This window comes from Nuphar pumila, chromosome 12 (assembly GCF_984573655.1).
Source record: "Nuphar pumila chromosome 12, dmNupPumi1.hap1.1, whole genome shotgun sequence".
In the NCBI taxonomy this organism is placed as follows: Eukaryota; Viridiplantae; Streptophyta; class Magnoliopsida; order Nymphaeales; family Nymphaeaceae; genus Nuphar; species Nuphar pumila.
Window position 1 is genome coordinate 3,264,199 of NC_143260.1, and position 72,089 is coordinate 3,336,287.

Consider the following 72,089-nt stretch of genomic DNA (forward strand, 5'->3'; position numbering starts at 1 on the left):
GTATGAATTGGACCCATTCATTACCAGTTTTGGTGATGTCTCACAGTCCGGTGAGTGGAAAGAATATACACATATTTACACCCTATTGTCATGAGAAGTTTATCAATGAAAAATTCAGAGTTAGTATGTTTAATCTGGCAGCATCTACCGATTCTTCATGTGATCGTGAAACCCATTTCTGTAAGATGTATGTAGATGGACTGGTGTGAATTCTGTTTAAGTAAATATACGTGACTGATACTATTACATGTATAAAATCAGGTAACCCTTTCAAAAAAAAAAAATATGCTTTCTGCTGAATTACAACTATGAACTGCATGTGCATCTGATGATTCTGATCAGTTGGTTGGTCTGGTGTTATAGCTGCAGATTTGCATCTTGAGGTCTTTTTATTTCTTTTAGCTGTCTGTAGAATTATTAGTTCAAAAGATTTTCTAAGCTACAACATCATATAATGCTGGGTTCAGCCAACATCATAGTAATATTGTTGAGCGTTTATTATCTATTGGCAGTTAAGCTGCAGATTGTTATAAATCATGTCATGCAGTTAGTCTGATTGGTACTCGTGCAAACTTCGATACTATTCATTATTTAGTTGGATTGACTTTTTCACGGACCATTATGCTGGGTTGACCACATGTCTCTGGATAATGAAATTGGGTTTAACCCTAGTCAATTAAGTCGGCAAAGCTTGAATAGCCAATTTCAAGAAAAACCTTATATAAACTAGATGTTATTTTAAATCCACAATTTGACTCATAAAGTGTGCATTTAGCTAAGTAGGTAACATGTTTGTCATGTACATGTGTGGTTATGAGTTCAAATCCTGCCTTATATAGAATTAAGTTTTTATGTATGTTCCATATGCCTATTGGTTATGTTATGCTTATTCAGGGTGATGTTTCCTTAGGTGCTTAAACTTGATAAATAATCCTTGTTCGAAATTATTGTTGTAAGTGAGTGTACTTGTGCATATACACATATGGAATTTAGATCAAAACTGCATGGTTGTTCGTATGTTTTAATTGGATTGATTCATGAATGAACTATTGCATTTGACATGAGTACGTGCATGTCATGAAAACATGCATTTAATGTGGGGGTGTGAATTTATGCTTATGCTTATGAAATTATTGATTCATGCACAACTTGCATACATGAATGCGCATTGGAAAGCATGTGAAAAGAATGCATAGTGGCATGTGATTGAGGATTTATGCTTATGAATATTGTGATGATCAAATTGGATCATCAGGGGCTGGGTGAGCCTCGAGAACTAGTTGTTCTCCGTTTTAATTATTTTGATGCATTTCAACAAATCAAATGTGAGATTTGTTGTTTTACCACACTGTTCTATGTTGTCATGGGCGGTGGTCCCATGAAAAGCTTAGCATGCTGATGTGCAAGCTTATGTTATTAATTCGGCATGTAAATTTGCAAACGTAAAAGAAATGAATTAATAACCAGATAAAAGAAAATAAAGAACAGTGTAATTCACTTTCTCCTTGATGTCCCTGCGTTAGCATGGGAATCTTGGATATTGCGGTTTAGGGGAAACCGTGAGGATACAAAAACTCCGTGTGCGTTTTGTTGCCCCTGAACCCGATATTGAGGTTCTTCTCCTGGCCACGGTTTTAGGGAGAGCCGCCACTTTACCCGAGAGTGGTGTGTTAGTCACAGCTGTGAGTTGGTTTTGGTATACCAAGAAAGTGGCGCCAGTGGATGCTGTTTTCCCTGGTGTCCCCGACTTTGATGCTGTTTTCCAAGGTTCCGATGGATGGTGCTGTTTCCTGATATCGGTCGTGGGCTAAGTTTGGAACCCGGTAACAAAATACAAATTGTGTGTGAAGCTACCCCGGGAACCCTACTTAACCTCGGGGATTGTACCCGTTTGGTGTATCCGCGGGCCACTGTAATTAAAAAGAGGAACTTAAGGATGTGTGCATTTAATAGGACATGCATATGGAAAGAGGAAAACTTAAATGGAAGATAATAAATGGTTCATGCATTGCACACAAATCATGCATATTCTTGCTATGCATTAGTTCATGCATATTTACCTGTTCACTTAGTTGTTTATGTTGATCATTGTATGATGTTGATCTATTTTACATTTAATTGCCTTATTGATTAAGTTATGATCAATGTTGCATATTTCGTGTTCCCTCCTGTTAACTGTTTAATTATGCATGAATGGTTGATTGACTTAAGAATTGAGTATAATTGTATTCCTCAAAATATTACATGGATCTTATTTATGCTCTTTTTCTTATTTGATTCATTAGGGAAACCTGTACGCAGAATTCTTCGGATTTCTGACCCTCTTATTTTATTGGTTTTTCCCAGGCACAGGTGATCAGTGAAGTCGACTAGCTTCTGAGAGATACGAGGGTCACATTTGTTTCAGACGACTTCACTTACGGACAGAGTGGCTCTACTGTTATTTTCTTTTAGTTCTTCTGATTTCCTGCAGTTTGATATTTCATTTTTGACATGGAACATATTACTCTTATTGATTCATTAATAAAAGAATTCAGTGGATGGGTTATGATTGATAAATGTAAGTTGCTTTGTGGTGTGTGGTTATCCAACTGAAATTGGAACTGTAGGGACCCCAGGTCTCTGGGAAGTTTTCCGCGACTCTTTTAAAATATATATATATATATATATATATATATATATATATATATATATATATATATTCCGCATTTTTCAAAGGTAGGAGTTGGGGTCGTTACAGGTTTGGTATCAGAGCAACCACAAAGACTTACACTTTTATCATCTTTCTTGTGTTAAATTTTTAAATTTTGGTATATGAGCACTGTCCTGAAGCGTCGACAAGTGTGACTCGTCCTCCAGAGCAGTCTTCTTCACTGGTAAGGTTATTTAATACTTTTACTTTAAGTGTGTGAATTCTGTGTGATGGATTGCAATTATAATTTAATATTCTTTGTTGTGAAATAAATAAGTCTTGGTGTGATTTCATGAACAATTATTGTTCGTGATCAACCTTAAGGGGGTAGGATCAATAGGAGTCTAATTTGAAGAAAGGATGTACGTTGTAGATGTCGCATTATACCCGCAGAGGTGCTTCGTCCTCTACTGCTGCTCCCTCAGACTGGCAGGAGCAAAGGGATTTCATGATGGAAGCCATCCATACCCTGACAGAGACTATGACGGCTCAAGCTGCACAAACGGCCCAAGCGGCACAGGCTGCACAGGCAGCTGCACAGGCGGCCGTGCAGGCAGCGACTCGTGACCCTCCGGTCAATATTGTTCCCAACGCAGGTGGCGTTTCGTTCGAGCGGTTTCTGAAGTTGGACCCGCCTTCCTTTTTAGGAAAGGCAGACCCAGAGGCTGCTGCGAGCTGGGTCGAGGAGATTGAGCGGGTGTTTGACGTCTTACTTGTCCCTGAGGAGAGAAAGACGCCCTTTGGCACTTACCGCTTAAAGGGCGATGCCATGAACTGGTGGGACACCCTGCGGAGGGTGAAATTTGCTGATTGGGATGAGATTCCTTGGGAGACGTTCAGGGAGGAGTTTCTGAACGCCTACTTTCCCCCTTACGCCGAGGAGCAGATGCAACAAAAGTTCCTCGATCTGACTCAGGGGACCATGAGTCTAGTGGAATACACTACTAAGTTCCGGAGTCTTGAGAAGTATAGCCCAAACCTCTTCAAGAATGAGAAGGCAAGGGCGGCTAGATTCGTGCGTGGACTGAAAGATGGGTTACAGACTCGTGTGCTCGGAGGTCGTCCTTCTACTCTGGCCGAGGCGATCGAGTCAGCCACCGTACTGACCGAGGACTGGGAAAGATCTAGGAATGTATCGCAAAAGGGAGGCACGAATGGAGGGAATGCTTCGAGCGGAAAGAGGAAAGACCCGCCGATAGGCGAAAAGACTCAGGTTGGCAAGAAGCAGCGAACCCAGAAAGGACGTCAGCAGGGTGCGCATCAGGGACAACCTCAGCAAAGGCAACAGCAGGGGAAAGCCCAATCAATGTGTCGTAGATGTAATGAAAGTCATCCTCAGGGTTTTTGTCCGTTGTTCAAGGGAGTTTGCTACTGGTGCCAGCAGCCAGGGCACATTGCTCCCTACTGTCCCAACCCGCCAGCAGCTTAGGGAGGACAGCAGCAGCTACAACAACAACAACAGAGACCTCAGCAACAAGGCCAAAGAAAGACCAACGGGAGAGTTTATGCTGTTACAACCTCTACGCAGGAGGATGAGACTGTTTTGATCGAAGGTATCCTCTTGGTTATCGACCTTTAGGCCTATGATATATTTAATTTTGGTAATACTCACCGTTAGTATGTTCTAATTTCGCGGACGAAATTCTTTTAAGGGGGTAGGGATGTAATAACCTTAATTTTTAGGTTTTTATTTAAATATATTATGATATATATTTCTTAACAATGTGATTTGGGCCCGAGATCCAAGTCGCAGATCCGGGGTCCATAAAGGGGTCTTTATATATGTATTTATCTCATAAAACATATATGTAATTACATAAGTGCAAAAATTTTCAATTTGGCGAATTATTTAAGAGATAACTACGTATATAATGTATGTATGGGCGTGGGATCCACATTTCGGATCCAATACCCAGATAGGATCCATTTGGATATAGGTAAAATACCCTATATATTCGTATACCTGATTAAAAATATATAAAAATATATATTATATGAGAATTTTTAGGGGATCCACGATTGGATCCAATCCATGGATGACCTAGTGGAAGGCAAGGGTCCGGTCAGGTTTGGATCCCGAGCCGCAGGTCGCAGACCCGGACCTGGCCCTCTCGTTAAAGAAAAAAAAAGAATTTAAGTTTAAAAGGTAAGAAGCTCTTGGACCTGGGTCGAACCCGACCCGGATCCATAACCCGATAGGGTTTTTTAAAACCCTACATCGGGCTGCTCTTGTTTTAAAAGGAGGAAGGAGCAAGAATCGTGCCTAGGGCACGATTCCTGCCATTTCCAGAAAGGAAGGGGGGGCTCGGCTGGCGTAACCGAACCCCGCGCCTCTCGGAAGAGGGGGGTTTCGGCAATATAAAGGGAGGTGGAAGAGGGGGTCTCACCCTCTTCCCTCATCTTTCTCGTTTCTCCCTTCCCTCGTCTCTCTCTCTCTCTCGTGGGGGCGTGCATCAGAGTGGTGGAGGTCGTCGGCGAGCTTTGGCCACCCACAACCACCGAGGGCCGCGGCAATAAATAGCCACACTCCCTGTCACGGTAGCAGGGAAGGGGCGACTCCAGCTAGCTCGTTGTTTCCGCCACGGCAGCCTTCGATTTGCCGGAAAGACCGTCGGAGAAATCTTCAACAAGGTACGGGTTTTTCTTTTGGCTCGAATGGGAAAAAAAAACCTAAATACGATTTAGGTATTGTTTTTAAGGAATCCATAAAAATCTGAATTTCTTTTATGCTTGACCTATGAGGAATCAATAGATTTATGGTGGTTTATGGGTATAGTACATTGAATCTGTTGATTTAGGGAAAAACGTGTGTAAGATGGGAATTGTGCCTTCATTAGTCTTAAGTTTAAAAGATAAACATGTTGACCTTTTATGCATGTAGATAGAGAACAAAATTTCTGTGCACATTTTTGTTATTTTGAAACACACATTCTGTTCTGGCCTATGTTCACAGCACACGTAGATGCATAAGAGCCTTATGTATGCATAGATATGATTTACCATAAGTGAATATACCGGTATAAATCTGGTCTTGTACAACACACCTGGAACAGACCATGTACGAGATACATGGGTCCGTTTGGAATATATACATATATATATATGTGTGTGTGTGTGTGTGTGTGTACTCATACATATATCATAATCCATTAGTATGAATTGGACCCATTCATTACCAGTTTTGGTGATGTCTCACAGTCCGGTGAGTGGAAAGAATATACACATATTTACACCCTATTGTCATGAGAAGTTTATCAATGAAAAATTCAGAGTTAGTATGTTTAATCTGGCAGCATCTACCGATTCTTCATGTGATCGTGAAACCCATTTCTGTAAGATGTATGTAGATGGACTGGTGTGAATTCTGTTTAAGTAAATATACGTGACTGATACTATTACATGTATAAAATCAGGTAACCCTTTCAAAAAAAAAAAATATGCTTTCTGCTGAATTACAACTATGAACTGCATGTGCATCTGATGATTCTGATCAGTTGGTTGGTCTGGTGTTATAGCTGCAGATTTGCATCTTGAGGTCTTTTTATTTCTTTTAGCTGTCTGTAGAATTATTAGTTCAAAAGATTTTCTAAGCTACAACATCATATAATGCTGGGTTCAGCCAACATCATAGTAATATTGTTGAGCGTTTATTATCTATTGGCAGTTAAGCTGCAGATTGTTATAAATCATGTCATGCAGTTAGTCTGATTGGTACTCGTGCAAACTTCGATACTATTCATTATTTAGTTGGATTGACTTTTTCACGGACCATTATGCTGGGTTGACCACATGTCTCTGGATAATGAAATTGGGTTTAACCCTAGTCAATTAAGTCGGCAAAGCTTGAATAGCCAATTTCAAGAAAAACCTTATATAAACTAGATGTTATTTTAAATCCACAATTTGACTCATAAAGTGTGCATTTAGCTAAGTAGGTAACATGTTTGTCATGTACATGTGTGGTTATGAGTTCAAATCCTGCCTTATATAGAATTAAGTTTTTATGTATGTTCCATATGCCTATTGGTTATGTTATGCTTATTCAGGGTGATGTTTCCTTAGGTGCTTAAACTTGATAAATAATCCTTGTTCGAAATTATTGTTGTAAGTGAGTGTACTTGTGCATATACACATATGGAATTTAGATCAAAACTGCATGGTTGTTCGTATGTTTTAATTGGATTGATTCATGAATGAACTATTGCATTTGACATGAGTACGTGCATGTCATGAAAACATGCATTTAATGTGGGGGTGTGAATTTATGCTTATGCTTATGAAATTATTGATTCATGCACAACTTGCATACATGAATGCGCATTGGAAAGCATGTGAAAAGAATGCATAGTGGCATGTGATTGAGGATTTATGCTTATGAATATTGTGATGATCAAATTGGATCATCAGGGGCTGGGTGAGCCTCGAGAACTAGTTGTTCTCCGTTTTAATTATTTTGATGCATTTCAACAAATCAAATGTGAGATTTGTTGTTTTACCACACTGTTCTATGTTGTCATGGGCGGTGGTCCCATGAAAAGCTTAGCATGCTGATGTGCAAGCTTATGTTATTAATTCGGCATGTAAATTTGCAAACGTAAAAGAAATGAATTAATAACCAGATAAAAGAAAATAAAGAACAGTGTAATTCACTTTCTCCTTGATGTCCCTGCGTTAGCATGGGAATCTTGGATATTGCGGTTTAGGGGAAACCGTGAGGATACAAAAACTCCGTGTGCGTTTTGTTGCCCCTGAACCCGATATTGAGGTTCTTCTCCTGGCCACGGTTTTAGGGAGAGCCGCCACTTTACCCGGGAGTGGTGTGTTAGTCACAGCTGTGAGTTGGTTTTGGTATACCAAGAAAATGGCGCCAGTGGATGCTGTTTTCCCTGGTGTCCCCGACTTTGGATGCTGTTTTCCAAGGTTCCGATGGATGGTGCTGTTTCCTGATATCGGTCGTGGGCTAAGTTTGGAACCCGGTAACAAAATACAAATTGTGTGTGAAGCTACCCCGGGAACCCTACTTAACCTCGGGGATTGTACCCGTTTGGTGTATCCGCGGGCCACTGTAATTAAAAAGAGGAACTTAAGGATGTGTGCATTTAATAGGACATGCATATGGAAAGAGGAAAACTTAAATGGAAGATAATAAATGGTTCATGCATTGCACACAAATCATGCATATTCCTGCTATGCATTAGTTCATGCATATTTACCTGTTCACTTAGTTGTTTATGTTGATCATTGTATGATGTTGATCTATTTTACATTTAATTGCCTTATTGATTAAGTTATGATCAATGTTGCATATTTCGTGTTCCCTCCTGTTAACTGTTTAATTATGCATGAATGGTTGATTGACTTAAGAATTGAGTATAATTGTATTCCTCAAAATATTACATGGATCTTATTTATGCTCTTTTTCTTATTTGATTCATTAGGGAAACCTGTACGCAGAATTCTTCGGATTTCTGACCCTCTTATTTTATTGGTTTTTCCCAGGCACAGGTGATCAGTGAAGTCGACTAGCTTCTGAGAGATACGAGGGTCACATTTGTTTCAGACGACTTCACTTACGGACAGAGTGGCTCTACTGTTATTTTCTTTTAGTTCTTCTGATTTCCTGCAGTTTGATATTTCATTTTTGACATGGAACATATTACTCTTATTGATTCATTAATAAAAGAATTCAGTGGATGGGTTATGATTGATAAATGTAAGTTGCTTTGTGGTGTGTGGTTATCCAACTGAAATTGGAACTGTAGGGACCCCAGGTCTCTGGGAAGTTTTCCGCGACTCTTTTAAAATATATATATATATATATATATATATATATATATATATATATATATATATATATATATATTCCGCATTTTTCAAAGGTAGGAGTTGGGGTCGTTACAGGTTTGGTATCAGAGCAACCACAAAGACTTACACTTTTATCATCTTTCTTGTGTTAAATTTTTAAATTTTGGTATATGAGCACTGTCCTGAAGCGTCGACAAGTGTGACTCGTCCTCCAGAGCAGTCTTCTTCACTGGTAAGGTTATTTAATACTTTTACTTTAAGTGTGTGAATTCTGTGTGATGGATTGCAATTATAATTTAATATTCTTTGTTGTGAAATAAATAAGTCTTGGTGTGATTTCATGAACAATTATTGTTCGTGATCAACCTTAAGGGGGTAGGATCAATAGGAGTCTAATTTGAAGAAAGGATGTACGTTGTAGATGTCGCATTATACCCGCAGAGGTGCTTCGTCCTCTACTGCTGCTCCCTCAGACTGGCAGGAGCAAAGGGATTTCATGATGGAAGCCATCCATACCCTGACAGAGACTATGACGGCTCAAGCTGCACAAACGGCCCAAGCGGCACAGGCTGCACAGGCAGCTGCACAGGCGGCCGTGCAGGCAGCGACTCGTGACCCTCCGGTCAATATTGTTCCCAACGCAGGTGGCGTTTCGTTCGAGCGGTTTCTGAAGTTGGACCCGCCTTCCTTTTTAGGAAAGGCAGACCCAGAGGCTGCTGCGAGCTGGGTCGAGGAAATTGAGCGGGTGTTTGACGTCTTACTTGTCCCTGAGGAGAGAAAGACGCCCTTTGGCACTTACCGCTTAAAGGGCGATGCCATGAACTGGTGGGACACCCTGCGGAGGGTGAAATTTGCTGATTGGGATGAGATTCCTTGGGAGACGTTCAGGGAGGAGTTTCTGAACGCCTACTTTCCCCCTTACGCCGAGGAGCAGATGCAACAAAAGTTCCTTGATCTGACTCAGGGGACCATGAGTCTAGTGGAATACACTACTAAGTTCCGGAGTCTTGAGAAGTATAGCCCAAACCTCTTCAAGAATGAGAAGGCAAGGGCGGCTAGATTCGTGCGTGGACTGAAAGATGGGTTACGGACTCGTGTGCTCGGAGGTCGTCCTTCTACTCTGGCCGAGGCGATCGAGTCAGCCACCGTACTGACCGAGGACTGGGAAAGATCTAGGAATGTATCGCAAAAGGGAGGCACGAATGGAGGGAATGCTTCGAGCGGAAAGAGGAAAGACCCGCCGATAGGCGAAAAGACTCAGGTTGGCAAGAAGCAGCGAACCCAGAAAGGACGTCAGCAGGGTGCGCATCAGGGACAACCTCAGCAGAGGCAACAGCAGGGGAAAGCCCAATCAATGTGTCGTAGATGTAATGAAAGTCATCCTCAGGGTTTTTGTCCGTTGTTCAAGGGAGTTTGCTACTTGTGCCAGCAGCCAGGGCACATTGCTCCCTACTGTCCCAACCCGCCAGCAGCTTAGGGAGGACAGCAGCAGCTACAACAACAACAACAGAGACCTCAGCAACAAGGCCAAAGAAAGACCAACGGGAGAGTTTATGCTGTTACAACCTCTACGCAGGAGGATGAGACTGTTTTGATCGAAGGTATCCTCTTGGTTATCGACCTTTAGGCCTATGATATATTTAATTTTGGTAATACTCACCGTTAGTATGTTCTAATTTCGCGGACGAAATTCTTTTAAGGGGGTAGGGATGTAATAACCTTAATTTTTAGGTTTTTATTTAAATATATTATGATATATATTTCTTAACAATGTGATTTGGGCCCGAGATCCAAGTCGCAGATCCGGGGTCCATAAAGGGGTCTTTATATATGTATTTATCTCATAAAACATATATGTAATTACATAAGTGCAAAAATTTTCAATTTGGCGAATTATTTAAGAGATAACTACGTATATAATGTATGTATGGGCGTGGGATCCACATTTCGGATCCAATACCCAGATAGGATCCATTTGGATATAGGTAAAATACCCTATATATTCGTATACCTGATTAAAAATATATATTATATGAGAATTTTTAGGGGATCCACGATTGGATCCAATCCATGGATGACCTAGTGGAAGGCAAGGGTCCGGTCAGGTTTGGATCCCGAGCCGCAGGTCGCAGACCCGGACCCGGCCCTCTCGTTAAAGAAAAAAAAAGAATTTAAGTTTAAAAGGTAAGAAGCTCTTGGACCTGGGTCGAACCCGACCCGGATCCATAACCCGATAGGGTTTTTTAAAACCCTACATCGGGCTGCTCTTGTTTTAAAAGGAGGAAGGAGCAAGAATCGTGCCTAGGGCACGATTCCTGCCATTTCCAGAAAGGAAGGGGGGGCTCGGCTGGCGTAACCGAACCCCGCGCCTCTCGGAAGAGGGGGGTTTCGGCAATATAAAGGGAGGTGGAAGAGGGGGTCTCACCCTCTTCCCTCATCTTTCTCGTTTCTCCCTTCCCTCGTCTCTCTCTCTCTCTCTCGTGGGGGCGTGCATCAGAGTGGTGGAGGTCGTCGGCGAGCTTTGGCCACCCACAACCACCGAGGGCCGCGGCAATAAATAGCCACACTCCCTGTCACGGTAGCAGGGAAGGGGCGACTCCAGCTAGCTCGTTGTTTCCGCCACGGCAGCCTTCGATTTGCCGGAAAGACCGTCGGAGAAATCTTCAACAAGGTACGGGTTTTTCTTTTGGCTCGAATGGGAAAAAAAAACCTAAATACGATTTAGGTATTGTTTTTAAGGAATCCATAAAAATCTGAATTTCTTTTATGCTTGACCTATGAGGAATCAATAGATTTATGGTGGTTTATGGGTATAGTACATTGAATCTGTTGATTTAGGGAAAAACGTGTGTAAGATGGGAATTGTGCCTTCATTAGTCTTAAGTTTAAAAGATAAACATGTTGACCTTTTATGCATGTAGATAGAGAACAAAATTTCTGTGCACATTTTTGTTATTTTGAAACACACATTCTGTTCTGGCCTATGTTCACAGCACACGTAGATGCATAAGAGCCTTATGTATGCATAGATATGATTTACCATAAGTGAATATACCGGTATAAATCTGGTCTTGTACAACACACCTGGAACAGACCATGTACGAGATACATGGGTCCGTTTGGAATATATACATATATATATATATATATATATATATATATATATATATATATATATATATATATATATGTGTGTGTGTGTGTGTGTGTGTGTGTGTGTGTGTGTGTACTCATACATATATCATAATCCATTAGTGTGAATTGGACCCATTCATTACCAGTTTTGGTGATGTCTCACAGTCCGGTGAGTGGAAAGAATATACACATATTTACACCCTATTGTCATGAGAAGTTTATCAATGAAAAATTCAGAGTTAGTATGTTTAATCTGGCAGCATCTACCGATTCTTCATGTGATCGTGAAACCCATTTCTGTAAGATGTATGTAGATGGACTGGTGTGAATTCTGTTTAAGTAAATATACGTGACTGATACTATTACATGTATAAAATCAGGTAACCCTTTCAAAAAAAAAAAATATGCTTTCTGCTGAATTACAACTATGAACTGCATGTGCATCTGATGATTCTGATCAGTTGGTTGGTCTGGTGTTATAGCTGCAGATTTGCATCTTGAGGTCTTTTTATTTCTTTTAGCTGTCTGTAGAATTATTAGTTCAAAAGATTTTCTAAGCTACAACATCATATAATGCTGGGTTCAGCCAACATCATAGTAATATTGTTGAGCGTTTATTATCTATTGGCAGTTAAGCTGCAGATTGTTATAAATCATGTCATGCAGTTAGTCTGATTGGTACTCGTGCAAACTTCGATACTATTCATTATTTAGTTGGATTGACTTTTTCACGGACCATTATGCTGGGTTGACCACATGTCTCTGGATAATGAAATTGGGTTTAACCCTAGTCAATTAAGTCGGCAAAGCTTGAATAGCCAATTTCAAGAAAAACCTTATATAAACTAGATGTTATTTTAAATCCACAATTTGACTCATAAAGTGTGCATTTAGCTAAGTAGGTAACATGTTTGTCATGTACATGTGTGGTTATGAGTTCAAATCCTGCCTTATATAGAATTAAGTTTTTATGTATGTTCCATATGCCTATTGGTTATGTTATGCTTATTCAGGGTGATGTTTCCTTAGGTGCTTAAACTTGATAAATAATCCTTGTTCGAAATTATTGTTGTAAGTGAGTGTACTTGTGCATATACACATATGGAATTTAGATCAAAACTGCATGGTTGTTCGTATGTTTTAATTGGATTGATTCATGAATGAACTATTGCATTTGACATGAGTACGTGCATGTCATGAAAACATGCATTTAATGTGGGGGTGTGAATTTATGCTTATGCTTATGAAATTATTGATTCATGCACAACTTGCATACATGAATGCGCATTGGAAAGCATGTGAAAAGAATGCATAGTGGCATGTGATTGAGGATTTATGCTTATGAATATTGTGATGATCAAATTGGATCATCAGGGGCTGGGTGAGCCTCGAGAACTAGTTGTTCTCCGTTTTAATTATTTTGATGCATTTCAACAAATCAAATGTGAGATTTGTTGTTTTACCACACTGTTCTATGTTGTCATGGGCGGTGGTCCCATGAAAAGCTTAGCATGCTGATGTGCAAGCTTATGTTATTAATTCAGCATGTAAATTTGCAAACGTAAAAGAAATAAATTAATAACCAGATAAAAGAAAATAAAGAACAGTGTAATTCACTTTCTCCTTGATGTCCCTGCGTTAGCATGAGAATCTTGGATATTGCGGTTTAGGGGAAACCGTGAGGATACAAAAACTCCGTGTGCGTTTTGTTGCCCCTGAACCCGATATTGAGGTTCTTCTCCTGGCCACGGTTTTAGGGAGAGCCGCCACTTTACCCGGGAGTGGTGTGTTAGTCACAGCTGTGAGTTGGTTTTGGTATACCAAGAAAGTGGCGCCAGTGGATGCTGTTTTCCCTGGTGTCCCCGACTTTGGATGCTGTTTTCCAAGGTTCCGATGGATGGTGCTGTTTCCTGATATCGGTCGTGGGCTAAGTTTGGAACCCGGTAACAAAATACAAATTGTGTGTGAAGCTACCCCGGGAACCCTACTTAACCTCGGGGATTGTACCCGTTTGGTGTATCCGCGGGCCACTGTAATTAAAAAGAGGAACTTAAGGATGTGTGCATTTAATAGGACATGCATATGGAAAGAGGAAAACTTAAATGGAAGATAATAAATGGTTCATGCATTGCACACAAATCATGCATATTCTTGCTATGCATTAGTTCATGCATATTTACCTGTTCACTTAGTTGTTTATGTTGATCATTGTATGATGTTGATCTATTTTACATTTAATTGCCTTATTGATTAAGTTATGATCAATGTTGCATATTTCGTGTTCCCTCCTGTTAACTGTTTAATTATGCATGAATGGTTGATTGACTTAAGAATTGAGTATAATTGTATTCCTCAAAATATTACATGGATCTTATTTATGCTCTTTTTCTTATTTGATTCATTAGGGAAACCTGTACGCAGAATTCTTCGGATTTCTGACCCTCTTATTTTATTGGTTTTTCCCAGGCACAGGTGATCAGTGAAGTCGACTAGCTTCTGAGAGATACGAGGGTCACATTTGTTTCAGACGACTTCACTTACGGACAGAGTGGCTCTACTGTTATTTTCTTTTAGTTCTTCTGATTTCCTGCAGTTTGATATTTCATTTTTGACATGGAACATATTACTCTTATTGATTCATTAATAAAAGAATTCAGTGGATGGGTTATGATTGATAAATGTAAGTTGCTTTGTGGTGTGTGGTTATCCAACTGAAATTGGAACTGTAGGGACCCCAGGTCTCTGGGAAGTTTTCCGCGACTCTTTTAAAATATATATATATATATATATATATATATATATATATATATATATATATATATATATTCCACATTTTTCAAAGGTAGGAGTTGGGGTCGTTACATGAGTAGGATTTTATAACGTTTGAAAGATCAATGGCTTAAAATCTTTGTAAATTTTTGAGGCTCCAAATATTGTTTTTTCCATTGAAAAAACATGATCCATACATCGATTCTTGACCACGCCGATCACATCTATGTGGTTAGAATTATGAAAAAAAAACTGGGAAACCCGAAAAAATAGTTTAGCTTGTTTTCATACGAGAGAGAGAGAGAGCCATTCAACATTACCAAAATACATCCAACAGAATATTGGATGAGAGAGAAATATATATATATATATATATATATATATATATATATATATATATATATATATATATATAGAGAGAGAGAGAGAGAGAGAGAGAGAGAGAGAGACGGGGTACACTCATAACTATGCTTCAAATCGTTTAGCATTGTTTGCATATACGCATGTTTTGCAGCTCCCCCTGCCCCCATGAAAAAGGTGGTTTAGAAAACTATAAAAGAACGAGAGAGAGAGAGAGAGAGAGACCGGAGAGAGAGAGACCGGGTACACTTGTGCTTCAAATCGTTTAGCATTGTTTGCATATATACATGTTTTGCAGCTCGCCCTGCCCCCCATGAAAAAGGTGGTTTAGAAAACTATAAAAGAGAGAGAGAGAGAGAGAGAGAGAGAGAGAGAGAGAGAGAGAGAGAGAGAGACGGGCTACACATAACTATGCTTCAAATCGTTTAGCATTGTTTGCATATATGCATGTTTTTCCGCTGCCCCTGCCCCTGCCCCTGCCCCCATGAAAAGGTGGTTTAGAAAACTATAAAAGAACAAATGATTCTTTATGATTTTCTCATGTTTTTTTACAAGGGTTGGCTGACTGCCATATTTAGATAAACCCTTCCCGAACTTTGGCTCTCAGATTCACTGGTATGTGAGATTCTCTGGAAATGCCCAAGGGATTCCGGTTAGCAAGACAAGCATTCAGGCAAATAAAAGAGCTCCATGCTCTTCTCATAACGACAGGCAAAACTCGCAATAAATTTCAGCTGACAAAAATAGTTGCACTCTATGTATCTACTTTGAACACCATGCACTATGCAGAGTTGGTCTTCTCCCAGATGGAAAACCCTGATACATTTTCAATCAACACTATGATGAGGGGCTACAATCTGCACTCCAACCCACAGAAAGGCCTCCAGTTGTACTCCCAGATGATGAAAAGATCAATGGCTTGTGATAGTTTCACCATTGCCTTCGTACTTGAAGCAGTGGCTGCTACACTACTGGTTGGGAATGGAAGAGGAGTACATGGGCAGATGATCAAGCTTGGATGTGAGGCATCTATTGTTGTACAAACTAATTTGATGCAAATGTATGCTGACTGTGGCTGGATCGATAATGCTCGCCAAGTGTTCAATGAAATGCCTCAGAAAGACTTGATCTCATGGAGCGCCATGGTAGCTGCCTATGCAAGACATGGGTGCTTTTATGAGGCCTTAGTTATGTTTCAGGCCATGGAGAGGGAAGGAATCATGCCTAACGAACATACTATGGTGCCCTTACTGAGGTCCTGTGCTCACTCAAGTTCCTTGAATTTAGGGGAATATCTACATGCATATATAGAGAGAAATCCACAAATTAGGAGGGACACTCATTTGGAAAATGCACTGGTTTATATGTATGTAGCATGTGGTATCTTGGACAAAGCAGTTGAAGTTTTCAATGAGATTGAAGAAAAGGATGTGTTCTCCTGGAGCACCATTATCGAAGGGTTTGCAGTTCATGGCCATGGTGAGGAAGCATTGAGGTTCTTTGCTTGCATGAAGTCGGAAGGAATAAGGCCGAACGATGTCACACTAGTGAGCGTACTGCATGCATGCAGCCATGCAGGCCTCGTATGCAAGGGCCACAAACATTTTGAAGCCATGCAAAGTGAGTATGGCCTAACACCGAAGCTCGAGCACTACGGTTGCGTGGTTGACATGCTTGGGCGTGCCGGGCTTCTGACTCAGGCACATGAATTCATCAATCGCATGCCAATGCCACCCAATGCCATCATCTGGCGCACTTTGCTAGGAGCATGCAATGCACATGGAGAGATGAAACTAGCAGAGATGGTATCAAAGACCCTTCTTGAGTCAGACCATGACCATGTAGGGAATCATGTCATCATGTCTAATGTCTACTCCAAAGCTGCGAGGTGGATTGATGCAGAAAGAACAAGAAACATGATTCCGACGGCAGGGAACAAGAAATTACCAGGTGAAAGCGCAATAGAAGTAGGCATCAACATCAATGCTGAAAGTGCAATTCCACCTCTTCATGGTAATACAAAGTTGCAGTAAAATCAATCATTTACGGTTTTCATTGGCCAATTTTGTTTTCTTTAGACCCTCTAATTTCATTCTATAAGCTTACTCCAGAGATGGATCCAGTTATGATAAATGTAAAATAAAGTATACATGCATCTTTTGCTGAATGCCCCAACCAATTTATTAAATTTAAAGCAACATTCTCATGCCTACACCCAGTTGAGTTCAGACCCTTCCCCTTATCTACAAACAGGACCAAACAACAATTCTACAAGGCCAAGTCACATAGATTCAGTAGATTACATAGATGACACTGTCGGTCATCACCATGCCTTATGCAGGGTATCATCCCTGATACATAATCTAAATTGCAGGCCATCAGTTCACCAAATACATGACAGAGCTTCATGTCAGCAATTTGTATCATATGCGACCAGACCCTGCAACTCTGGGCCCTCCAAGCGTGGGTTGTTCTCAAAGCTGCATAACATAGAAAGAGAAACAAAATCAGAGAAAAAAGGGAGAGGTGACAGAGAAGTACAAGAACGAACTTTCTGCACAAGCAATGCAAAAGATACCTAGGATTTTCAAACTGACAAACTGAGATTAAGCAGTATTAAGTGAAGGTGTAATTCTGAGACTGTTACTGTGTTTACAGAGATCCAGTAAAACATACAGCTCGCAAACTTGGAAAAAAGCAATGGGAGAATTAATTGTTGAACATACCAAGGAGCAATGTGCTTAGTACAAACCTAAGGTATCAAATGAACATGCAGAATTAGATGAGATTTATGAGACTTATTTTCAGCATCGATAGCCTTACAAGTTCTTCAATCGCTGATCTAAAGTGATGTATCTTGCAGGGGGAGCAAAGTTCAAAGAACATGATACAAGCCAAAAGCAGGTGACTTTTTGAAAACAGCACAAGGGATGTTCATGCACAACTGAGGGCACGTTTGTATGGCCCAAAATAAGAATCATTTGCCCCCTCACGTGCAGGCAAACATGAGAAAATGGGGCAGTGAGATTCAAAATCACATTTGAGGCCATTTTATTCACTTCTCGTGTGATCCCAAATCACATTGTCCACCCTGTGATTTATACGACTATCATATAAGATACGTGTAATTTCAAATCACATGAGATGCACACAAACGTGCCCCAAATGTATTCAGAAAATAGCACCTTTATTTTATTGGAGAAATGCATCCAACATGACTTTTAACAAAGTCAATGAAGGACTGGTGAAGAAATTAATCAAAGAATGTCCAGAGGAAGTCGATAGAGACTTGTAAGCCTATATGCAGCTTCCCTAGTGCTCAGAAACTTAATTCTACAAAACTATAACCAAGCTGAGAGAGCATATCTTCATCATTCAAAATCTTTATAATACTATGAATGTGATACCTGCACACAGCTTCCCAGCGTACAGATCTTATTTCTACAGAGTAAACTATAACCAAGCTGAGCGAGCAGGGATAACTGTTTAGAATTGGGCACTAACGTCTGCCCCAGATAGAAAAAGAAAATAACTACATAAAACCAAATGCTTCATAATCAAAATGTATCACCAGTGCAGACTCACTTGCTCAAAGGGATGTGCTCAAAAGGACCAGTTGTCGGAATTGTTCCACATAAATTATTGCTAGAAACATCTCTGGCGACATGAGAAAATGACAACTATCAATCTTGCATTCCACTGTTGACTAGCATTAAACCGTGATTTAGTACCAATTCAGCAAAGAACTTACACAACTTTAAGGCTACGAATATTGGCAAGCTCCCTAGGGATTCTTCCAGTTAACTGATTGTTGTTTAGACGCCTACACACAAATTTTACAAATAAATATCTGAACACTTGAAAGACAACACATACAAGCTTAAAGTGCTAATCAGAATAGACAACTGTCGATGCGACAGCTCATGACCAAACGGCTATTCATGATAAACGATTAAGAAATACAGAGCATTTGAACTTACAGGAAAACAAGAGATTTTAATTTGCCCAGCGAAGGGGCAATCGTCCCTGAAATGTTGTTGTTATACAAGTCCAAGCTCACTAGGCTCTTCAAATTACCCAATTCAGCTGGAATTGTCCCCTGAATGTTGTTTTTGTAAAGTTCCCTGCATCCAAAGAATACATAGAAAGGTCAAAGAAAGACCTTCCCTCCCATGAACAAATTCATGCAGATAGACAGAGCAATGATAAGCATAAGATCTGAAATTAAAAAAAAAACATAGATGACCAAGCTCTCCAAAAAAAATGCTCATAACCTCTTATCATGTTACATGCTAGAAAAAGAATAGATATTATGCTTATTCCAAATCTGGATGGATTACTACTTTGGCAGAAAACAAGATCTACAATTCATAATTATACATTTAAAGATAAGTCAACCTCAGAAACTCTGTAGTCCCATGAATAAAACCACCTCAAGAAACTTTGAGAAAATGGATGTGAAGAACAGCCACTGCCATGTTGGACGATGTGGCATCCCAGGCAAGCAACAAGTGAATCACAAATATACAACATTACACCATCAAATCCAGAGCTATTCATAATAAAAAAAAGAAAGAAAGTCTAAGGCATGCTAAGAGATGAATAAAGTGGTACTCTCTCTGGAAGTCAAAATTAGATAAAATTCAAAAGTACAAACATCTAAATCACCAAACCAAGAGACAACAAAAATTAAAGGGGAATGAGCAAGAAAGAGAAGACTAACAAATATTGCAGATGCTCGATTTTTCCAATATCAGGTACCAGATGACCAGAAAGGTTTGAATTTCCCAAGTCCCTGCAAAAGAAGTAAATGAAAATTTAGACCAAATAACCACCAGAACACTTTGAACATAGAAACCAATAAACCATTATGCACAAACAAGATATGAAATAAGTAATACGCAAGATACATCTTACCAAAATAACCAGATTTACTGCAGGGTTGAAGCAAAGAATACACGGTTGGGGCAATGGATTGGATAAATAACCAAGGTCACATCAATACATGCATTGAAACTTTTGTTCAAAAGGACGGGACCTACCTACTAATTCTCAGGATTGGGTTCTATTTGGCCCTGACATTATTTTTTATGCACAGGATCGATTTAACATGTAAAAACAGCAAATGTTATCATACTTTTCGAACCAGAAAATAGAAACCAACAAAGGACAAGTTAATGAATAGCAGTATGGCATCAATGCAACAAATGTAAACTTTAAGATCACTTTTACAACCAAGCGGACCAGCACCCGGCCCCATCTCAGCTTTGATGCATGCATGCATGAGCACAGACACACGATGTACCACTTTTTTCCCAAACCCCAACCCATAACACAAAATTCAAATAAACCACAAAACAAAGCTGATCTTGATGATGTATAAATATCCCAACTCCTTTCCAGGCATGCCATCAATTTATTATCAAAATCACTTTCTACATATAGAAACAAGAATCTTGACTACAATGTCTGCAAAAAAAATTTCTCTTCAAAGAAGTTTGTATTTCACTCTCTCAAAGACTGTACATAACAAGAACTCCATATAATAAAAACTTAACAGCCTCTCAGGGGTTAGATGAAGGAAAAACTAATAGAGAACACGTATGCGCCCAGAGGTTGAAGAGTGAAAAAAACCAGAAAACTGGATCACTCCAACATGTACAAATTTAAGTTCATCTTAAAACAGACTTTAAGGCATGCTGGCTAATGGCACGTTCAATTTATGTCACCCAAAGACTCCTTAACAGACTGACTCCCCATCTTAACAAATTATCTATATGGCTAGGTTGTGGAACATTTAAAATTATAGATATATCGATCGCTTGTGAAAATAGGAACCCATGGGCATAGCTCTGCCTGTTTGCCATGTGCTGGGGTCTTGTATATATAAGGGTGCACAGTCCTATATTTATTATCACGGAACTTATATAATGACTGATTATAAAACTTCTCATAATGTTTCTACATACAGTTTAAATAACATAGAATTGCCTTTTTATAAATCGCCCTTTATTTCAAATTTTCAATTATTTCATTTGACAGGATTCAGGTGTTGCCTATCCTAATGCCTAGATGAGTCCAGGCAAGGCAATCACCTAGTCCATGCCTAGACCTAGCCTTCCTGACGATGATGGTGAAGGTCTTTTCCACATACTTCTATAGCAGAAAAATAATGGGATGAGCAGAAGATGTACTATGGTGCTTCAAGAAATAGCGGATCTCATATGCCTGCCCACTATTGGAATTTAACAGTTTCTAAGTGTGATCTCTTTAGATAATTACAGTTAAACAAATAACCATTATAAGTTCAGCACTTATAATTCTCAGTAGTAAAAAAATAATGAAAGACGTCTTAGAAATATATTTGGCGATGTAACTTCCTAAAGAGAACGACCAAAGAGAAACAAAATCTCAAATGCGCCAAACAATAAACTAAGGCCAATTTCATTGATTCAACCCCAACAAAACTTGCCCAAAAATTAAAAAAAGATGCCAAATATGTAAAAGGAAAAGTAAACACTTCCTGCCCCTCCAATCTTTAGCCAACCCTTCAAGTCAGGCTAATACTTGGCCGCAAGATGAATCAGATCAGACGGGTAGACTTGCAAGATTTGGCAGAGTAAATTTAGTTCTCGATTGACACACACAGCGAGTCAAATAAATCATTTCACCAACAAAAAAGGGGAAAAGAGAGTCTGTCCTCTAAACCCATCAAACAGAATCAAATATTTTCCATAAATTTATAGCAACAAATACCCCATCATTCCCATTAATATAAATTATAACAAAAACAGCGTAAGTATTAAAGCATAGATACCATCAGAAGGAAATTATCCTATCCGCCCAAAAAATGAAAATTGTGACATACTATAAAGCATAGATACCATCAGAAGGAAATGATCCTATCCGCACAAAAAATGAAAATTGTGACATACCATACCAATCCACGAGAGAGAGAGAGAGAGAGAGAGAGAGAGAGAGAGAGAGAGAGAGAGAGAGTCGAAAAGCGATCAACGTTACTTAAAAGTGAAACTCAATAAAGCGTTGAGACCCACAAGCACAAACACAACAGCATAACATGAGAACACCAATAACACAAAACAGAACACTCATAGAGGACCACAAACATCTATATGAGGATCGGTTTGTGGCAGAGGCAGGTCTTTGAGATATATGCGTAAGATAGCATACACATCAGCCAAGACCCTATGGGTCAAACGGTTAAGGTTGAACAGGACATCCACGAGAGAGAGAGAGAGAGAGAGAGAGAGAGGTTCAATTAGTCGAAATCTAATCCATAAAAGCTCCTCTAGACATAGAAATGATCGTTCACCATTAAAAGAGAGCAGACGACCACTACCCACAAGAGAAAACAAGCATAATACAACCTAAAGAATCAACAAACATGCAAACCAAAAAAGAAAAAAAGACTCCACCCAGAAAAAATAAAGGGGATTGCCCACCTACCCATCAAACAAAAAAGGAATTTTTTGAACACCCACCACAACCAAATCAACAGGAACCCATCATTAGATACTATTTCCAACATGAAGCATTCACTACAAGAAAAATAATGAAGACAAAGCAAAGAGAGACAGTAACAGCAAACATACACCCTAGTAACGCGATTATCCTGATTGCAGGTGATGTGGAACCAGGTGCAAGGGTTCACGAGCGTCGGATCCCAACTCTGCAAGACGTTATCAGGGTCGGTCAAGCTCCTCCGCAAAGCATAAAGGGCGTCCCCTTCGGAATTAGAGGAGGCGAGGGGAAGAAGAAATAGGAAGAGGGTGATTGCGAAGCTGCGTAACAGGGCAGGCACCTCCATGACTCTTCCCCTCCGCCAAAGAGGAAGAAAAAAGCCCTAAGATTTTATGGGCCGGAAGAGAGAGAGAGAGAGAGAGAGAGAGAGAGAGAGAGAGACTGCTGCAGTTTTAAGGAAGGAGAAATTGGGGAGGTTGCAAATTTGAAGGTTGAGGTTGGTAGAGAGAGAGAGAAGGCACGGAGAAAGTGAAGCAGGTTAAGGAAGGAGGGGTGGGGATGTTGGAAATTTGAGAGAGAGTTTGACCCGTTCGGGGAATATCAGTGTGAAAGAAAACCGCTTGTGTCTCTATTATAATTTTTACTTTTTAAAAAAAAAAATCTACACTTCCCTGAAAAAAAAATTTTGTTTTACATAATTGTTTTTCTAGGCGCAGCCTGTCTGATTACTCTGTGTTTTTGACCGTCCACATTCTCACATGAATGTGGATTGATGGTAGCCGTCCAAATGCATCAGCTGCAGGACGTCTAGGATCGATATTATATAGGATCCTTTTTGCCATCGAATTGAATCAAGTTGCCAAGAAAAAAAAGAGTTGCAAGGTGAATGAGTAATTCACAGTGCAGTGACAATAGAGTTGTGTCTGAAAAGGAATCTTTTTAGGTCATTTTGACTATTGTTTCTCTTTGATGACCAGTCTTTGTCTTGACCCAGTTGTTTATTTTCTAAATCATTCAACAAGATTAGCGTGTGCACGAGGACACTTTGGAGTGGACCTGGACCCAACTGGGCCCAAGTCTTTTCCAATTAGTTGGATCAAACTGGAACTTAGGATTACCAACGTTAGACTTGGTGTGTCTCGGTTTGTGTTCGACTAGTAAAGAGCTCATTCAAATTCGTAAAATATGCTCGGCAAGTTGAACATGAACAACGGGTGCACAGCTCAGCTCAGCTCGACTCGTATAAGCTCGTTATTTAGTAGTAAATATATTATATATTTTTTATATTTTGAAGTGTAGATGGTTGAAATGTTTGGCTTGCAAATAATAAGTTTATGTTTTAAATCTTAATGCTTGCATAATTGAGAGGATGTATTTGTTTAATGAATCAGTCAATCTGAGCTTGGTTCAGTAGGTTTAGAGGGCAAATTTTGTTATTTTCAAATTTAAAAATGTATTTTTTATGACTGAGCAAGCTTGAACTCTTCTCGTTTAACTCGAGCTTGCCATGAACTTGAGCTCGGCTCAGCTTGCCACAAAAACGAACCAAGTTTGAACTGTGCATGAATAAACCACTGTTGAACTTGGCATATTTCACTTGTTTGTTGACCCTGCCTGATCATAGACATGGAAAACCAACGGTAGCTTGGTACCCAAATCAAACCCCCTTGTTGTTATGAGGAAGTTGATGAAGTTAAACGATATGCTTGTGACTGACTTTTGGGGGAATCTATTTCTGCATAATGGAAAGCTTATGTAGAGACATTCTCTCGAGAAGACTTTCATTATGTTCAAAGCAAGATTAGCATTCTGCCTTCCTGCTATTTTATTGCTTTGCAGTGCTGACAGATGGAAACTATACTATAAAATCTCTTTAGTTGTTGACTGTAGAAACCTTCATTACCTTTTTACTTTTAGTCTTCTAAGTCAAGCAAACCATGGTTAGACAGTGATCATGCTTATATATTAACAAAAATAACAATTATACCTTTTGAAATGTATTCTCCTTTTTTTGCAAATTGGTCCTTTCTTTATTCATTTTTTTCCAAAATGACTGCCGATGAGGGTGAAACAGTTGTTTTTACTCACATTTTGCAAATTAGTTTTTGCCTTATTCAGTTGGTCCTTCCATGAGAGCAAAACCATCGATTTATTTGTCCATAAATGGTTGTTAACCTCACAATTAATTTTACAAGGGTTAATGAAAAATCCGAGACCAATTTGCAAAATCTCAAAAGGCAGAAACTATTCAGCAAATTAATCAACAATAAGACAGATCGACTATTTGCAAAAAAAAAAAAAACCATTTTTTAACTTGACAAATTATCAACAGTATTTCCAAAGCTAACAAGCCTGAAAATGTGATGTTCATTTGGTGAGATGTGTGCCCCCAAAGGGGTTTGGCGTAGTGGGATGGGGGCCTAGGCCGCTAGGCAGGCGGTCTAGGTTCAAATCTCATGAGTGACACCCCTTGCGCAAGCCGAAGTATGATGACTACCCGTGGGCAAGGGGCAAGCCCATGGAGTTTTACGCTGCGAGGACAGTGATAGTAAGTAGAGCAGGCAGAGACAACACGGCTAGGTCTCTGATCCTAGGGCGGTTTCTCAGTGTAAATATCAAAAAAAATGGTAAGATGTATCCCACCAAATTGACAAGGTAATGCTGCTAAATGTAGTGACATAGCAAACCATACTTTCAATTTTTTCTTTTCTCTTGTGTGATAAACTTTACAAGGTCAAGAGACAAGGAGGACCAATCCCCAAAGGATGCGTTTGTGGATGTGACTTTTGCATGGATTGAATAAGGTGGGTGTGTGGGTCTGTCTTTGTCTTTCTTTTCTTTTCCCTAAACAAGGACAACATGCTCCACATTGGTACATGCTTTGAGAGTCAAGCTCCACTGATAAGCCCCAAAGGTACACCAACTTATTTTCTAATTTTCTTTCTTTTTGAAAATGACAAATGATTCCGTAATAAAAGATACATAAATTACTTTTGTTTAAAAAAAAAAGCAAGAAAAATGGAAGTGCCATTCAAGGGAGACCCTTTCAACATGAAATAAAGTTAGCCAGTGGTGGAGAGTCAAGTCACCGGAAATAAACATTGTTTGAAATTTCAAGAAGAATATATAAAGCTGACTATGTATAATGTATGTGTCAGGCCACGACATCCTGGGTCCATTTTCACCATATGTGCAGGAGAAACAGGGTCCAATTAGAAAACTACATGGATCCACATAAAAAGAGCCCCGACCTGGATCTGAATCCACCCCCAACCAATACATCAGAGTTTCTCTTGGATCCAGTATGTCAGGGATCCAAAAATCAGATCCATATCCAATAATTTGAACCCTTCCAACATGAAGTTCCATTCCCATGGGTGTCACCTCCTTGCATTAGCCCAAGCAAAGTGATCCATTGAGGGCAAAGGGTACTCCCATGGAGTTTTTCGTTATCTACACACAGCAGACTAAGTCCAGCATGACTGGGTCTTTGCCCCCAGGGGTGGTTTCTTCGTGTCAGAAATCCAAAAAAAAAAAAAAAAGTTACAATATTCTCATATATTCTTTGGTCTAAACTCATTTTTAAACATGTAAATCACCATGTTCAAGAAACAACTCCAACCATGGAAATTCAATGAGCTTCATGAGCTAGTCATTTCACAATTCTCATTTTCTTCATGCTTCAGATGACCACAATTCATTATCATCGACAAACAAAGGTAAAGGTCATATGATCCATGTATATGATGCTTAGGATGAAGGTCCACATAGGATTGATTCGAGAACAAATGCCTCCATTCATCTAGTTGGAACTGTTCTTTTGGCTTATCCACTTCCTTTTAAAGGGCCAACTGAAATTTGTTAATGTGGCCCCAGTTCATGTGTGAATGCCTTTTACAGATTTTTAACTTGGACTGCCTCCCACAGGTCACCTTAAACATGACCAAGTTCATGAACTCCAATGCTTCTAAAAAGATCACAATTTGTTTTCATGGGTTTCCAACATGCCATATAAAAAACAAAGTTGACTCAATCATGTTTTAAAGTCAAGTTTGCTTTTGTTAACCACGTCTTCAGTGGAGGCAGTTGAAATATATGATTCTATGGCTAGGATTGAAGGCATCGATACAGACCACCAGTGGATCTTTTTAGTCTTTCATGCTCTTAAGCTCATGAACTCGCAGGAAATAAAAAATGAAAAGAAGCACGAATATAGCATCAATCATCTTCTAACACTTAATGTTCTCACCAATCACCACTTTCCTAATCAAACATCTTGGATCAAAGCTTGGTCTGTTATTCTTTCAAATGCTGGCAATGATGGCCCACAATCCTAGTTCTTTGGCCACGCCTTTGCGCCTAACGGCTCTTTTCGCACAAAAGCCTGCTACCTCTCTCTCCTTCCTTCGGAGGTGGACCGGTTCTCTGCCCGCCTTATCTGGGGGAAGGGACCGACTCTTCACTCACGCTTCCTGGCATGGCTTATCTTATACGATCAGGTGCAGACAAACAACTTCCTCAAATCCATCAGCTTCCATCTTCTGAGTAAATGTGTGTTGTGCGAGGCGGTAGAAGAATATGTGTTTCACCTTTTTTGGGAGTGCCCTATTTTTCAAAATATCTTTAAGGTTACCTGGAATAAGCCGGTTGTCAACGTGCGACAGGAGTCGTTCGCTATCGACCTGTTGTGGGGCCCTCAACCAGTTCGCAGTTACAATAATGGTGGATTATTTGGCGATCGTGGCTACTCTAGTCCTGGTGGGCTGTTTGGATGATACACAACAATGCCATTTTTCGGCAAGTTCTAGCAGTTTTCAATAAATTAGTGAACTATATTTTGGCAGACGTGTACGTCATTCTGCGCATTAGCCTCCCAGATCTTTAGCGCAATCTACCACCTTGGCCCCCACCTGATCCAAGCTGAATCTCGTCGGTTTAGTGTGTCTTTTGTTTTTAATTTTTGTTTTCTGGGCTTCTAGGCATGTCTGGGGTCTTTTTTGTGTTTTCGGAGGGTTCAATATTAATTGAATTTTTTTCGTATTGTTGATGGTTATAGTTCGTCTCTCTCTCTCGTGGCTACATCAAAGCCCAATTCACTTTTTCAGCTTGCGGAAGGGCACATGAGGCACTGCAGTGATAAAAATGGGGAATATCATGGTTGAATCAGATAACTGTACCGGTTAGTCTTAGCTGAGGATCTTGGGTGTAAATCCCATTGGGACATCTCCAATAAGGAGGAAAAAAAAGTGAAAGAAAAAAGATACCCAACAATGTCTGTATCTGTTATCAAGAACGTGGAACCATGTATGAAAATTCATATACAAGCCAACTTTGTAAGTATCATGGTGTATCGTACAACACACTACAACATGTACTGTATTTATTAGGAAACCTGATACGGTATACACCCTTATCGAGATAAGGTTGTGTCTACTACCTAGATCAGGCGTATCTTACGGTACACCATCGTATCTTTTGATATGCCCCGATACAAGGCAAATCATGTGATGTGCAATCAATGCAGCTTAATTTGCATTTTTTTTTAAAAACCTATAAAGCCCCTTATGGCTAGTTCATACATTCCTAAAGAGCTTGAGAGTGATTTGAGGGCCAGTTATTGCAAGAAGATGATGATGATGATGATAATCATGATTAACATTATCTGGTTATTTTTTGTTTGATTTTTTTTTTTAAAACTTGGTTATGTGAAATTTTTTAAGTAGTACAAAACACTTTGTGGTTTTATTTTTGTTTATATAATTACATCCTATTATGCATCTTGTGAGCTTAGTTTTGTTGTTTCATATGTGTATTGTTTCATAATTTGCATTTTCTTGTGAGATATGCATGTCATTCATAGCATATTATCTTGTTCATTGGATGCTCGATGTCTGATGCAGCTCATAATGGTTTGGTATATGATATTATGGTTTTATCTTATGCAATCATCATTGTTTCTTGTGTAATGAATTTTTCAGAATTTTCCTAATTTTCTTACTTTTTGTATTTTTTGCATTTTTTAAATAGGATTTTTATCATACAATACAATATGTATCTTATTTTGACCTGGCGAAAGTGAGTTATGTTAGGTTTTTTACGACCTTGATACAAGCTACTTGGTTCCAAATGTATGCACTATTACTAGCTACATCAAACCTGGAGAAAGCCAAATTGTATTCCACTCACATGCATACAAGTCCATGGGCATCTTTTGAAATAGGTGATAAATAAATATTCCACTCACATTCGTAAAATACATATGAATTTTAAAATGGATGATAAATAGCTGAATATTAGACGTGTTGGACCTAGGTGCAACAGATCTATACCCAAGTAACCCAACACAAACTGCATATCCACCTGTGTGCCTTATTTTAGAGATATGCAAATGCAGTACGAACCTGTCACCCACACCTGACCTGCAATGAGAAGGGCCCCCCTGAAAACTTAAAAATAATAGTGCATTTGCATTCATGGATTTTGGTGGGATTGGCATATTCCACTAAATTTCTTTTGGAGTTGAAAAATTGCCAAAAGATTTGGTAAGACTGCATCCCAATTCCACAAAATTCCTGGATCCAACCACAACATAAAAGTAGAAGTTGAAAAGAATTCAGTGCAAGGATGACTGGTTTGAATAGTTTGGCAAGAAACAGACACAAGAGATCAGTTCAATTTTCCCAGACAGAACATATATAATAAAAGCATCAATGCAGATAACAACAGCTTTATCTCATCGGCAAGAAGCTTCATGGTTATAATGATAATGAGTTGAATTAGCATAACTAGGTTCTGGCCACTGCTCTTGTAGACGTATGCAAAGTGGGGCTGCACAAAAAGAGCGCTACAGGTTTTTCACGGGTTTGCAGGTGTCTCCTTATCAATGTTATAATTTCAGGGTGTTAGAGAACGAAGAGGAAGAGAAAATCAAGAAAAAAGATGATGATCTTATTGGAATTCTTTCTTAACGTCTACAAGTTACAAGATACAACTTATATACATAGGTCTTGGCCAGACTCGTCGACTATCATCCCTTGAATGTAGGCAACGTTATCATATCTATTGAACCCGTGACCATAGAAGTGATAACTCGTTATCTATTGATAACAAGGTGCACAAAAGTAAGAAAAATATTAACTATCGTTATCAATAGATAATGAGTTATCCTTAACTATCGTTATCAATAGATAACGAGTTACACATAAGTAGGAAAAAATCTTAATTAATACCCACGATTGTAGGTAATTTTAACCTATCATTATCAAATATAATGATTTACCAACTAATGTCCACATATGCGGGTGATAACTCGTTATTGAGTTATCTAAATCAACTAATACGCCCCCTCAAGTTGGAGCATGTGGATCAAGCATACCCAATTTGGTCTTCAAAAGTGATAGTTGCGCACTGCCCAAGGCTTTTATGAAAACGTTGGTGCACTATGAATGGATAGAAATAAATTGAGTACAGATTAACCCATTTTGAATTTTCTCCCGAATAAGGTGACAATCAATTTCGATGTGTTTGGTGCATTCATGGTAGACAGGGTTAGCAACAATATGCAAGACTACTTGATTGTCACAAAATAGAGTCATGGGTTGAGGATGAGAGATCCCAAAGTCAGTCAATAAAGATTTGACCCAAATAAGCTCACAAGTTGCTAATTTTATAGAACGATACTCGACCTCTACAAATGTTTGAGATACAATGGACTGTTTCTTTAATTTCCATAAAATCGGACTCAGACCGATCATAATGCAATATCCAAAAGTAAACCTGCGAGTTATTGGACAAAAAGCCCAATCTGAATCAGAATAGCCGAAAACAATTAACTTATTAGATGAATTCATTAAAATCCCTTGGCCTGGGGTGCTTTTGAGATAGCGCAATATGCGGAGGGACACATTTATGTGAGGAGTGTGTGGTTGACTGGAGAATTGGCTTAGAATGTGGATGACATATGAGATGTCAGGTCGTCTGATGATGAGATATATTAATAGACCAATCAACCGTCGATAAATACTCGGGTCTTTCAAAAGTGAATCTTCTTCATTATTGAACTTGTAATGTTGCTCCATTGGAAAGGAGAATGGCTTCAAACCCAGATATCTCATGCATTCCAATATATCCAATGTATACTTGCGTTGAGAAAGAAAAATCTCTTGTTTGGATCGAGCCATTTCAATGCCCAGGAAATATTTGAGAGCGTTAATATCTTGAAGGCAAAATTGCCGGTGAAAATTATGTTTGAGGCCACAGATCTGATTAAGATTATCACCTACGAAGATTATGTCATCTACATACACCAAGATGAATAGGTGGTAAGTGATCCCAGTTTTGGAGAATAAAGAGTAGTAAGCCTTGGATTGAACGAAACCAATTTCCTTTAAATAAGAGGAGAACTTCACAAACCAGTTTAGCGAGGATTGTTAGAGACCAAAAAAGGACTTATATAGGTGGCAAACTGGGTGTGCCCCCTGACGAGAGAATTTGGGAGGGATCCACATGTATATCTCTTCATCAAGATCACCATGAAGAAATGCGTTGTTGACATCAATTTGAAAAGGATGCCAATTACGGATAGAAGCAATGGCAAGAAGGCAACAAACGGTGACCATCTTGGCCACTGGAGCAAACGTTTCATTGTAATTAAGACCTTCAATTTGAGTATACCATTTGGCAACCAAGTGGGCTTTATAACATTCAATGGAACCATCAGACTGAAATTTAACTTTATAGACCCATTTGTAATCGACAAAATGCTTACTTTTTGGTAATGTCGTCATCATCCAAGTATGGTTCACCTCAAGTGCTCGAATTTAAGCAGCCATGGCATCACGTCAATGTTGGTGTTTCATGTCTTGAGAAAAAAAATTTGACTCAAAATTTTGAATGATGGTTGCTAAGAAAGTTCGATGAGAATGAGAGAAGTGTTGATATGCAAGGTAATAGTTGAGAGGATGGTGAATACTTGGAGCCACGTCACATGAAACATCTGATTGGAGTATGGGGGTGGCAAAGTAACACTTAAAATCTTTGAGGTAAGAAGATGGTTGGCAAGAGCGATCAAATCGGCGAAGTGAAGGCATGTCTTGGGTGTTGTGGGTGTCGACAATAATGGATGGGTCGTCTAAAATAGAGGATGATGTGAGAGCATTGGGGGCATTTGGGATGGTGGACAAAGGCTCAATGACTTGAGGTTGTGGGGATAATTCTTGGGATTCAAAATTGGGTATGGGTATAACATTATTGGCATCAATAGGAGGAGCATTATGATCTTGAAATAAAAAAACATGTTCATAAAATTTGACATCTCGACTGACAAAAATCTTTTGATATTCAATATCATAAACTTTATAACCAACTTGACCATATAGATATCCTACAAAGATGCATTGTTTGACATGCGTGTCAAATTTGTGGGTATGATTGATGTTAAAAGCATAACATAAGCATCCAAATGTACGTAAATGAGCATAATTGAGTGCTTGGTTGTATAACATCTCATAGGGAGTTTTACCCATCAAGGGTTTTGAGGGGAGACAATTAATAAGTTATATAACATTAATAACACATTCTAACCAAAATTTAATTGGTAAATTTGATTGGAATCGAAGGACTCAAGCCACATTCAATAAATCTCTATGTTTGTGTTCAACAATATCATTTTGTTGCAATGTTGCTACGCAACTATGCTGATGGTTGATTCCATTTTCTCTAAGAAAAATTTGCATGTCATTTGAAAAGAATTTGGTTTCATTGTCGGATCTAATGCTTAAAACGTTGGTTTGAAATTAATTTCAAATTAACGCGATAAAATCTTTGATAACATTGAATGTCTCGAACTTATATCTCATGAGATATACCCACGTGCATATGTTGTAGTCATCTACTATGGTAAAAAAAAATGGGCTCCTGACATAGAAGAAGTTTGATATGCACCCCATATGTCGCAATGCAGTAATTTAAATGGTTTGGAAGAGGATATTATCTCATCACTACAAGAAAAATGTTAATTAGTGACAGAAATTTATGATGAAAATAATCCATCACAAATTTGCAATGAATTAGCTAGAGAAAACTAGTCATTCCTAAAATTAGAATTAGTTACAGAATTAGCGATGAAAAAATTCTATCTCAAAATCCATCGCTAATTAGCGACAGAAAAATTCCATCTCAAACTCCATCGTAACTTAGCGATGGATGAGCGACAAAATTTTTCTGTTGCAACTTCGTCGCTAATGGGCGACTGATTTTGAGATGAATTTTTTTGTCGCTAATCTATCGTTAATTTCTCTCATAAAACCTTAATGCAAGCCCCTTTCTTTTCCTTTCTGTTTCATCCCTCGCACGCAATTGTTGTCTGCCGCCTGAGTGCTTTCCTTCACATCCTCCTTCTTCCCTCACTCCATCTCTCTCGTCGCTGTGTGCCACCATCGACCATCGCCGTGTGTCGACCTCCTCTTCTTCCTCCCCCTACCCGAGTCCTCTCCTCACCTCCTTCATTTCCCATTTGCAGACCGCTGGAGCGGCGCCATCGTCGACCTCCTCTTCTTCCTCCCCCTCCCCGAGTCCTCTCCTTGCCTCCTTCCTTCCCCATTCGTAGGTCGCCGGAGTGGCGCCATCGCCAACCTCCACTTCTTCCTCCCCCTCCTGAGTCCTCTCCTCATATATAAAGATGCATAAACTAATTAGCATGTGTTTTAATCAACTAAGGAGGAATTTGCAAATGTTCACTTACCTGGAACGCTTAAATTCCAATTGCAACCCTTGATCTGAAAACAACGAATACCTCAGATCATCAAAATTACCAGAATACCTTTAAACTTAATTGTCAAACTCTGACTCCATTCTTTCAGAGTTTGTTCACGCATCCCCTACTAATAGATTCTACCCAAGCAGTAGAATCCATGGGTTCAGGAATCACATGGATCTGACTTCGGGGCACTTAGTTATGCCTTGTATATTTTGTAGGCATATCAAGGGCAAAATGGTCTTTTTGCACTTTCAATGACCTCTATGTCATCTTTACTTCATGTTACTTTAAGATCCACACACATAATAAAATTTGACCACTCAGGTTCTCAACTCAACTATGATTTGGATCATGGATTCGGTATTCTTGATCCAACCCTGCTTGAAAAGGGTTTGTCTGGATCTAAACCAGGTCGTCTAATCGAATCCATTTGAGTTTTGGGTCCAAACTAAGATCCAAACCCGAATCCAATTTGTAATAGAAAAATCGAGTCTTCGCTACTTCATTTTTTCCCACCGCACTCGATAAATCAATCGCACACGCATCCGATTTGTCTCGGTCTAGACTTAGTCGGTCTGACCCATATTGGGTCCACCCTTGGTTTGGACCGAAATGGTCCACCATTACAAACCCGACTCGGTCTGCTAACTACTTCACACCCGACTCGGTCCGTATAGTCCGTTATGGTCTGTCACAACGCACATATCCATACATCATTTTTTTTTCTTTTCGTTTGGTTTGGTCTGGACATGCCCAGACTGAGCCTACTTGGTCTGGTCGACCAGCTCAGGTTGGTTCACGTCTAGCCTAATGACCGACTCGGCCTGCAGAAACTGCAGACCGAGCTTGTCATCACAACGAGCAATAGTCAACTTCTACTGTCGTCGGACTTGTTGCAGTTTCCTGCAAGCAGGGCAGCGCCGCCGGCGCTCGCTGATCGTCAGTGGCTGCCGACCCAACAGCGGTAGCAGGGGAAAATCCCTTTTCTTCTTCTTCTTCTTTTTTTTTCCTGCAATGACGAGGGCAGTGGTCGGACCTCCTCATTTTCAGTCACTTACGGCGACAATAGCAGAGGGAAACCCCTCAATCATTCTCCTTCTTCTATTGAAATGTAGGGACAGGGTTCTCCCTGTCCCTGTTTTGCTGCAACTCGCCGGCAACTGTAAGGTTGCCAGCGACCCCCGTGTTTAGACAACCAACGAAAGGCAACAACAGAGGAGAAACCCCTCTGTCGTTCTCCTTCTATCGCAAAGCAGGGACAGGGTTCTCCCAGTCCCTATTTTGTTGCAACTCACTGGCAATTGTGAAGTTGCCGGCGACCCCCATGTTTAGACAACCAGCGAGAGGGAGATGCTTACCTGACGGCGACCGACGATGGCTGCAACACTCCTTCTGATTCTCCCTTCACGCTCCCTCTCTGCTCCTCTGGTGATCGAACAGGGAAATGAGAGGAGGCCCCCCATGGCTTTTATAGCCATGGGGGGTTTGGTCGGTTACCCCCTCCCTCCTTCTGCATTAACTGGGAGAGTAAGGGGCGTCGTCCCCCTCTCCTTCCGTAACCCCCCCACGATGGGGGGAGCGTTACATTATCAGGGTATGTTTGATGGCTTGTCTAGGGTTGGATGAAATAAACAAAAGAGACGGAACTCAACATTGGTTATGTTCGTTCCATAACAACTGTTCCAAGTCCAACGTTTTTTTTGGACTGTACTCAGATGCTACGTTCCAAATGTTGGTTGTTTGATGATGATTTTACTCAGATGCTAGATTACAAATTGCAATAAAAATTGCTACTCAGTTGATAGAAATTGCAAAAAGTTATGGGCTCAGAGCAAGTTCATGATCTAGCAATGTTTTCACAGGAATGGGCACAAGTTTAGACTCAAAAGAGTACACTTTCGCCTTCAATTGAAGGATACTTATGATACAGAAAGCATATATAAAAAAACTAATACAAAAATAAGTTCATAGAAACCACAAATCCCTGTATAAGTTCATAAAAATCACAAAAATAATACATTAATCAATGCAAGTCATCTAAAACTAACACAGAATATTTGGCATATGCCTCTATCAGAAATCATGTTATCAAACAACCAAGAAGACAAACTGCCACTTCTGTGGTTGCTGATATACTCTGATTCTGAATGCCTCATAAAAATCATGACCTAAAAATGATTAACAAACAATTTAGATTGGATAATTCCAAAAGCCCACCTGAAAATGAAGCCACAGACAATTGGCATGACCAGACTTGAAATGATAAAGCATGAATAATATCCACAAAATTCCTGCCACAAGAACCAGTCGTATGAAATTCTTCTTCCAAACAGGCTACAATGGAGATTCTTGAAAGCTCTAATCAAGAAGAAAATACAAAAAGAAAGAAGAAGAATGAAGAAGAAGATCATCATCAAAGAAATTAGAAAAAAAAACCCTAATTAAGCAAAAATCAAAAGATGAAAAAGAACGAACAAAAGAAGAAGAAGAAGAGGAAGGGGGCCAAGCGGCCTCGCCTCCGCCGGCCGCTGCGGAGAGAGAGCTCATCCCTTGAACTGGCTGGCGCCCCTTCGCTGAGAGAGAGAGCTCTGCCCCTCCGGCTGCTGCATAGGAGAGAGCGACAGTTTTGAGAGAGAGGGTCAGGCGCGCGAGAGAGGGTCGGCTGCCCCCGCTGCCGAAGGGATGCCCCCTCTTGGCGCCGGAGGCGGTGGTGCCGCCACCCACTGCTCCAGCGGAGCCCTTGCACACACACACACACACAGAGAGAGAGAGAGAGAGAGAGAGAGAGAGATTTATGGACGCGGCGGACGCGCGGAACCCCGTCCGCCGCATCCAACGTTTGTCAAATTTGGCTGTTCTCAGCGGGATTTACGTCTGAATCCCGCTGGGAAATCAAACATGCAGTCGCATTCTTCAAGCAGTCTCCATAGAGATCCCAACATCCAGAAGAAAACTTTAAGGCTCTATTTGAGTTTCCGGAGTCTGTGGGTGGCCGGAAAATGGAGATGAAATGAGATTTGGCAACACCAAATCCTTTCCATGTCCTAAATCAAGCTACAACCTCAGCGAGGTTGCACCATTGTAGTTAACTCCAACATTGGACGCCGCTCTGAACACCCTTGCAATTTACCCCTTGCCGTTTGGGAGCCGGTTGTTGGCAAGAACATGCCACTCCAGAATGCTGCGAAATATCAGTTCCCTAACAGTTACAAGATTTGTCAAATCTCAAAGCTTACAAGATTTGCTACATCCCAGAACTCCCAAATCATAGATTTGGCATTTTTATTGCCAACTGCCGGCTCTCAAACAGAGCCTATATGTTTTTTATGTCAATGTTAATGGATTTTCTTCCGAATGCACCACTCTTTTCCATGAACTCAAAAGGTAATTGATGATAAGGAGAAGTAATGCAATTCTTAATGGGTAAATATGTACTATTACCGAAGGTACTGAATATTGAGCTAAAAATCATAGGTGCAGATGTGTTCAACATACTTTATTTGCTGTTTCAGATGTGGGCTACGAAAGGCAGGGTGATCGTGAGGCCCAACCCAGGGTTTTTTTGAGGGTTCCTGGTAAATTAAAAAATAAGAAACGTACTTTATTTGCTGCAAATCAGACCTTGGGTCGTGCTTTTCCAGCCTAAAAACACAAATTTTTAAATCTTAGAGTTAGACCATCGATTTTTGAAGCCCTAAAAAATCTGTTTAGGATCTGATTTTGTTTTTGTGCAAAAAAAAAAAAACTCTTTTCCTAATAAAAAACCATATAAATAACTATTTGAGTGTCTGATTTACAAATTAACAATCAACAAAATATAAAAAAGAAGTGATTTTTACTCAATAGTTCTGTACCCATTATAATTATTCCATCTTCAATTTTGAAGCACATTAATTATTGCATATCAGTTCCACTCATCCCCTATGTCATCCCTCTCTCCGTACTCTTCTTTGGGATTTCATGTTTTGATCAAATCGGAATCCATAAAGATGTGATCTACATCATTCATTTGGTGAAGATTGACATTTAAATCGCTGAAATCCATTGTAAACTTAAATGCTGGAGAGTTCGCTACTAACTGACCTCAGCAAAACTAGATTCACTATTTTAAATTTAAGTGAAACTCATTTTCGCCTAAAATTAGAGTTTCTTTGGTTTCTAACAGCGAAATCCGCTGTTATTTTTCAGCAGAAGGGTGTTATCGTCACCAATATTCTGTTTCCATACCTTCATTGCTTCATTTTTTCTGCAATTAGGCTTTTAATTGCTAAAATACTTGGAATCAAAAGCTGTTTTTTTTTTTGAGTTCTAGCAAAAGGGTAAAATCATCTTAAATACGTTAAATTCAGAGAAATTCGATCGGGTGGGTATGAAGAAAATATTGCGATATCTGGCTGCTATTCTATAAAGTAGCATTATTACAGTTATTTTCTGTAAGATTTAAGAGGGGTCTGAAGATGATGGGTGAGCGAACCCAACTGCAATCATTATACCTCTCTAGGTAACATGCAAAACAAATATTGCCACTGGGTCACGTACTGGACCTAGGGGTGGCAAAACCTGACACGACCCGCCAACCCGCCTCTTAGGCGGGTTCGGGTTTGGAAAAAATGAACCCGTTCAATAAACGGGTCGACCCGCCTAACCCGTTTATTAAACGGGTCGGGTTCGTGTTAGGGGTATGCCAACCCGGCTGACCCGTTTAATAAACGGGTTGGTCAACCCGCCAACCTGAGAACCTGTTTACCCGACCCAACCCATTTATTAAATGGGTTGGCGGGTCGTGTCGGGTTACCCGTTTATTAAACGAGCCGGGTTCGTGTTTGCCACAGCCGACCCATTTAATAAACAGGTCGGGTTCGGGTTGAGGTATGCTGACCCACCAACCGGTCGGATGGACCCACCAACCCGACACGATTGCCACCCCTAACTGGACCCTGCATGTCGACTCCCACCATCCACATTTAAAAGGCCACTGGTGATATCGGAAGCAGCTGGACATGAGATTTTTTGCTCATGATGCCAACATTGTATAGTTAAAAAGTCAACAGAACAGTTATGTGCTACGTAGCATTCATCCAAAATGCAAACAGACGGTCACGATGTTGGCATGAGCAAAAAGCTCATGTTCAGCATGACCGGCTGGTGATCATATCGGTGGATATAGTCAGCTAACACTTCATAATATATATGATCCTGGAAAGAGGTGCTTTGGTGCCATCTTACTAGTACATTGCTGCCTATGATGTCATTAATTTAATTAAAATTTAATGCATTTTTAACGTTAAGTTACCCATAAAACACAGAAAATCGCTCTGTGAAAACAAAGGAAATCGCTTCATGTGACACGTGCCGGCCGCACACATAAGATTTCTGTGCCGAGTATCGCCGGATCTGCTCACAGACTTAAGAGAGGTCATGAATATATATGTGGAACTTAGAAACAGAATATGGACAGACAAAAAGGATCTAAGAAGATACCACTTATATGCTTGATGAACATATAAGGATCTAGGAATCCATGATCACCATGGTTTAGGATTTAGTTTTATTCCTTAACAAGACTAAATCCCTTAAATCGTGTTACCCATCTTAAGGGATGGTTTCATGTGATGACTTCTTGAAATATCTGGAGTGGGATAATCTGGGATGTTGCATTATCTCTTATAGCATCTGTTGGTATCCATGACTTTGCACACATGATAAGTAATGGCCCTTAAAGTTTTTCTATTTGATAGTTTCCAATATTTCTGGCATATTGTGTTTTTTATCTTTTATGAGCTGGACAAACCATTTTTTATAGATCATCTCATTTGTGCTGTTACACTCAGCTTCATATTTGCTCCTGTTTCATTGTGAACTAGCTAAGTACCGATAACCAAATTATGTACATGTACATTATTGAATCCCTTACAATGGTGGATATTTTAATGCTAGCTTCTTTAGAGTGGTCCAATATATTTTTGTGGCTATGATATACTTGGAATATATTAAGCTGTCTCATCACTATTTACTTGCTCCAAGGAGCAAATAATTAAGACAATCATTCACCATAACCACAAACGCTTATGCTTCAGAAATTTGCTCATACAAATGACCAGGACCATGAGAACCAGGGAAGCCTTCCAGCATCTGTTGCAAGATCCAGTCATTGAAGTTTTCCATTGAGAACTCAGAATCCATAACGAATTGATCAAAACTGGTTCCCATGGTATCCTCCAGAGCAGCATGGCTAGGCACTCCCGGATCGCAAGCCTCGAGGATTCGTGGAGCTCGATCCATGTCAGCTGAGGATGAAGGTGAACTTAGGGACTTAGAGCCTGCATTCCCAGTAAGCTCTTGGACTAGGGACCTGAAATCAGAAGCACTTGTTTTCACCATCTTGGGATTGGCTATGTACACTACCTTGATGTGATTCTTCTTCGGGTTGCCCTTGTTTTTTAACTTGGTTTTGACCCCAAGATGATCCATCCAGCAAAAGGATTGCACTTAGTATACTGAAGAGCTGAGCTCAGTTGAAGCCCAAGGATGAGAGGGCAGTTGCTTACATGTTGAGAGAAAGGATGGGCTCCCCTTATAAAGGTAGAAGATAAGGGCACTTACTAGGGCTTTGAGATGAAGAAAAGAGGATGGCATTAGTTGATCATTGGAAAGGATAGGTGATGAAATTAATGAGAAGGGTCATGATAGCCTCTTGTAATGACACGTGGCATATTACATACGGATGACCTCAAGGGCAACGCTTTGGGGTGACGCAAGGCCAATGAGTGTGGGTATTTAAGGGATGGTGTGATGGGTGGGGCATGGTAGGAGAGATTTTATTTTAGGTAAGTCAAGAGTTGTGCCCTTTGTCATTCAATGTATTGTGAGTTTTCGGTTGTTTACATCATAGTTACCATTATCTGAAGTTTTCTTAAGAAGTTCAGTTCAAAGCACCAAAACACCTGTTCCTATCATGCTTTATGAAAGTTCAAGGAGAACAGCTCCCCCTTTCCCTGCCCCGGCGGAGGCAGGTCCATGTACAATGGGATTGTATGCTTTTTGCGTGCTGCTAAACCTAATCACCCACCATCTTTGGGATGTAGCCTGTCACCCGTGGGGCCCAGGATGATCAGGTGCAGCAGCACACTTGAAAGTGTGCAATCACATTGCACCTGATCTCAATCCCCCTTCCGGGCGGCCAGTGTGTATTGAATTTTCAGTGATAATAGAAGTGCAATTTTCACACCAGAAGTTATATTTTTATTATTTTTGTTATAAAATCCATATGATAGGGCAAAATATCTAAACAATATTTAAATAAAAAAGGGTTTCTTATTCACTTTTTTATTTTTCCTGTTTACTTTTCAGTGGCTTCCATTATCACTTCTTATGCTTCTTAAATAAATCACACTTATTATGTGCTGTTAAAGTTAGTCACTACAAAAAATAGGGATTTTTCCTCTCTCTCTCTCTCTCTCTACACTAAGTTATGCTGTACCAGTAAAATCCTCGCCGGTAAAGATTTTATGTTTTACACTGGCGCTACGCCCGGGTGCACCAGTAAAACGCAGATTTCTTGTAGTGCGTTGAGAACACTCTCAAGAGCTCCGCTTGTTTGGCAGGATAAACTTGCGTAGGTCACCAAGTTGATGGAATGTCATGAGTTCAAAACCCACGGTGTGTTCTTTGCCGCAAGACCGAAGCTGGGTTAACTCTCTAGTGAGTAGGAGTGGGATAGGGTTTGAAGCCAATAAACTTGATGAGCAAGGCCCGATTTTTCCTTGGTTATCAGACACACACACACGCACACATATAGAGAGAGAGAGAGAGAGAGAGAGAGAGAGAGAGTCCAGATCGGGCAAATACCAAGTACCAAATCCACTCATTTGCACAAATATAAAAGGAAAGGCCGTTTCACTTCCTCTCCCAAATACATAAACACCCAACCCAGTAAACGGTTACCAAACACCCACCAACAAGGTAGTTTGACCACAGATCTACCACCAAATGCATAAACTCCCAACCCAGGTGCCAGTTTCCAAACAGAGCAGAAATTCAGATATAATGATAGAAGGACAATAATTAATGCCTTTTAATTTTCTGGAGTTGCACTGTCATTTTAATGTGTATATTCCGTACACTTTGTCTCTCTCGATAAAAAGTCATAGGTGTGATCAGATCTGATCTACAGGGATGTCAATGGGTCAGATGCAACCCGATATCTGACCCAAATCCAAATCTGGATCCGAATCAGAATCCAATTAATTAGTCGAAGTAGCCAAATCCGGATCCTATTAAAAACCAGATTCAGATTCAGTATTAATTTTGCATTGAAATCCGATTAAAACCTGAATCCTATTAAGTGTAAATATCAAGTTTTAGACTAGTCGGATCCAGATTCAGTTTTATTTTTTTCCATTCAACTCCAAATCTGAACCCACATCTGATTAGGTCAGATTCAATCACACCCCCTAGATCTGTCTGATCAATTTGACCCCCACAAATGTCTTCATGAGGAATTATGTATTGGATCGAGTAGTTTCAACATAAAAACACCATTCTTTTAATCATAAAATTTTGTACATTATAGTTCGTTGTTTATTGAAGCTCTAAAAAACTTGCCAATAAAAAAGAAAGTCATGAAATTATTTGTAGGGCTTGATTAAAAAAAGATGAAGTCATGAAATTATTTAAAAACAAGTGATTTCTATTAGAGGCCATGGTAGAAACGAGATTATCTAGCCGATCCAATCAAGACTTAAATGTCTTTTTAAGAGCTACCCTCAATCTGTGTGTTAATTCTTTGGCTATATATCCTCACAGGTTACATCCATGTGAAGTTGAGTGTCTTGACCTGTACATCTCTTTCATAGTCAGAGTGTCAATCTCTATCCCGAATCCAATCAAGACTTAAATGTAACGTAAGATAATTTTGTTTTTAGGTGAAAATTGTAAATGATATGGACCAGGGGTATTAGACACCATTCTTAGTTTTTGATATTCAATTATGCATACATATAATCACCAATCCATCCAACCCTTTTAATTTAGCACATATGGCCGTTATTTTTAATATATTTTAATAAAATGCATCTTTAAATATTAAAATATCAAAAGGTAGCTTTTTATTTGTTAAAATTTTAAAAAAAAATCTATGCCCTCGTGTCCTATTCTCCAAAATTTTTAGAAATTCTGTGTCTTCAAACTTTTAATCCACTCACTTTGTGTGTTCTCATATCCTTATATCTTTGTGACAAGCTCAAACCAAGGCTGCTCGGCTCAACTTGGTTGACATATATAAGGTCGAATATATATAGGTCTAGTTCTCGTAGGACTTAAAAGTAGCCTCTCGCACCTGATAATATGTTATGTACTAGGGTAAAGATAGCATCAGATGAATTGTTAGGTGAAGGTCTTTCATATGAGACTTCCTTAGCCTCGGTCATAATCACAGTTTTTTGCTCATTAGTGAGATAATTATATCTCACCATCTTCATAAGTTGTCCAGAGAAACCAGCAATAATTAGGTTTGTTTGAACATTTGTATGACCTTGAAGTTTATAAGCATTAGAGTAAACAAATATTTGATCATAGGGAAAATATTTGATATTCTGTTATTCCATTAAGATTTCATTCAAATATAGATAGATCTACCATCAAATTGTGCAGAAAAACGGGGTGTCTGCATTTTTTCTATTTGTAGATCAACATAGATTGGTCTCCTATAATATATACATATATATTTTTTGCTAGTCTTGATTATTTTTTGTGGATCTTTAGTAATGAATCTTCCAACTCCTTTGTAATTTCAAGAGTTTCTTCCGCTTCAAAGCTATATCTAGATTCCTCCCTTGAACTAGAACTAGAACTAGATGAAGTTTCTATCTTAGAAATATTGTTTACAAAATCTGATTATAAAGGCTCTCTTAATGTTGGATGTGTGAGTCCTAGTTGCAGTCTGCTCATCCTCGTTCTCAGGATTTTTCATTGAAAGCCTGTTATTAATTAAATATTTTTATATTTATGAAAAAATAAGAATTCAATTGATCAATTTGAGGTGAAAATACTAAATTAGGTTGGAAAGGGTATTTGTCTATTCTATCCATTTGTTTTCCTATTGAATGTAGCATGATATTAGTATGATTTTGTTGTTCTACTATACGGACATGTAAGTTCTCTGTTTTAGCCTGGAATGATTCTATTTTTGTGAACATTTTGAAAGGACAGGCTTTAACTTCTCCTTCCACCATGGTTTTTAATGGAGGATGTGAGGATTCAATTTTCGCTCTTTTAGCAGTTTTTCAAACATTTCTGCCTGGAAGCCTTAAGAATTTTGAATATTCCGACTCTTCTAAAAATTTTAATATAGAAGGCACACTATTCGAAGAACAAAATATTTCTTCTATCTTTGTGCATTTGACCATACAATTCCCTAATTTTGGCTCTAACTGTTTCATCATAATTTTTAAAGAACCAATTTGTCTTTTTTTTTATGAGTAATGTGTTCCTTAGGCCTCCTTTCTCGTTAGGTCCATTCAAAAATCATGGTTTTAAGTATTTTTTTCTCACGTCTAACACTATAGATGTTCTATATAGGTTTTGTTTGGTGGGAACCAGCTTTTGGATTGCAAGGATCTGACCTGTATGCAGGTTTTTCCAGTGATCCAAAATGAATGGCCACGAAGGTACCAGTTTTTTCTCGACTAAGAAAAAACTATAAATATGGCTCTACTCTCCATAAATAGATATGAAATGATGTTTTTATTTAAAGGGAAGCTGAGGCTTGGCAGATCCCTACCAGTTACACAATGACTACCAATGGGATTTGAACTTAAAACGTCCCAACACAAGGTGACGAGTCCCCATTGGTAGATATATAAAATAATGTTACAAACACGTCCTTTTGCCTCTTATGATAATTTAGTTCATGGAGAAATTAATCTTAAGGAATTCTTTCAAAACAGTGACTTAAAATTGTGGCACTAGAAGTAAAGGAAAACATTAGCCATTACTACATTCAAGCAATTTCAACTCATGAATCATAGGTAAGCATATAGCAAGGGCCGGCCGGCCTGCCGGCCTGGAGAGAAGGTGCCGACTCCTTAGTCACAGGTTCGACTTACTGGATATGTGGGTAGCTTTAACTAGTGGGTTCTGCAAGGGCTTGGGTGTCATTGACCCCAACCGGGGTTTACCACAGAGGGGCAGGCCCATTAAGGGACCGGGTTTCCCGTGAGTGTTCCTTGCTCTGAAAAAAAAAGAGAAGAGTTACGAAGCTAATTATAGTCAAGTGAGGTCAGTCAAGCCAAGACCCAATTAAGTCTTGATAGTTACATGGTGTTGACAAAAGAGCGAAATGCTTGGATGTTTCATCTTATCTTACAAAAACGTCCACTTGTGAACGCCATTAATATTGGTCTCTCTCTTTGTATATAAAAAAACGTCCACTTGTTCACGCCATTAATATTGGTCTCTCTCTCTCTCTTTGTATATATATATATATATATATATAGAATGAGGGGTAGGAAATATGTTTAATGATACTTGTTCAATGGGTTTTTCAGGTTTTTTAGTTTTATTTTTAAATTATGATGGTACATATGTGATCAATGGACTTGATTCTATAGGGATCAGCTCTTCGAGTGTTTGATTCCGACATATGGGTGGGTTTTTTATAAGGTTAAAAAAATCAACGGTCTAAAATCTTTGTAAGAGACTCCAAATATAAATTTGTTTTCATCGAAAACACATTATCCGGGTGTGGATTCCTCGTAAATCGATCATACCCAACACATTTATAGAGTCAGAAATGCAAAAAAAATATAGATAAACCCATTAAGCACCTACCCTTCAGTCTATATATTTATATATAGCATGAAAAGAAACAATTTTCTAGTTACGGGGAGTGGGGGCCTTTCTTTTCTTTTTTGTTTCTTTGTTTTGCATGTATGGGCCAGAGTTGGGGTGACTCGGACTAGGAGGACTCTTGGTTAAGATGCAATGCCTTTTATCCATTGTCAATTCCAAGCAAGTTTGCCATTAATTCTATAAACTCCCTAATCCCTATGGGACCCTTCACACCTAACTTGGTGATTTGAGTGAGTCATGGTTTTTACTTAATTTATTAAAAATAAATAGTAACCATATTTTATCAACACAAAGCATTTCTGTATAATTTTAGAATATGAATTTCTTTCTCACACACATTATATATATATATATATATATATATATATATATATATATATATATATATATATATATATATATATATATATATATATATATATATATATATATAGAGAGAGAGAGAGAACATTCACCATTCAACATTACCAAAATACATACAACAGAATATTGGATGGGAGAGACAAATGAGAAACATAAGAGCAAAACAGCCACAATCTAGATGGTGATTCTGCATAGTTCAGAGTACAAGCAGATCAACCCCTCCCCCTATTATGTAATTTAAGAGCCAGATACACATCAAACATGACCTGTTGTTGAAGCCTTCCGAAATCGAATTTGATGCCCCTGAAGAAGATGTCGTTTCTTTCAGTCCATGTGACCCACCATGCTGAAAGCAACCAAACCCGCCACAATAATCTCCATTTTTTTTTGTCGTACAATCCTGGGACCAAGCAAGAGGTCCCGAATAACGAAGCACGAACGAGTTTGAACAGGTGGCGCACCCCAAGTTTGAAAAAATAAGTCTAGAACGATCGGCCAGAGCCAAAATAGGTGAGTCGTGTCCTTTACAGCATTCTCGCAAAGAACACACATGCTTGGAAATTGAATCCCCCGTTTCCTGACATTAATTTGGGTTTGAACACGATCCAGAGCCACAAGCCACGCCAAAGCTTTTGCCCTTGGAGCTGGTCCCTTACCCCACATACAATCACTGGAAAACCAGTTCATCCCGGATGGCAACAAGGAATGGTAAACTTACTTAATGGAGAACCTATCTACGCTCGTCATGGTCCAGTGAAGCCACGACAGGCCATGGACAGGCCTAAGATCTCTGCCACTGAAGGACCGAAGTGTCTTCCGCCACTCCAGCCAAATGGACGAATGACACACTGAACTGGGCGTGGAAAGAAGGGAGTCATGTAGACTACCATATTTTTGCCTAACAAACGTAGCCCAAGAAGATTTAGATGTGGAAGCTTCCCAAGCCCACTTCAAGACTAAAACAATGCTCCTCTTTCTCAGAGCTGGAATCTCCAAGCTGCCTCACTGTCTCGGGAGAATGATCTGTTGCCAAAAAACAAGCGGGTACTTTTTGTGCGACACATTCTCAGACCAAAGAAAGTGTGAAAGCAAACGGTTAATCGTCTGCTCTACTGTCATCGGTATAATAGACATGCTCATTCGAAACTCTGGTAATCGGGCTAAAACATGGCAAATGAGCATCAATCGTCCCGCAAAAGATAAATATCGAACCTTCCAAGCCTGCAATCTCCCTTGCACCCACTCTATGGTAGACATCCAAGTAGAAGTTCCCACTGACTGCAGATAGTGCAACGATAGACCCAAGAAATTGACAGGAAGGTCAGATATTGGGCAATTGAAGATCCTTGCAGCAGCCGATTGGAGAAGAGGGTTAGCATTGAGTAAGACCAGAGCACACTTACTCTCGTTCAGGCGAATGCCTGAAATTGCAGCGAAGACTTTAATAATGAAGCACAACCTGGACATTTGATTAACATTCACATGTCCAAATATTAAAGTATCGTCTGCATATTGAATTGTGCGACCAACAAAACCATGAATGCCCAAGGATTCCAAGAAGCATGTTTGTTCTGCCCTTTTCATGAGAATAGGTAAACCATCTACCGCGATATTAAAAAGGATAGGTGCTAGAGGACAACCCTGTTGTACACCTCTAACCAACTTGAATTCTTTCCCTCTCATTCCATTGATGCAAACTGATGATATGGATTTTGTGACCAACTCTTTAACCCATGCTATAAATTTGTTAGAAATTCAATCAGAAAATCACATGTCAGACTGTCATGACCCTTGTGAAAATCCAATTTTAGCATGAATTGCGGTGATCCAGTCGACTATAAAGAGTGAAGAAGCTCAGTTGCACAAATAAAAGATCCTTGCAAACTTCGACCTGGAATAAAAACACCCTGGTTCGGAGAAACAAGTTGGTCAATGACAGCGCACAACCGATTAGCCAACACCTTAGATATAATTCGATACAGAGCACCCATCACCGAAATCGGCCTGAAGTTGGATATGTCTGACGCCCCTTGCCTCTTAGGAATCAAAGAGATGATTGCCACATGATATGGTTTAGGCAGCCTCGCATTACGATAGAATTCATCGAACAAGTGGAGCAGGTTAGTTTTAACACTTGACCAAAATGCTTTAAAGAATTTGATGTGAAAACCATCAAGGCCTGGTGCCTTCCATCCCGATAGTTCGCTAATAACATTCGAAATCTCCACTTCAGTGAATCTAACCCGCAAAGAAACAGATTGGTTTGCCGCCAACCCCTTATAGCCCATATCGTCGATGACCCCCCGATGCCTAAGTCGGCCGAATACAACCTGGAGAAATAAGAAGTAATAGCTGGCAGGCAATTGTGCGGACCAAACTGGCATCCATCGATCTCGATCGAGAGTATCCGGTTCTTACTATATTTATTTGATGCGTTCATATGAAAAAATCGTGTATTATCATCGCCATTAGCCAACCATGCAACTCTAGCCCTCAACTTCCATCTAAGGTCATCTCGTGCTCTCCATTCTGCAACGAGAGCAGAGAGGACGACGATACGCTCCTGCAACTGAAGCACTTGACCCTCCGGTACACCAACAAGATCGACCTGACGTTAGGCCAAATCGGAGAGCTCGGCTTCCCACTGGCCGATGAACCTAAACTTGTTCAGGTTATTAAAACTTAGTCATTCCTTAATACGTTTTCGAAGACGAAGAAGCTTAGCATGGATGCGGATGGCCACCCAAGATCTCGTAGCAGGGAGAGAGAGAGAGAGAGAGAGAGAGAGAGAGAGAGAGAGAGAGAGAGCTATGGGGAGTACCTACTCCCATGTACTAGAAATCATGATTTTAGGTTGTATCTTCTCAATTAAACCTTATGGATGTACTCAACATAGTTTATTTGATAGGAATCATGCTTTGGATCATTTTTTTTTTACATACAAGTAGCATTTTTTAAGTCATGAAATTTTGATACATTGTGAGCTGTTGATTTTTAAAGGTCTTAAAAAACAAATATATATGCTGTAATCACATGATCCAATTTTTTTTCTACTAAATCATGCTTATAGATCATATATGTAGGGTCTGATCAACTAAAAAAGTTTAAGAATTATTATATATATATATATATATATAAATAAATATATATATATATATATATATATAAATATATATATATATATATATATATATATATGATAAAATCATTATGTTGATAAAAAAAATTTGATAAGGTTCCGGGGACTCGGCCAAGTCAATGATAAAACTCGCTGTCTCCACAAAGTCTCAGATGATTTAGCCGAGTTTAGTTCCTTACCGAGTCAAGCTGACTTCTTGAGTCGATTAAGTGCTGATACAAGACTGATTAGGCCCAGTCACTGATTTGATCGTTCATAGTTTGCCAACTATGCGCCAACCCTTATAATTTATGGCAATGGATCTTAACTTGATTGCTCAGCGTTCGGTGAAGCCATTAATTTATACTTTACAGTCCCTTGTGGATTCTGCTTGTTGTTTGAGATTATGGGTGTTTAATGTGATCCTCTCTCTCTCTCTTTAAATGATCAGTAAAAAGGACCATTATATTAATTTCACTAGCTCATCGGTTCGTGGCAAAAAATGGCAGCTAAGTTTCTTGGTTGTAGATTGAATGGTTATTGGGGTTATGTATAAATTCCATTGAAAATCAGGATCTTTGATATTCTGAAAATTTTAGGAGTAATCCCGCCAAATGTCAAAGGTGTTGACGATCTCGACTACTAGTGATGACAAAAAATCAGGAACTTGTTGATTTTGGGGGAGTATCTATGAACACCTTTGAATGACTCATCAACAGATTTTACCACAAATTATCCATTGTTGCTACACACATATTCTACAAACATACTTAAATTGGCTTCCAGTTCTATCTGAATGCTGGCATCAAATATTGATATCATTCTCAATGCTTCTCTTACAAGTTGTCATGAAAATTTCTTTTGTTACCAAAGCACCGATCGATGAGAACAAATTGAAAACTCGAGTTTTTGTATTAGGTGAAGACAATTATGAATGATTTTCATTGTCCCATGCTGGTGTGTGAACTCACTTTCTTAGTCAAACATGATCTATCAATCACATGCATATTGCCAAAAGGATGGGAAAAAGATATCTCTCAGTCATGGATAGTTGGAATTTTGTTTTCCCATCGTACTGACTCATGACCTCCTTTACGTGGTCCAAATAAATATCAGCTCTTCTGTTTAGTCATATTTTATGAGCCATTGCCGCAAGTAGGGGTGGCAATCGTGTCGGGTTGGCGGGTCGACCCGACGGGTTGGCGGGTCAGCATACCTCAACCCGAACCCGACCCGTTTATTAAACGGGTCGGCTGTGGCAAACACGAACCCGACCCATTAATAAATGGGTAACCCGACACGACCCGCCAACCCATTTAATAAATGGGTTGGGTCGGGTAAACGGGTTCTCAGGTTCTCAGGTCGGGTTGGCGGGTCGGGTTGACGGGTCGGGTTGGCAGACGGGTTGGCGAGTCGGGTTGGCGGGCTGACCCACCCGCCTAACCCGTTTATTAAACGGGTCAGCCGGGTTGGCGGGTTGGCATACCCCCAACCCGAACCCGACCTGTTTAATAAACGGGTTACGCAGGTCGACCCGTTTATTAAACGGGTTGGCTTAAGGCCAACCCGAACCCGCCTAAGAGGCGGGTTGGCGGGTCGGGTTGGCGGGTCGTGTCAGGTTTTGCCACCCCTAGCCGCAAGCTCAAAGGTGGGTGTACTCTCCGGTGGGCAGGGGGGACCTCAAAGGGTTTTACCAACCAGAGGCCAGCCAATGTGTGATCGGTAATGTTGGGTTTTTCCTTTGAATTATCCAAAAAAGAAAAATGTAGACTACATAAGGGTGTTACTGGGTCCGGTAAATAGGAACTGAACCAAAGGCCCGAACCTTTCATACCATACTTGACTATGACATGATTTAAAAGAAAGATTGTTTTGGGTCAGGTTTAAAACCTGATCCGTTTTAGAAATGGCCGGTTCTTGGGTATAAAAATTTAAGACCAAGATCCGTTTTGTCCCAATGTTTTTCATACCATATCCCTACGGGTTCTTTATAATATGAATCCAAACCCGATTTATAGGATTGTTTGGAGTGAAGTGAAGGATGGGTCAAGTTGACCTGCAACAAACCCAAACGTGTTCATCAAGGATATCAACTCAAACATGTGCATTTTTCCGAAAAAGTAAGGATATAACCCAATTATCCAGGCATGGCTTTTATTAGGGATGTAAACGGTTCTTAGTCAGATCGGATGTGGCCAATACCATATTTGGCTAACTGGTTGTTTTCTAAAAGGATTCGAATTCTGATGGTAAAGAGCTCATATCAGATCCATTTTTTTACATGTAAACGGGATTTGAATATCCACCAAATACGGATATTTGTTGGATTCGGTTGCAAAAATTCAAAACCATATCCACATCCGGTTATAATCCAACATGGTTTTGTCTTACCAAATGCAAATAAACGGAATCAAAATCGGTCATATATCAGACAAAATCCAATTCATTGACATCCCTAGCTTTTGTTAGCTGACTCAAATCTAGGGATGGCAATGGACCGGGGCGGGGGCGGGGGACAGGGTCTCCACCCCCGCCCTGTCTCAAGATTAGAACCTCCATCCCCACACGGGGATGAATTTTAACCTCCACCCCCACCTTCATCCCCGTTTCATGTCCTCCATCCCCGGTTCAAACGGGGATGAGGTGGGGCGGGGCCCCGTTTCCCCATAGTTTATTGCCATCCTTTAGAAGGACTGGGGCGGGGCGGGGAGGGGATGGGGCGCGGCGGGGAAAAGTGTAAGTCCATCTCCATCCCCGAACAGGGATGGATTTTAACCTTCGTCCCCGCCTCCATCCCCGTTTCATACCCTTCATCCCCGGTCCAAACCGGGCGAGGCGGGGCCCCGCTTTCCCCCTGTCCACTGCCATCCCTACTCAAATCCAAACATATGCCTGCCTAAGCTAGTCTTAGTTGAGCCGGGAACATGTGGGCCAAAGTTGGACTCATGTCCAAAACTGAGTAGGCCTTGCTAGAGTCTGAACAATTAGCAGACCTAGGGTAAAGCATGTTAGATAAACCAAGTTAATTGGGTAGAGGGTCATGAAGTGGATTATTGATACATGGTTGGGGGGACGTTTGATTGCCTCATATCTCAGACTGGAGGCTCTAATTTGGCATGGGGCTCACACCAGATCAGATGATTTACAAACAGAGGATCCTAATTCCTTTATCTAAGAACCTCAAAAGCCGAGAACCATGAATCCAAGATTCACAATTGTTTTCGCTCTCCGTCTATGTCATGAGATGAAAGACTATTCGAATCAACTTTGTCCATAAAGAAGGAATCTCGTGAAGAGTTTGATCCTATGATGCAGAAGTGGAGTAACGTGCAGTCTGGGTCTAAGAGATTCATTTGGATTTTGGATCTGATTTCAGTATAAGCTTTTATTTATATTTGAATCTTTTTAATATAATGGATTCATCTTGGATTCAAAATAGACTTAGGGTTTCTCATGTTTTCTTATAAATACTCATTATAGGGTTTCTGAGTGAGAAATGAATGATTAAAACTTATAATTTTTCTCTGAATTTTATGCATTTTTCAGTATTTTCTTACTTGCTTTGGTTCCCTCATGTAGGAGTATAATAGCGTAGAGATTTTTTTTAGCATCTTCAGGATCGAAGGTGCAACATCTTAGCTCAAGATAGACCAGAAATTGGTGTTTCTAGTGGTAGACGGGCTTTCTACTCTCCCACTTTCTCTCTATATCCTCCTGAAACACGAGATCTAAACATGGTTCTTGGATCACCTCAGATCTGAGATCTGCAGCAATCACATGCACCCTTGGTTTGCAAAATCCTTAAACTTCAAGGCACTAGGAAGTTGGAAGAAAAGTGTGTTGGGATAAACAACCACAAGTGGTGGTGGTTACCCACTATGTGGATAACATCCCCACGAAAGATGCTCCTTCCGATAAACTCGCACAGAATCAGGAGGAACGATTACACAAACCGTTTCCACTGTGTGCTTATAAAAGGGGTATCATGAGCGACCCTCATATGCAGAAGAAATATAGTGAAAAACATAAGGAAATAAAACATCAAAGTTTTACCTTCATTAGGTATTTTTTTCATCCGGTGAGGGAACAAGTCCTGCTCACCGACTGCATTCAGCAACCTGCGCTCGTGGAGGGCAGCAGTCCAGCTGAGGAGTAGTTTTCCCTGCTCCAGTGACCACCATCAGCTTCCCTTGCTCTAGCCATCACCTGCCATTCATTCGGGTTCAACGATGGTAGCTTCAGGTATGTTGCGCCTTCCTGCTATTTTCTGTTTGTGTGCAGGCTGAACCCAACAATGGGTTATGGGCCCACGCTTGCAATGTTGCACTTATGACCGTCAAACCGAAGTTTTTCCGACGGAATTGTTGAGTGACGTCTAGCCGACAAAAAACCCCTTTATTGTCGACCTTCACGGGGTCAACCCTTTTCTTTTAAGGACTGAAAGGGGTTTTTGCATATAGCGGGTCCAGGTCAGCAATACATTGCCCTTTCTTCCGGTGATGCCAACTGTGTCACCATTTTCTTCTCAAAAATGCAAAAAAAAAAATTTAATAGTATCATATAGTTTTAGCCAATATAAACATTGTACTTAGATTCGTGAAACAATAAACAACTCAAATGAAGTTTTGTCGTATTTAGAATTTAAGTAGGGTAAAATAAGGTAAATGTATCGAGATACATCGCACATGTGTATCCAAAGATACCTTGTGTTAATGATCTAACTTCACAACAATCTTAGTTTTATCAAATATGGTCGGTAGGCAAAGTGGTTTCGTGTGTTGAAGCTCTTACCAAAGTAAGGCTTCAATGCCCCCCTACACTCGTCTGAAAATAAGCATATTAAGGGTCTTTGTTCATTTGCTTTTTCCATTAAGTTTTGTCTTGTATGAATGCCTTTTGATACATGTCTTTTGTCATGCAGTTTCTAGTCTTGTGATTTTAGATGGCTCTAGCTGTACTCTTTTTCTAGATGGATCAAACTTTAGTGATTGGAAATAAACAGTTTTCTTTACATTAGGGAATATGGATTTAGATTTGGCTCTAAAGATAGATGAACCCGCTGCCCTGATTGATCAAAACCCTGCTGATCAAAAGAGTATTTTTGAGAAGTGGGAGCGTCTGAATAGGCTTAGCTTATTGCTTCTGCAATCTAAGGTGGCTAAGAATATTCGCAGTGCTATCTCGCAATGCAAGACAGTGACAGAATCCTTGAGTGCTATTGAAGCACAATTCGTGAGTTCAAACAAGGCCAGAGCCAGTACCCCGATGTCAAAGCTCATATCTACGAAATATACTGGAGGGAGAAACATTCGTCAGCATATTTTGGAGATGAAAAACATAGTGTCTCAGCTGAATGACATGAAGCTAACCATTTCTGATTTTATCCTAGTGCATTTAGTTCTAACATCCTTGCCCTTAGAGTATGAACCTTTCAAAATCTCTTATAACAAGCATAACGATAAATAAACGTTTAATGAACTTATGTCCAAGTGTGTTGAAGAAGAAAAGAGATTGAAATGAGAGAAGGTACAAAGTGCACATATAGTTTCTCATGCACTCAAGATAGAACCAAAGAAGAATGCATTCAAGAGAACTGCTAAAAAAAAGCCAATAGAGGATAAGACATCCCAAGGCAAGCAATCTGACTCTGCTCCCATAAAATTTTTCTTTTGCAAGAAGAAGGGACACAGGAAGACAAATTGCATAAAGTACAAGAAGTGGTTGAAAAAGAAAGGTAATTTGTCAATTGTTTCTCATGAATATAATTTATTACAAATTTCTGAAAATAGCTAGTGGATTGATTCTGGTTCTACTGTTCATATTTCCAACTGTCTACAGTTGTTCCTGAGCAGAAGGAAACCAACAATGCATGAGAAAATCGTCTATTCGGAAAACAAGATGCATTTGCATGTGAAAGGTGTTGGGACCTTCATGATTACTTTAAATAGAAGCATAAATTTAGATCTTCATTAGGTCTTTTATATTCCATCATATAGTAGAAACTTAATTTCAATTTCAAAATTGGATAAATTTGGATATTATTTTAAGTTTAAAAATTCCAAGTTGTTCATTTACAAAAATTCAATTAAAATTGGTTCTGCATCACTTTACAATGGTTTATATAAATTGAACATGAAGATCTAAACCCAAGAGTCTTTAACTTCTGAATACGCATTGGTTGAGAATAAATGTAGCATGATTAATGATAAATCCTACATGCTTTGGCATCGAAGGTTGGGTCATATCTTTGAAAAGATAATAAAGAGACTCGTAAATGAAGAGATCTTGAAATCTCTAGATTTTACTGATATTAACCCGTGTGTTGATTGCATAAAGGCTAAGCATATAAACACATATAAAGAGGGTGTCAAATACAGTAGTGAGATATTGGAGATAGTCCATACGGATATATGTGGACCTTTTCTCCCCTGTTACACAAGTGAAAAATATTTTGTCACCTTTATTGATGATTATTCTTGGTATATGTATCTTTACTTAATATTTGAAAAATCTAATATTTTTCAAATATTCAAGGAATTTAAGAAAGAAGTAGACAAACAAACCGATAAAGTTACTAAAATAGTCAGGTTTGATAGATGTGGCAAATATTATGGTAGATTTACTGACATGGGGCAAAGGGAATGACCATTAATGCGATTTCTCAAAGAGGAAGGTATTGTGCCTTAATATACCATGCCTGGTAGTACCTACCAAAATAGTGTAGCTGAAAGGAGAAATCGTACGCTTAAAGAAATGGTTAGAGCCATATTGAATTATTTGAACACTTTCCATAAAGTTATGGGGTGAAACCTTAAGAACTATTGTGCGTATTTTGAATAAGGTTCCTACGAAATCTGTGCCTAAAACTCCTTACGAGTTGTGAACATATAGAAAATCATCACTGTCTTATATGTATATATGGGGATGTCATGCAGAGGCTAAGTTGTATAACCCCCACATTAAAGCCTTGGATCCAAGAACAACTCGTGGATATTTCATTGGTTATTCAGAGAGATCAAAAGAATGCAGGTTTTATTGTCCATCTCATTCACCACAGATTCCTGAAACAGATAAGGCAAAATCCCTTGAAGATTGTTCAATAGGATTAAATGCACTTCAAAACCTTGGTTTTGAGGAAGTACATGATCCAATTTTACCACCTGTTAAAGAAAATACTGAAAGATACCATATTATTATTCTTAATGATGATATGGTTGATCACTCGATTGTCGATGCACAAATCCAAAATAAACTTATTGTGGACAATGCAAAAGAGCACGGACAAGATGATCATGTTCAATTTGAGTCTGAAGAACGACCTATTTAGAGATCCACAAGAATTAAGAGATCTGTCATACATCTTGATTATGTGGTGTACCTTCAGGAGCCTGGTGATTTCATAGATATAGATGATGATATGTTGATCTTCATGGAAGCTGTGGAAAGCAAACAATCTACACACTGGATAGAAATCATGAAAGAAGAGTTAGACTCTATGACTAAGAATCAAGTATGAGATCTTGTCGAGTTACCTAAAGGAGTAAAACTCGCAGGGTGTAAATGGGTCTTTAAGACCAAGAAAGACTCCAAAGGTAACATAGAGAGACATAAAGCAAGATTGATTGCTAAAGGGTTCACCAAGATAGAGGGCATTGACTATAATGAGACATGTTCTCCTGTCTCAACTAAAGAGTCAATGAGAATAATTTTGGCCCTCATAGCTCATTATGACTTAGAGTTGCATCAGATGGATGTGAAAATAATGTTTCTTAATAGAGATCTGAATGAAGAGGTATACATGGATCAACCTCTTGGTTTCTCTAAAGATGATCATTTGGTTTGCAAGTTTAACAAGTCAATATATGAACTTAAACAGGCCTTCCGATAGTGGTATATTAAATTTTCGCAAGTCATTATGACTTTCGGGTTTACAAAAAACATTATTGATCAATGTATATACCTTAAGAAAAGTGAGAGTAAGTTCATTATATTGATGTTGTATGTGGATGACAATTTTCTTGTAACCAACGATATAAAATTGCTTCAGAGACAAGACAGTTTCTTGCATCACATTTTGATATGAAAGATATGGGTGAAGTTGCTTATGTACTTGGCATTGAGATCCGTCGAGACAGAGCAAAAGGTTTTCTAGGCCTCTTCCAAAGATTCTACATAAATAAGGTATTAAAGCGATATGGAATGGAGAATTATTCTCCTAGTTCAACCCCCATATCAAAATGTGACAAGCTGAGTCTAAAGGATTGTCCATAGGACAATATTGACAAAGCACAGATGAGTGCTTATCCATATACATCAGTTGTTGGCAGCTTGCAGTACATGCAGACTTATTCTCGTCCATATATCTCTTTCGTAGTAGGGGTGCTTGGTAGATTTTAGTCTAACTTAGGCATATTTCATTGGAAGGTTGTTAAGAAAGTCTTGCGGTATTTGCAAGGAACAAAAGACTATATATTGATGTATCATAAAGTTGATCACCTTGAGGTCATTGGCTACTCAGATGCAAACTTAGGAGGATGCCTTGATAGTAGAAAGTCTACTACTGGGTACGTCTTCTTACTTGCTAGGAGTGTGATCTCTTGGAGGAGTGAGAAGCAGACGACCACTGTTGCTCATACCATGGAGGCAGAATTCATAACATTGTACGAGACTATACCTCGCAGGCTATATGGTTGAAGAACTTCATATCACAGTTAAAGGTGGTTGATTCCATTAAGAAGTCACTGAAGATCTACTACAATAATGAAGTTGCAGTGTCCTTTTTGAATAACAACAAAAGTATTACGTCATGCAAGCATATGGAGCTGAAGTATTTTGTTGTTAAAGAAAGAACAATGAATCATCTAGTGCATATTGTCAATATTGGTACCAAAGAGATGATTGATGATCTTCTTACTAAAGGGCTAGTACCGGGATTGTATTCTCTGAACATGTATTGAGGATGGTCTTATTAAACTCTTTTTGACATATGCATATGAATAAAGTAATCACATTCAATTCATTGATTCTCGTTATTACTTGTTTATTGTTAATCTCATAAGGATTAGAAATTCAACTAAGGATCTATAGAATAGATTATAAAGGCCAATTTATTCATCAAATCATTCCCATAAAGTTTTCTGGTTAAGGGTTTATCGTCAGAACAAGTGAGAGAATGTTAGGATAAACCACCACAAGTGGTGGTGGTTACCCATGATATGGATAACATCTTCACGGAAGATGATACTTCTGATAAACACACACAGAATCAGGGGGAATGGTTATGCAAATTGTTCCCACTATGTGCCTATAAAAGAGGTATCATGAGCGACCCCCATATGCAGAAAAAATACAATGAAAAATAAAAGGAAATAAAACATCAGAGTTTTAACTTCATTTGGTGTTTTTCCATCCGATGAGGGAACAGGTCTTGTTCACGGTTCACAAACTGCATTTAGTAGCCTGTGCTCGTGGAGGGCAGCAGTTCGACTGAGGAATAGTTTTCCCTGCTCCAGCGACCACCAGCAGCTTCCCTTGCTCCAGCCACCGCCTGTCATTCATCCGGGTTCAACGATGGCAGCTTCAGGTATGTTGCGCCTTATGCTGTTTTCTATTTGTGTGCAGGCTTAGCCTACCAAAGTGAAGCCATATCATGAGGCTTGTTTGAATAAGAAACAGGTGAACACTGTACCACATGCTCAAATTGATCAAACATGACTCCATCAATTTGGTGGGGTTGGAGATGGGGAATGAATATTCTGAAATGTATAGCGACCTTTTTTAATGACAAATGCAGTGCACTGACCACATTTATGGCACATGTAAATGGACCCGAGACAGCTAAATGTGTGGTCCTCAATTAGTTTTTCACAATCCTTACTTGTTTTATTCATAGACACATATCGGCCCGGGTCGGGTTTCATTAGCCCCGATCTTGAATTGGCTCTAAAAGTTAGACCCAAACGTGAACCAATTTGAGTTGTCTTCTGGTTTGGTTCTGCTTATATAGCTTATTTTAAACAAAATGGGCCATTGGGTTTGGATATTTATCAGATTGGGTATGTACCAGGTAGAATATTTAACAAGTCGGGTAGGATTGTTTTGCATGTGAATCAGGTTGGATCGGGTTAGGCTTTAGTATGAGTTGGGTTGTATCTATAATTAGTAGGATAAAAACCAGCTCGGGTCCATAAATAGTTCAGATTTGGTTTAGTTTGAGAACTGGATAGGTTGCCACCCTTAGGCACTAGCATAATGTTTTAGGGTTAAAAATGGATTGGGTTCGATTGGTCCTCTAATTCAAATCTAACATATTATCCTAAGTTTATAACGTCTGAAGTATTGGACATGCATGTTTGGACCTTTTTGAATTTGGACTTAGATTTGTAAGAGTAATTTCTATCAGATCTAATGTTTATGCACAGATCAAATTAGTATGCGCCATATGCACCTTTTACATGCAAAATCCTCGTTTTTGACCATTTTATGCGGATTCAACATTATTTATATAAAATTCAGATCACGAATAAACTCTACTACATCAGATCTAGGGGTGAAAACGGATCAGTCATTGTGTGGTCGGAATATGGCATGTTATTTCAGGATTCAGATCCTCAAAGTAAGATCTTAATGTGGGTTAGGATCCGATCTAGATTTGCTTAATTAGATTGTTCTTGGATTCGGATCAGTATTTTAGGTGAGACTTAATTTGGATACCTCATAGGATATAATTTTGATCCAGGCTAGGATTTGGAATTTTATACCAGACCCAAGTCCAACCCAAGTTTCTTAATAAGATCTGAAATTTTTCAATGTATTATTTTACTAGGTATGAGCTGGTCTGGTTTATTTATTCCTAATTAGACCCGGGTATGATTTACCTATGTATGGTCCATGAGACATAAGTTTGGATTGGGTAAGCTAATTGTCAGTGCGGAGAGCCTTTAAGCCTACGAGAGATGCGATAATTAGCTACGTGTCTGAATAAGTATCACGGACTTTAGAGTAAGCATCGAGTTTCAAAAACGATCAGTATATTGCATTTCTTTTCAGCTCTTTACCTAAAGTCAATTGCTAGTTTGACGTAGTGAAGCTTTCTAACCAAGCACCCCCCACTCATTTTTGCGGGTCAAACATGTTGACACCCTAGATCACTTAGAATATTGACAAGGAAGAAAAGTAAGCCCAGATGAGTTTTCCACAATCTCTCCCTCATAATTGCATTCACCTTGGAAGGTGGATCTTGCTCCAAACATAGCCTAAAAGATGTCTAGGAGACCCCATGTGATGAAAGTTGAAAAAAAAAATACCACGGAGGTGGTATCCCATATGATAAGTGGGATATCAAGCTGAAGACTAGGATCGAATCCCTCTGCCGCATTGGGCGGCTGCTGTTCTGATAGGGGTCCGCCTAACCTCAGCTTGCCTTCCCAAAAAAAAGTTGAAAAAAAATGCAACGTTTTTTTTTTTTTTTTTGCAAATTGATCCCAACACTGTGGTCAATAAAGACGGTGGTAGATTAGAGGTAGGTAGCAAAAACAGTGAAACGAGATGGCAGGGGATGGAAAGTATGCAGGACTGCAAATGGATCGGATATTGGCTTTTGTTAGACCAAAACCCGAATATGAAATGTACAATGTAGATTTGAATCTAAACCTGGATTCTTAAATTTGATCCCACAAGATAAGATTAAATCCGAATTTGAAACTTTTGTGGTAATACTGGATTTGGTAAAGAACGATAAAAGCTAAATTAGTTAATGTAAAAAAATAAAATCGGATCAATAAGGATCAATTTACAAAGGTTAACCAAAAGGCATGGACTAATTTGCAAAACCCTATAAGGTGGAGACCAATTTTCCAAAAAACCCAAAATACAAGAACTAAGAAAGGTTCAAGTTGAAGGTAACAATGAATGCGGGTAAACTAATCGAGCAGCTCGTGACTCAGATCGGTCTGGCTCTTCAAGAACTAGTTCATGATTGGTTCGTATGGTTGGCCAGCCGAGCCACGAGCAGCTTGTTTAGCTTAAAGGAGTCGAGCCCAAACACAAGGTGTTCAGCTCCACTCGGCTCAATAGTTATATATATATATATATATAAAGGATGAATGAAAAACATATCATAAAGTATGGACTATTGAGTGTAATTTATAAAAAGTTATATATTTTCAAGTATAATATATAAAAATGCATATACAATATACAAATAACATGAAATATTTATACATGAGCCAGCTCGTGTTCGGCTCATCTCATTCAGGGATGAGCTGAGCTCAAGCTAGGTTCGACTAAACATGAACACGAACCAAGCCATGAAAAGAGCTCAAGCTCGGTTCGTTCTGCTCGTTTACCGGCCCTCCTAACAATAACAAAAACCACAAAAATTATTTTAATAACCATAAAATGATGGAAGTCAGAAACTATTAAAATAAACCAAACAAACCTAAAAGTAGCCAGTGAAGTCGCCACAAAAAGTGGAAAAAAAAGGTGGAGGTGCGGGGAATCGAACCCCGTGCCTCTCGCATGCGAAGCGAGCGCTCTACCAGATGAGCTACACCCCCATGATATTCGTATTGTGCATTAAGATTTTACTTGTTGTTGATCCTACATACGAGACCTGAAAGGTTCCATCTTTACTCTGCCAGTTTGCCTAGCCCATTTGTAGACCAAGCACCAGTCTTGGAGAGGATTTAGTCGCACTGATAAAAGTAGCCCATGTTCATAATAAGCTCACAAGTCAAACCAAGCCTTTCTGGGTTTGCATAGGCTTTCAAGTTGCAAGGTCGAGTAGCAGATGTGCAGATTCAGGTTGAGCCAACCCAAGTTCATAGAGCAAAAATTTGATTTAGGTTAGTTCTCTTGTCCCTTACTGGGTGTGACAGAACGGACTAAGTTGAGTTTGACCACTTGGAACTAAGGGTCTAACTGGGTCGGTTCGAGTTGGGTTTTGTCGGCCCCCATTTTTTGAAAAGGCTCTAAAAATTGAACCCAAACCCAATACAATTTAATCGGAGTTTGGGTTCAAGCCTGGGAATGATTGAAATTGTGGACCTGTATGGGTTATTGGGTTCTGGTATAAATCGGGTTAGGTATAAACAGGTCTGATTTTAAACACCCATTTTTTTAATCGAGTCTAAAAATTGGACTTCAGACTTGGCCCGATTTGAACTGAAATTGTAGCGCTTCATTGTTAATGAGTTTGGGGATAAATAGGGTTGAGTATAAAACAGATTAAGTGAAAAAATAAAAACAATGATAACCTGGTTTTAAATCATGTCAGATATTATCCTTTAACATGATCATATATTAACAAACTCTACTATAAACACTTGGTAAATTGAGAAGCTTATAAAACCACTATTTTAGGGCTTACCAAAATTTAGAGATGAAAAAATAACACTTAAAAGAAGGTTTGAGTACAAATCAACTCCGGGGTGGGTCAGTTGAATTGAAATGATGGGCCAGCTCAGATCAGATATTAAACAAGTTTGGGTACAAATCAAGCTTGATTTCAGGTCAGTTCGGGTACAAATTATATGGAACCGTTTGAGAAGGGAATCAAAACAAATCAGGCACAAAAGGGTTTTGGTCATTTTTCTAAACCCAAAACAGGCCATTTTTTCCAACAAAGATGTAGAGAGCAACAATTTTTTAGCACAATATTATAACTGACTGCAAATTAGAAAGTATAACAAACATAGCCAATTTATTATTTTTTTGATAGTTATATTCTTTTGATTGGTCAAAATCATGGTGTCTGATTTTTCAGGTGAGAACTTACATATTGCCTTGTTTTTTTAGGCGACAACTTACATGGCGCCTGATTTTTTCCGGCAACCACTTAGATAAGTGGTTTGACCGCAGTGCCTAATTTTTCATGCAACAAAAGGTAAAAGTCAAGAAAAAAAAACAATAAATAAATTTGTCATATTTTGAGTTGTGAATTGGCCATGTTTTTCATATTTTTTTGGTCTTGACCAGAACATGAAACGGTGCCAAAAGTGAGTGACATCCAAGTCTTTGTCAATAAATTAATAATGCTATCTGTTTCCTTAAGTTTTCCAAGAAAATGCCTAATGACTGTCACAGGGACACGCCAATTTGATTTTGCGTCTATATATATAACGGGATACTGAAACACGATGAGACGAACAATGAGACATAATAATATTAGTTTAATATTATTTAATAGTCAATAATATTTAATAAAATGTATTTTTAATATTGAATGATCAAAAATAGGTTTTAATCAAATAAAAAATTAAAAAAATTCGTGTCCTTGTGTATTACTTTGCAATAAAATTTTGAACTCGTGTCCTATACCCGTATCTTTGTGATATAGCCTAGTGACAGTACCGCTTGCATGGCTAAACACCAACATGCAATTCCATAGACGTTTTGAAGGAAATAACATGTTTGAATGCAGCCCAAAGCACTGCACTAATCAGGCTATCCAAATTCTTTTATTAAGTAGATCTTTACAAATAAATCACATTTTAGATTTCCATATCATGTTATCAAAAACTTGTTGAGATGCAGTTATCTTTCATATAAGTCGATCCAGGCCCATGATAATGATCATAAAAATACAGAAGCTAAAACTTGATCAAAACCTGGTCTAGTTGGCTTGGCATGTCATGCCCAAGTCAGACCAATCCATGCAACTGGGCTCAAGCCTACCTCTTACACCTCCAAGACTTTCTCGCGTTGCCTCACTTGGGGTTTGGCCCTTAGACATAGCCCCATGCAAATCTCATACCCGGGAAAATATCGTCAAAGAAAAATCTCATGATATTTTGCAAACTATATTTTTTCTCATAAAAGTCTGTGGAAAGCGTCGCTATATTAAAAAAGAACATGAGATGCATATAAAACAAAACAAATGTAATATCGTGTTGTAATATCAGCTTTTGAAAATATCCGATAAAAACAGTAATATTTTGAAAGTATCGGCGGTATTTATGACTACGAGCGGGCCTAAGCTGAGTTGTGACCAAGTTGGTGCAGGTTGAAGCAAGCGGAGGTTGTTTTGGTCATCTTCTAGTGCTTGGTTCCCAACCGTTAGAAGAAGGTTGAAAAACTAGCCGTTGGTTCCCGCGCAAACCTAGAGAAGCCAGCCTACATTTCCTCCTTGCCTCTTGTCACTCTAACAACTATACTCAATCATTCGCTCAAACTCTTCTTTCCCCTCAAAACCCTCCAACCAATTCCTCCTCCCTTCCTCCCCTTCTGTTATTCCTTCAAAATCCACCCTGTAAACCATCATCCCTTTTTCCTATTTTCTTCCTTTTTATACATGTCTCATCTTTTACCTCCCTTTTCCACCCCAAAATCTCCACAAAATTCACCCTCCTATTTTCACCATGGGAAACTGTTGTTCCCATGGGAACCAGGCCGAGGACCCACCAAAATCCACCACGGATACAGGTGGCAATGGCAGCCAGGCCGCTCCTCCGGCAGGCCCAGCATCTTCTGCTCCAGCCAACCCTCCTCAGAACGCATCCCGATCGCCCCCAAAACCGACAGTACAGGCTCCCATGGGCCCTGTTCTTGGCCAGCCTATGGAAGACATCCGCGCCAGTTACACAATCGGAAAGGAGCTCGGGCGGGGCCAATTTGGAGTGACCCATTTGTGTACCCACAAAGCTACTGGCCAGCAATTCGCCTGCAAGACGATCGCGAAGCGGAAGCTCATCAATAAGGAAGATGTCGAGGACGTTCGCCGGGAGGTTCAGATCATGCATCACCTTGCTGGACAGCCCAACATTGTTGAACTGAAGGGTACCTATGAAGATAAGCATTCTGTTCACTTGGTGATGGAACTGTGTGCCGGCGGGGAGCTCTTTGATCGGATCATCGCAAAGGGGCACTACACAGAGAGGGCAGCAGCTGCGCTCCTCCGCACCATCGTGCAGATTGTTGATACTTGCCACTCCATGGGAATTATACATCGTGATCTCAAACCTGAGAACTTCTTGCTGCTCAGCAAAAATGAGGATGCACCACTTAAGGCTACCGATTTCGGGCTCTCTGTTTTCTTCAAGGAAGGTATGTAATTCCCTTTTTCTGACAAAACAAAAAAAAATTAAGAACAAAAGAACCAATTCTGCATTCCTCAGAAACTCTGTGACTTTTGAACAGGGGAAGTGTTTAAGGATATTGTTGGCAGTGCATACTACATTGCACCAGAGGTCTTGAGACGGCGATATGGGCCTGAAATTGATATTTGGAGCATTGGAGTAATGTTGTACATACTTCTTAGTGGAGTTCCTCCCTTTTGGGCAGGTATCTTTCTTTATACATGATGCATCATGCAAGTCTATCCTATCTGTTTAACTGTATGCACCATGCACAAACATAAAAATGTGTGTATGAACACAAAGATTAAACTTACCCACTGCAAAATCAAACTAAAACCTAGACTGTAGATGACATATAAATGTATTTCTTTGTTTCCAACATGCGCATGTACAAATGTTTATGCATGTGCTTGTGCAACATGGAGTAGAACCAAACAACAAATATTGATCTTCAAAGATGTGCCATAATGAAAATGTTGGTTTTTTTTTGTGTTTGAATGTAAGCTGGAAGAAACACCTACAGAAGCATTTTCTTAATAAAGATGCACTATTTTTATGATCGTGTCTGTCTGCATATAGAATGTGTGTGGTCTAAGATGAAACCAGACTGAGAGAAGGATATAACTTTATGCATGGCAATACAGAATCAGAACATGGAATTTTTAATGCAATTTTGAGAGGGCATATCGATTTCACAAGTGATCCGTGGCCGTCAATATCTGCTGGTGCAAAGGATCTGGTGAGAAATATGCTACATTCTGATCCAAAGCAAAGACTTACAGCATTCCAAGTTCTCAGTAAGTATACCAGCAGTTTAACTTGTACTTGCTGAGGATCGAATAATGCTTTCTCATGATCCAAACCTTTGAAGAGCAAATGGAAACTTTTTCAGCAATTGATTCAAAATTTCATGCATTTACAGATCATCCATGGATAAAAGAGGATGGGGAAGCACCAGATACACCACTGGACAATGCAGTGCTGAATAGACTCAAGCAATTCAGAGCAATGAACAAGTTCAAGAAAGTTGCTCTCAAGGTAAAAAAAACTCATATTTTCCCTCACTGATGTGCCAAACACTAGTCTTATTGACAATTCACACGTCATTGTTCTTTGAATGATACCTACCAATAAATGCCAGGCCTTTTTAAAAAACTTGCACTGGTCCATGTAAATATTGCAAAATGAAGCAGAAACAGGTTAACCTGTTCTGAATAGGATAAAGCTAAAGAAAGTTGCCAATGAAGTGAATTCTCATTTTTTAAGCTATGGTAATTACAAAAATGAAGACCCACCCATCGCCAAGTAAGAAAATGTGCATTTTGAGTCCTTGAATTCCGATATCATACCACATAGTTTAGAGACGGTTTTTGCAAACAAAGAGTATGAGTTCCCTTTTCTGTTTCCATGCAAAATCGCAAGCAAAGTAGTGTAGCTCTAATGAATGGTTCACTCACATGTTGAATTTAGGTTATAGCTGGGTGTTTATCAGAAGAAGAGATCATGGGATTGAAGGAGATGTTCAAGAACATGGATACTGATAACAGTGGCACCATTACTCTGGAAGAATTGAAGCAGGGGCTAGCCAAACAAGGAACAAAGCTTTCTGAAGTGGAAGTTAGACAGTTGTTGGAAGCTGTAAGTCTTTCACACAGTCAATCAAACTGTAGCATGAATTCTCCCACATGGGCAGCTCATGCCTGTGTTCTGCTTTCCCTCTAGCATGCAGTGTGCACATGCATGTTCAAGTTGAAGCCTGTCCAAGGCACTTCCATGCATGCTTGAAGGGGTGAACCACTTGGGCCCCCAGAACTTTAAAACATAAACATGTTCCTGTGAGATAATTAATTGATGAGGCAGTTCAAATTATTACAGGCCGACGCTGATGGCAACGGAACCATCGATTACGATGAATTCATCACAGCCACAATGCACATGAACAGAATGGACAGAGAAGAACATCTATACACAGCATTCCAATATTTTGATCAAGATAACAGCGGGTATGCAGATAAGTAGCAATAAAGAATGCATTTTGTAAAATGAATCCGTTGTAGTCAGGATGATGGAATGTATGCTTACGGTGCAACTCAGATGAGATGAGCTCATCCTGCATCTCTATCTTCCTTGACAGATATATCACCAAAGAAGAGTTGGAGAAGGCTCTAAGAGAGTATGGCATGCATGATGGAAGGGACATCAAGGATATCATAGCAGAAGTTGATGCTGATAATGTAAGCTAAATCGCTAGCACATTCTATTTTGGTCACTTTCTGTTTTTCTCCCTTTATCTTTTGGAGTATAGAGCACGGCACCTACATCCCATTCAGGTGACAAAAAATCAGACTCAATTTCAAGACAAGCAAGAACACGCACACACACACACACCCTTTTTTGAAAGAATAATTTTAGATAGCCACCTAATGTTTCCAATATTACATTTGGCCACGTGCTTTTATAATATTTCAAAGAGTTGCTTGGTCCTAAAATCAGTCAATTGACCTTTGTTTAGTCAAAAAAGTTGACTGAAATCTCCTTATTGTTGATTTATTTTACAAATGACAATAAGATAAATTGATTAATAAAAAATGAAAAAAATGTTGTTTTTTATATCTCAGGCGACTATTTGAAATGCACTCAGATAAAGTAGGCAGTTAAATGTAATAACTCAAATGTTGGCTGCTTTCTGAAAAAGGTTGATAAATTAGGCAGCATTTTGTAAATTACTCTTTTTGGAATGCTCCATTGATTGTGCTGGTCATCTAAAGATAATTAAGTATATTTATGTTATTTTTTATTGTACTGCCAATATTAAGGCATTTTTAGAAAATCCTAAATTTGATGGATTAGACAAACTCTGAAAATTTTGACAATAAAATTTAAAATCTAATTTTCTGTTTCTGCACTTCAAAACGTCAGAAGATTTTAAGGATCCTGTATCATGAGATTATAGGGTTGAAACATATTATCTTTTTTCAACTTTTCCTTAAAATTTCCTTTTTCCTCAACTTCCTTAAGGGTGGGTTTACAAGAAACAGAAAAAAAATAAACCCCCTAAGAAAGTACTTATGCTGAGAAGAGAAAAAGAAGAAAAGAGAAAATTCAAACACCATGCTTCCTGCTAGGCCACACATGTAAGAAAGAGTGATGGTTTTTTTTATATGAACAGGATGGAAGGATCAACTATGATGAATTTGTGGCTATGATGAGGAAAGGTAATCCAGAAGCAGTTCCAAAGAAGCGCCGTGAGTTTGTCTAAGTGCCCTTAAGGAATCAAAAGAGAATTCTTCACAGTTGATTCTGCCAGTGTATGACGGACTGATCCAAGACAAGGATTGTGCAGAGTGTATATGAAAAGATACAATGTAAATCAATCACTGTGGCCTGGCTTCCTGGAAATCATGTAAGCATCTTTTGATGGGTGATTAATGTGTGGAGGGGGTGTGATTCTATAGAGAACTATTGAAAGATAAGAGAGTTATAAAAAGCAAAAGTTGTAATTCTAACGCATGTAGGAGTTTGAGATTTTATTTCGTGGAAATCTTCTTTTCTTCTATCATCAATTCTACATAAACCAATCTGTCAAATTCCTACTACAACTCTGCTATGGAACCATTATTTTTTATACCACTGGGGTGAAAGCCACTGAAATGATCAAGAAGATCAACACTGCAATTGATCATAGATCCAACAGTAAAAAAAATTCACATTAACTTTTTTTTGAATAATCCAAGGGAAACACACACACCCATCACAGGCCGCACATTGGCTAGCCTCTGGTTGGTAAAACTCTTAGGTCCCCTGAACACCGGAGTGCACACTCAGTTTCGACCATGCAGCAAGAGACGCCACCCGTGGGTTTCGAATTTGTAACGTCCAATCAACTTGTTGGCATTCACAAGTCACCCTATGCCACCAAGACACTGGTACGACCCAACATGCCCCGTGAGTGGGACTACACTTTCAACTTAAGGTTAATCAGTTAGAGGGCTATTTACAAAAACATGCTTTGACTTTTTTTTTTTCGATTTCATATCTATAATTCGGATCATACCTAGTTTTATTTTTAGTTACTCAGACGCTTGCCACTAGTAAGTATTCTGATATTCTACATTTAACCATAGGTATAATAAATTCAAAACTATATGAATTCTACTCTCACCAAACATGATTCTCTTTGGCTGTTTTACCCTCATTATTATTTTTTTCTCCCATACATAATGGTGAAATTGGCTTTTTTTCTTAATGATAAAATCATGAATTTGAATGAGAATAAGAACGACCAACTTAAGAATTGACGACGAGTATGCTTTTGGTCAACCCTAAAATAAATGGGGTATGCATTTCAATTACCAAATTGTTTATATATGGATTTGAATTATAAGAACTTTTTTAATATGTTTTGTAAATAACCTTTATTTATTTCAATGTCTAAAAACTTGGTTAACTCTATTAAGCTATAACTGGCTTGCAATGTATTGGGCTCCCTTTGGGAACCAGTGATGAGAGTGGAGAAGAAAACTGGGAGTTAAGGCTGGAGTTGTCAACTACATCCTCACATGGATGTGTGAATTCCCAAATTTTGAAAGAGAAAATATGAGAATTTAAAAATGAGATTGAATTGGAAAACATATTCGAATTTGAGTTTGAGATGAGAGATGCAGGATTTGCTCTTCAAGTTGCACATTTTTCCTCCTCTAGCAGGGATCAACTGCTACAACTTCAGAATTTTCAATAATTGGATTTTAGCTTGCAAGTGTCATACCTCCAACACTAATCTCAAAAGAAAGGCGCTGCAGATGGTGGGGGTACCACCAATCCTCAAAAATCACAATCGAAGGCAAATATAAAAAATTAGAGGCAAACACAATTTAAATAAAATAAAATAAAATAAAAATAAAGTGAACTCACCACACGTTTAGTAACCCAACTAAGATAATTTCAATGAACAATAAAGTTGATAGCACCTTAGCAAGGAATAGACTCGGGAAGGCTTGGATGCAACATAATGGATCTTAGGACAAATGATCTAGATTTAGATTTAACTGGTAGGTTTGACAAAGTGAAGGTATCTTATCTAAGCTAGGTTAGAGTCTCACATCACACTCAGGATTTATATGCTGAACTAAGGAGCCTAGGTCTTTGTTTATAGGTTTACATTAGATTATGAATCTAATCTTATTGGATTTGGATCTGACTATCCAGATCATGGTTTTTTTTTGTTTGGTTCTAGCTATTAGGTTGAATCCTATTAGTTAGAGCTTCCTAACTTAGAAATTAAGAAATTTGGAATTGTTTGAGTTTAGAATGATTCTAGAGGTTTCTCAATATAGGAATGGTGAGTTGGGATGAGGCTTATCTTAGTTTTCTGCATGTTCTGGACCAAATTGAGGCAAAACCATGCTAATGAGAATTCATTAATGACAAGTCGCCTATTGACAAAAAGTATACTTCTGAGATCAATAATGATGACAATACAAATATCTTTTATGACAACCTTTTTGTTCCTAAAGACCAATTGATGTAAATTGGGAGGGCCCAATTTACGAGAACTTGTGATTGTTTCTACTGTATATTCAAGAAATACTAAAAAATAAGAAAATAAAAAATTGAAATAACTAAAAATTAAAAAAATTCTGAAATTATCTCATCTTCAACTCCCTTAAAAACATATGAATTTCCTGTCTTTTTGTAGAAGATAATTTTTAATCAAAATAAACTCTAACTAAGACGAGTCCCAAATTTAAATAACTTCTTAATTAGATATGGATCTCATATAGACTCGATATAAAAAATACAATCTAAAATAATTTAAAATAAAAAATGAATCCAAGCGGATACTTTATGGACCCAGGTCTTCTGTTTTGTTCTTGAATCATTCTCCTCGAACCGGAGAAGACTTGCCCTCAAGTCTGGATCTTGCTTGCGACTTTTTTAATTTTGTTCTAACTTGTGGATTACGGGCCCGCAATACGAAACTAGATAGCTTTCTTACTTCAAAAATTGCATGGACCAAATATATATCTAAAAACCCAAAATGTTCTTTGAACTATGTATAGTCTTCTATTGCATCTTTTTGTTGATCTGGATCAAATAGATATAGTTTCAGTTTGATTCAGTACGAAGAAATCTTTTTAATCGAGAGATTGAGAAGCAGTTTAGTGCGTTGAAAAGCTAATGTCCTCAACTTCAATTATCTTTTAAATGCAAAACCAAATTTTATTATTTTTGAAGGTGAAAATCAAACTTAGAGTAAGCTTATCTAAAAAGATACATTTTGACAAAGCAAATCACCTTGTTTTAACTATAACTTCCTATTCTGGTGACGTATTGACAAGATCTTTAGCTATGTCACATAGGTGCAGGTACGGACACAAGTGCCAATGTGGCGATGCATCACTTTAAAAAAACTTTGGTGCGAAGGTGCAGGAAGGGTATAGGAAGGGTATATATATTTTTTAACAAAACTTTGGTGCGAAGGTGCAGGAAGGGTATATATATTTTTTAACAGTTTTAAGTTAACACTAGTTGAAACTCATACAGAGAGTCTGTTTGAAACAAATGACATCATGGATGTGTTCAACATGGTCAAAATAGTAAGAACTGACCATTGAAACATATTATTTTGACATGAAAATATATTTTTTTGATGTTTAAAATTTTGCTTGTAAAATCTGGCATATACAACTGAAAAACATGATCTAAAGTTTAGTTTCAATATAGTTAATGTAAAATGTGGCATATACATCAGAAAAACATGATCCAAAGTTCAGTTCCTATTAAACTTAACATGTAGATCACTTTATAAAGTGTCATGTGAAAAAAAATCTGAAAAAATAAAAATATTACAAAATTTCACTGAGAGTTCATTACCCACCATGTAGCGAACATTTGCCTACAAGATGCAAGGAGAAAATCCAAATCGTAGTTGAAGAAGTAAACAATTTTTACGTTTTTCGCTCGATCTTAACGGCATACAGAAAACCCAAAGAAATTTAGACTAAAATGCATAAAACACTAATCCACGAAGAAAAACCTTCTCAAAATCCCGAAATCCTACATGATCGCTCAAAATCTAAACTAAAAAAAAAAATCCCTAATCCTCTCTTCTTCCTATTTTTCTTCCGATAAGTGTCACCGGAAACGAAATTGCGAGCAGAAATTACGAACTTGAAACAAGAAATCGTCGTTCTCAAGTCTCCGTTTCATTGAGACGGCTGGCGGAGTTCCGTAGCCAACGCAGCCATGTTCCCGGCCTGAAGACTCCTCCTCCTCGCTGCTAGGGCTCGCTGACCGCCCGAAGAGCGACGCCGGCGGCGTCGACGTCAACTGCACCACCTGGTTCTCCCCGTCATCTTCCTCCTCATCCACTCCGCCGCTCGACCTCTCCCCGCTATCCACCTCCGCGTTCGACGCCGGCCGCCCGCCGCCTCACCTCCCAACACACTTCTCGCAAACAGAGACCGTCGGGCGGGAAGGGCAAAATGGGAAGGCTTTCTCCCATTTTCCCCAACCCCAATGCTTGGACACGTGGCGAGCCCTGGAACCGGACTCGCCCTTGTGGGCTTAGAGGTTTTATCTTTTCTTCCATTATTCTTTTCCTTTTTTTTCCCTTCCTAGTGAACAGTGGTTAAAAACGGCAAAATCTCGTTTTCCAAAAATTCGCGAGAATTTGAAAAATTG

General features: G+C 39.1%; 2 protein-coding genes, 1 non-coding gene and 1 pseudogene across 3 annotated transcripts; 2 read left to right on the forward strand and 2 right to left on the reverse strand.

Moving 5' to 3' along the window:
- The first annotated feature begins 15,396 nt into the window (after positions 1 to 15,396).
- Positions 15,397 to 16,794, forward strand: LOC149819673 (pentatricopeptide repeat-containing protein At5g56310 pseudogene; annotated as a pseudogene).
- Positions 16,795 to 16,918: 124 nt separating this feature from the next.
- On the reverse strand, positions 16,919 to 22,731 carry LOC149819674 (leucine-rich repeat protein 1-like). Its single transcript, XM_089983000.1, has 6 exons — positions 22,375 to 22,731; positions 19,485 to 19,556; positions 18,742 to 18,885; positions 18,513 to 18,584; positions 18,347 to 18,418; positions 16,919 to 17,241 (listed from the first exon to the last, which is right to left on the reverse strand). The coding sequence occupies exons 1-6, from the start codon at positions 22,587 to 22,589 to the stop codon at positions 17,172 to 17,174; spliced, it is 645 nt and encodes a 214-aa protein (XP_089839126.1). The 5' UTR covers positions 22,590 to 22,731; the 3' UTR covers positions 16,919 to 17,171.
- Positions 22,732 to 60,814: 38,083 nt separating this feature from the next.
- On the reverse strand, positions 60,815 to 60,887 carry TRNAA-CGC (transfer RNA alanine (anticodon CGC)). The gene has a single exon. It is a non-coding gene; the product is annotated as a tRNA-Ala (tRNA).
- A 2,976-nt stretch (positions 60,888 to 63,863) lies between these two features.
- On the forward strand, positions 63,864 to 71,976 carry LOC149819676 (calcium-dependent protein kinase 2-like). Its single transcript, XM_089983460.1, has 9 exons — positions 63,864 to 64,374; positions 64,468 to 64,611; positions 65,051 to 65,203; positions 65,329 to 65,444; positions 65,877 to 66,044; positions 66,282 to 66,409; positions 66,541 to 66,640; positions 67,576 to 67,659; positions 71,641 to 71,976. The coding sequence occupies exons 1-9, from the start codon at positions 63,864 to 63,866 to the stop codon at positions 71,974 to 71,976; spliced, it is 1,740 nt and encodes a 579-aa protein (XP_089839586.1).
- The last annotated feature ends 113 nt before the right edge of the window (positions 71,977 to 72,089 follow it).

Coding starts and splice junctions, on each gene's coding strand:
- LOC149819674 (XM_089983000.1), bottom strand. CDS start 22,589: ATGGAGGTGCCTGCCCTGTTACGCAGCTTCGCAATCACCCTCTTCCTA. Junction 18,886..19,484: donor ATCGAGCATCTGCAATATTT/GTTAGTCTTCTC, acceptor CTTTGGATGCAG/GGAACTTTACAAAAACAACA. Junction 18,585..18,741: donor TTAAAATCTCTTGTTTTCCT/GTAAGTTCAAAT, acceptor ATTTGTGTGTAG/GCGTCTAAACAACAATCAGT.
- LOC149819676 (XM_089983460.1), top strand. CDS start 63,864: ATGGGCCCTGTTCTTGGCCAGCCTATGGAAGACATCCGCGCCAGTTAC. Junction 65,445..65,876: donor TCAAGAAAGTTGCTCTCAAG/GTAAAAAAAACT, acceptor TGTTGAATTTAG/GTTATAGCTGGGTGTTTATC. Junction 66,045..66,281: donor TTAGACAGTTGTTGGAAGCT/GTAAGTCTTTCA, acceptor AAATTATTACAG/GCCGACGCTGATGGCAACGG.